Here is a 72,089-nt window from a genome sequence, read left to right as displayed (position 1 = left end):
AAGTTAAATTGACTAATATGAAATAATTTTGTCTAGCTTTTTTAGAAAAGGGAGTGCTTGATACGTTATTACTTTGTTATTGTTGATTTATACTGAATTGTGTGTGTTTGCCAGCTAAACGATAACGTGACTACTGCTCCATCTCGTCTTGTACTCTCTGATATTCGTCTGTGATAATATTCATCATCACTGTTATATATGAAGTGTTAGATTAATAACAATAGACTTAGCGATGCGGGCGATACCATTGTTATTGTGTAAATCGGTTATTCATGTAAGTTCGTACCCACCCAAGCTGATTCAACAAACAATAATACAACTCGCTCGTTATTAAAACGTGTGCCAGTGCACTAGTCAGAACGTATCTGAGGTAAAAAATGAAAATCTATCCAAATAATCTATCATGTATTTTTATTAGAATTTACTCGACAATGACAAAAGCGTACATTTTATTTCGAATCCAATTGTGTATGCTACCAAATGTGTACTAAAACAACCAACCCGGACATTTTAAATTGTTTACGTATCGTCATGAAAAATTACATTTTCATCATGAAAATTGTTATTATATATATATATATATATATATATATATATATATTTTATGTGATGTACCTTATACTAAAATCACATAAAATATGGTCTGCAAAGACCTTTAACGTCATGGGGGGGGGGGGGGGAGACATTCAGATATTTTACTCAAAAACTACCTGCCTACCTGTAGACTTGAGAACGGCTATCACTATATGTACACTATTCTGCTATCGTAACTGACATTTTGAATTTTTAAAAATATTTTCACTAAATTCAAAATGTCAATTTATGATATCGGAATAGTGTAGCGATAGCCGTTCTCAAGTCTACAGGTAGGCTGCCACCAAAACACCTTTTTGATACAAATTTGAAAATTGTCTGTACAGTGTACAGTTGTACAGTTTGTCAATCTTATTGAATGTAATAACAATGTTATGTGAACTCAGACCATTGTTACCCAAATTACTGCAAAATGTAAATATTGAGTTTTTTGTTGACTTTCACAACAATGGTTTGCTACTCACACATACCCTGTACATATGTTTGTAGGACACTACATATATACTATAACATGACACCGCTATACAGTCGATAGCAGTTGTTTATTTACAACTGCCGACATCAGACCATGGATGAATGGAACCTGTCACAAACAGGAAAGTAAACGAATAAATTGGATTAATAACACTTGACACAGCATGTTAGAAGTACAGAGACTTGTAATACATTCCATTATTTGATCAGAACAGTTATATGGCCACTTTTACATAGTAGTTGACATTCACAAACAAATTTTCCAGTTCGCCTGGCATTTCATGTACACATAAAAAGGCCATAAAGCTGTTCTTATCAAACCATGGTGTGTAAATGTTATACAAGTCTCTGTAATTCCAACATGCTGTGCCAATTGTTATAAATCCAATTCATTTTGTTTACTTTCCCTGTTTGTAAAAGGTTCAGTTCATCCTGTTGTGATGTCAGCATAATTGTGCATGATTGCCTACTGAAGATGCACATATTGATAGATAGTAACAGAACACAGACAAGAACAAAGAACTCACATTCATTTGTATTGTATCACTTCCAATAAAAAATCGAACAGGTTGACCCATGACATTAATTTAGATACTTTCCAAAGTGATGATCTCTTTGACGAAGAAGGCAATGAACTTGGAGAAGTTACATCCACAGATGATGATGATATAGGTTTCAATAATGACCACTTTAAGATGACACGTAAGTTGAATATATGATTTTAGAACTGTATAAATTATTAAACCTGCACTAGGTGTCACAATGGTATTATCAGTGTTTTTGGCTAAGGATTGGGAATCAATAAAAACAGAAAGAAAGGGGTAAAATTGGCAGTGTTCCCCCATAGAGTCTATGGTAATTTTGTTTGGAAACTCAGGCAAAATGACGTACCCCAGTACATTTTACCTACTTACCGCCCTTAGCAAAACACTGATTGTGTTTTCAGACAGACAACAAACAATACATTCATTGGAAATTGTAAAATTGTTAAAAATACCAATAATTAAACATTGTTCGTAGCAATTATAGAGGCTTATTTTATCATTTTATCTACAAGTAGTATAGTATTGTGATAGTACAATATGTCTACAACTGCCGACATCAGACCATGGACAAATGTAACCTGTTACAAACAAGGAAAGTAAACAAATGAATTTGATTAATAACACTTGGCACAGCATGTTGGAAGACTTGTGTTACATGCCATCATTTGATAAGAACAGTTTTATGGTCACTTTACATAATAGTTCATATTCACACAAAAAATTTACTTTTGCTGTTTGTAACAGGTTCCGTTCGTCCATGTCCTTGTGTCTCAGTGTGCTTAAGATCATGATTCACTGGGGTGTTTATTATTGGGGTGTGGACCCAATTTGACTGGATATATTGCACCATACGATGTGTACTGCTACACACGTACATATGTACATATGTTTACCCATAGGTGAATCAATAGTGACTGTGTATGATATCAGGATTATGTCATTACAATAACAAACCAATTTCAAAAAACATTCCAGTAGCTTTAATGCCCATGTTTCCATTCTCCATTTGAGATTTACAAACAGAGATGTTTACAACACAAGTATTGACACAACAATTACAAGCAATGTAATATTAATAGAACATGTATGTACATTCTCCTCAAAACAAGGAAATGGGGGATTCAAAGTCCCATTGAGTGACACCTGATTGCCCTCACAATGAAAGATATAGGCCATTGTGGACTCTCCCCTAATTCCCAGCATGTGTTACAAGCTATTAAAGGCGTGGTGACAGTGATGATTCTAGTCTAGAATGTCCTCTATATAAAGTAAAAATTGCATTTTAAACCACTTCTGATCACAGTGCAAACAGTGATGAAGTTGTTACTGATCAAGATGTTATTGATTTTGACATACTTTCTATTGTACATGAATTGTTTGACTCTGTGAGTATAGTAATACTTCATGATCAACATTTATTTTTGTTTGTACATGTAAATGTCTCTAAGTTTTATTTTTGTCAGTTTTTCATTTTGGGAATTTTGTCTTCGCTACAAATCTTGGCTTGAGTTACCAGCAGTCCCACAACCCAGCTTTTCAACATCGTGGTTATCCCTTCCTAATCTTCAGTCTCAACTGCTGACTCGGAGGACACTTCTTGTCAGTCCTTGTACAGATTTTGAAAGAAAAAATCAGACTCAGATTCATATTCATATTCAGATTCAGAATCAGATATTTTATTGCCATATGTATAGAAACATTGGAATATAACTATTCATGAGCACTCCTAAAAACAGGGTAAAAAAAAAAGAAAGAGGATAAAAGAACGGATAAAAAAAACAAGATAAAATTGAAAATCAAGACTCATTTAAAAATAGAATTGCAGAAGGGTAAATGCTTTTCCTAAAATATTCAGAGGATGTCTTTATACTAAGATATGCTGACCAGAGCATAAAAGATTGTCAGAAAAATAATTTTCCTTTTGTATTTTTTTCCTCAGCTGAACATAAAAGGTGTAAACCTAAACAGCCATCAGATTCTACACATTTACATGCAGAAATGATTAAACTAGATATTATGGATAGTGAAAGTGAACCAAGTGACAGAGGTCCTAAACAGATGTTGAATATTTTTAAAGAGGAATCGGAAGTAACAGGAGAAACTGTAAGTACAATAACTCCTATGCCACACAGAACCTCGGGCCTGGAAATTTGTTACTTATGAGCAGCGAAATTCTGATTTTCATTCACCACTTTCTTTCTTTCTTTTTTTCTTTCTTTTTTTCTTTTTTTTTCTTGATCTCTGCATGACCCATGATGTTTGCATAGCCTGTGAATATCTTTGTATCATTGCTTGGACAGTCTCTCGAGACAGTCTCTTTGTAAAAAAAAAGCATAAGGTGGGGAAGGGATGGGGGAATAGTGTGTGAGAAGGGGATGGTGTGGGGATATAGTGTATGGGGAGGGGAACGGGTGTGGGAATAGCAGTGTGTGAGTTACATGATTTTCGTGTGATACAGGAGGTTAAATTACATCCGAGTACTTCTGGAGGTTCGCACAAAAACATCTTCATTTGGATTGAGTATCTTCAGTATCTTAGCTCACCTCACCTTGATATTATGGCAATTAAGAACAATATGGATGGCACAATATCTTTAAATATTTGTATCTGCAATGTCATAAAAAACCACTATCATGTCATGTGCAAGCGTATAATTGTTAGGTTAATATGTATTGTACATATGGGTGTATACATATATTCATACACAAATTGCTGGCAGACACACACATAGACATATGCACACACACACACAACACACACACACACTGCTGGCATCTTGAAAATAGTGTGTTAGTCACAATTCACTCACAATGAAACATTACTGAAAACATTTCTCTTGGGATTGAAAGTAAGGAACGTTTTGAACCCATTCAACAAATCAATAGTATTTGTCTGTCTGTCTGTCTGTCTGTCTGTATCTGTCTGTCTGTCTGTCTGTCTGTCTGTGTCTGTCTGTCTGTCCGTGTGTCTGTCTATCTCTATCTATCTATCTATCTATCTATCTATCTATCTATCTATCTATCTATCTATCTATCTATCTATCCATCCATCCATCCATCCATCAATATAGATAGATTGGTATTTGAAATTCTGGTCATTGATATTTTTATGAGGGGTGGGGGCAGGGGGTTGATATTACACTTGAGGCTAAGTAGTAATATATTAAATCATTGGGAGAAATCAATGATACCAAAAATCTTGTCTTATGAAGATAGTAACAAAGGTTATAATTACCCTAGTACTTAACATATCAGTAGGTAGAAGGAGGAAGTTAATCTAAAATGGCATCAATTACAGGTCAATTATTATTATTATTTTTTCTCCCAAATTATGACTTTTTATTTTTTGCTGAAATTGATCTTACAGAAATTTTTCATAGAAGGTACTGATGACACAGAAGTAGTGACAACAACACCCAGACAGAAGAAAAGGAATGGAAGACAATTACCTAAAATCCCTGTACCAGCCACTACAGGTACACAATATTTACTATAATATCAATTTTATGGAGTTTGTCGTCTTTTTTATGCATTTGGTGTATTATTTACATATAAGATAGATCATAATGTTTATGATTGATTATATACAATCACATATTGCAGGGTTATTTTTGTATAGTTGTAAAAAAAAATCATGAAATTCTGCTGGTATGCTTATAATATGAATATTAATGGCAGACTAACGTTCCTGACAGTTTAGACAGAACCTTACTTCTAGGAGATTGAAATTAATATGTCTTATATATTGTTTTCATAAAAAATCATCTTGAAATTTGTAGTTTTATCACAATCATTTCATTTTTACATTTTTTTCTTATTTTGTGAATCAGATAGCTTACAGGCTGAGATTGAACAAGCAGAAAAGAAGGAAGCAGAAGTAGAAACAGATAAACAAGCAGAATATGGTCATTCTCCAATTCCACCTGAAGTTACTGTCATACCAACAGACAGTCCAGGCTTTCAATTTGATTCTACAAGTCGAGAAAACAAACCCATGTTGTCAGCAGGAAATTTACTGTTATTAGAAGACTCAAGTCCTACTGTCAAAAATCCAAGTAAATCCAAACTGAGCAATCTTTTTAACAAAAATGAAGGCCAAGTTGATGGTAATTTATTTGATTTGCTTGACATAGCATAGAACAACCACGGTGGTAGTGGTGGTGGTGGTGGTGGTGGTGGTGGTGGTGGTGGTGGTGGTGGTAGTGGGGGTGGTGGTGGTGATGGTGGTGGTAGCATTATGATTATAGTCAATGCTAAAATAAAACACTTCATTTCAGAAAAAATTAAAATCTTGATATTAAAACTTTAAAATACAATTCACTATTAGGTTGTTTTACTCTTAGAATACCACTGTCATTAGCTGAGAATTTTTTTGCTATTTTTTGTTGACTTTGCCAGCAGAAAAACACACCTGCATCGTTTAACAGAAATGGTTCAATTAATCCCTCAGGCTAAATTACTTGTCTAGTAGTATTAGTCATTGATGGTACTGTGTACATGAGTTGACATCCTTGTGTACATGTACTGCTAATAGACTAAGTATGAGAAAGCAGTGCAGTCTATTCACCAAATTTGTGAAGTTGTGGATTGCTGATAAGGTTTGATTATTAGTCAATGCTGCAGCAAGTATATAACATTCAATAGATAATGAGAACAATAACTATGACAAAATTGTTACAGTATTCCTGTAACATGTTGTGTTTAAGTTTAAGTTTAATGAAGATGGCATATATTTATTAATTGATCTTAAAGTGGCACAAGCAGAATTTATACATATTTAGACATAGATTTTACATATTTAAAGCTAGGGTACTTGCATTATTGTACTGACTAGAGTATACCACTTGCAATTGACTGAACTCAACCCTGGTATTACGATATGACCTATAAACGATCCATTGACGTAAGTTATCATAGGTATAAACAAATGTTCAGGAATCCCTACTATATAATCAACTGTTCTAACAATGCCATAGCAATTATAATGTGATAGAAGGCATGCATTGACATTAGCATTATACTGAAATGGGGTTTTATTTTAAGTATTTTAACTTGAGTAAAAAGCTTAAGTGCCACTTTAACTATCCCAAGAGGTTATCCAAAACCAAGACAGTGTCATGATTCAGGAAATAGTAAGACCATGAAAGCCAATCTGAACAAATACTATAGCGGCCCATTCTTGATCTATATACATACATTGTACATGCTACGTCATACTCTATCACAAATTTATAAATTTTCCTCTTGGTTTTCAATTCTTGGATAACAGGTTCTCCGAGCAAAAAGAAAAGTGGCTTTACTCCAGCAACTCTTTGTATCAACGGAGTAATCAGACAACAGACACATTTAACCATGTTTCGATTTCTGACAAGACATGATGATGAAATAGAACTGGATATAGGGGATCCTGTATATGTGGAAGCAATGTGTGCAGATTTATGGTATGAAGGTGTCAATTTACGCAGTGGTGCTGAGGGCTGTTTTCCAAGTGTCTATGTGAGGGAAGTGTCAGAAGAGACAGAAACAGAACCAGGTGTGATATTTCAGTACAGATATGATTAATGGAGTAATTTGCTACATGTAACAGTAAAATCACCCCATCTTGAATACGCAAGGCATTATGACTACAATATCCATCTCGATCACTGTCAAAAGCCTTGAAGGAAAGTCATTGAAACTCATATAAGTTAGATCGCCCTCAACCGGATACAGCCTGTCATTAGCCAGCAGCAAGTTCACCAATCACAGATATCCTAATATACTATCGATGATGACTCTTTTTCCAACATGGCTGCCTCCGTCTCAGACACTGCACAAAATTGTGGTGTTTCCAGTTCCAAATACATGACGGTCACACTAGGTATTGTAGCAAATCCGGAATTGCAATTCCGCTGTGTGACCGTCATGTACACGGAACCAGAAACGCCACCCTTTCATGAAGTGAGAATTTAACTTCAAAGTTATTGAAAAGTGCTTTGACATAAAGGGTGTACATTTTCATCACCAAAGCATTCAATGGAAAAAATGTGTGTGTGATCCAAGCCCTACAGATACAGTGGAAAGTCAGTTTGCTACCTCTCTACAGTCAAGGCACCCATTGGGCTTTGAATTTGTGTCAATGGCAGCCAGTCAGAATAATTGTTTGAGACATTGATAATTCAAGATGTATTCACCCAATGCACATCATATCTCACATGATATATCATTTACCAGGGCATTTTGAGGGCATGTTGCAAGTAGATCACATTGCTGCACTTACTAATGATCGTTGTACTTGGAGACAACTTGTCATCACCTAGTGCTCCACAGCCAAAGAATAATAATGATGAAATTTCACCCTTAGATATTCATCTTGTGTACTTTTATAACCCCTTAGTTTCAATGAATTTTCCTTCATTTCCAAGTGCTTTAGAGAAATAAAGTAAAATTTAAAGTGAATAAGATATTTCCACACAACATTGTCATTGATATCAAACATAAAGTATACAAATATCAAACATAAAGTATACAATCTCTGTTGTCATAGTACTGACAAGGAAATTTAGTATTTCAACATTCACGCTGAATGTCATTCTTGCAAATCATTAACTTCTTATAATTTCAAATTCAAATTATCTTTTATCATTTCAGGATTGAATGGTAGGCCACGACACCTTGATAAGTTTCTCCTCAAGTTTCTTGGTTCTTCAGAAGTAATTGCTCATAAAGGCAATGATGTATTGTGCAAAGCTATGCAAAAGGTAACTTTAGATCGATGGTGATGAAACCATTTTTACTCTAATCTGCATATTATTAATTTGGTTGATTAATATTCTATTTAATTTTATTGAATGATGTTGCTAAAGTTTCCCTCATGATAATACTGTTTTCCTATAATAGTCTTGTAATGTGAGTGTGCACAACTTGTCACTGACGGTATCATGTTGTGGTGTACTTGCCATATATTTGTGATTATGCACTGACCCTATAAGGGCAAGTATTCAGTGTGTCACAGTGATAAATAACCCATCTCAGCCATAAATACATCAAGAATTCCCTTTCATTGACAAGGCATGAAGTCTGTAGGCGATATGCTTTACAAATACTTCTGGAAAATGAGAATTGTTTTCATTCTGTGAAACTTAGTGAAAACACTTTGACACACAATGAAATTTAAATTAACGTGAAATGCATTTAAATCCGATATAAATTGTTTCATAATTTTTTTATATCACTATGTTCAAGAAAACTCTAACCTATTCTCAGTTAACTCAAAAAAAAAATCCAGGTCACTGTATGAATTTTCTCCAGGGTCACTGTACAACTTTTCAAAGTATGGTTAAATTGTCAATATTAATCTATTTTAGAATTCAATATGGCTGCCGGATGTTGTTACGTATGGGAAAATAAAATGTGGCCAATGATTGTAAACAAAACAGTGGACCCCAAATGTCTTTATTTTTTAAAAGGGAGCAGAAGCAAACTTTGTGGCAAAGTTTGGAGAGGTTTTAAGGACTATGATTTTCAGTGAAGTTTGTCCCTGAGACACATATTTAAGTGTCTGAATCATGGTGTATACTATAAGTCCGAGTGTGTTGTGCTCTTATTCAACAACCTGGTTACATGTCATATAAGTTACAATACTATATTAATTTTGTAATCTTGGTTTACAGATTGTTACAGCTAGGAGGATGACCATAACAAGCAGCCCACCCACATTGTGTTTACTTGAAATCAGTGTGAGGGGTATTAGGATGACAGATCAGTCTAAACCAAAACTATCACAGGTGATTATAACATGAAACACAGAATTCATAGAGAAAAAACCCGAGGAGACTGACATTGTGGATGAGGATGTAGAGGATGTTGTAGCTACTTTAAAAAATGGAATATACAGTATTTTAATCAATTACCTGCTGGTGCACCTTGTATATCAACAGTTTGAAATACATGAATTTTGATATTGGTGAATTTACTCCAGGAAGGTGTCCCTTTAGAGCACTACATAATGTACCTTCTTGCATGCATTGTAAAGATGAATATCCAAGCATGTACCTATCCCAACTCTCTGCTTTACATCTCTGTTCTTCTTTCTGTCTATAATCTTTTAATTGCCAGTCTGATGGTGGAGAGGAGGAGGGGTCTGGTTCTGACACTGAAGTAAGTCTTTCTCTGCGTAACATTAACATTGTGTATTAAAATCAAACTTGGAATGTTAAATTACCCCTCAGTGTTAAGATTGTTTTACCCTTCCTGTAGTGATTGTCTTGCTACATAAAGGGGAGTATCACTTCAGGAAATACAGACACTGATATATACTTTTATTCTGGCATTTCATGATCATATATACTTATTGGTGTGAAAAATCTTGAAACTTGTTCCTCATTGTTCAGTGGAAAGTCCTTGTGAAGGATACATCATAGTCATGGGAGTCGGCAGACATGCATATGTAATAACTGAATAAAAATATTCACGACTCCAGAAACCTCCAAATAAAACAGTCATGAAAATTAATGTTCTAGTCTTGCATATGCATCTCTAGTGACTCACATTAGACAATGCTTATCCATGACATGTGTGATGTGAAATCATGCAATAACTCCAGAATCTAGACTGTAAGATACATTGTGACGTTCCGCCCTCACTGGTCTCCTCTTACAGAAGTGGTTGGCCAATGTGTGAGGGTGCCCCATAACGGCATACCTACAGACTATCCAGAATCCAAAGTTTATCAATATACCTTTATTTCCTTGAGTGGTGTTCCCCTTTAACATAACACCTCATAGTAGATAGACTATAATGACATCATCAGTCTGGACTTATCAGCCAGTCTGGGGAAAGGGAGATTAGACCGTGCCCACAATGGTTGATCTGTCAGTCTACATACTGTACATGTAGTACCGTATTCTAAACAACTATGTTTAATTTGACATTTCAAATTTGTTTAAAGACTATATTTCTGCAAAACAAGTTGCATTGTGTTGCCAGTGAATTCACAAACTTTTTTCCAATTATTATTTTTCTTGTAGAAAAAGGAGAGTGTCAGGAAGAAGATGGGAAAAATCCTAGGTAACAAAGGGGACAGAAAATCAACACACAATCATTTCTTTACTTTAAAGAATGTTTCATTCTGTGGATATCATCCTAAAAATGACAGGTTGGTCTCAATTCTATTGTCATTTATGATAATACTTTGTAGTGGTGGGGGGGGGGGATAGGATTCTGCTAACGTTGTATTGTATTGTATTGTATTGTATTGTATTGTATTGTATTGTATTGTATTGTAAAAATTCAAAGATCCAGAAATCATTTGAAAAATTTAGAGACCAGATATGTTCTAAATTCAAACATTTTCAGAGGTCAAGAAATGTTGAAGCCAGAGCAAGAGAGAGACAGTGTTTAAGTTGAGCTTTAGATATTTTCAAATCTCATGTTTTTGGTTTAAAACCTTTACAAGTTTACACGATCTCTATTTTTCATCTTATGGAAAATTTACTAATTACGGACCCACAAGGGCACCCTCTCCGATCGTTGTTTCTTTTGCCACATGACTACTTAGTTAGCTGTTAGTTGGCACCTTTTTGTACTGTTTGTTTTGTGCCTGTTGTGTTACCCTTTTTTCACAACATAATGACAAACCAAAGAGTAACGGTCAATTCAACTTTTTATGCTTTTCCTGGAACTTGAAAAATGGATGCCCTTGTGATGACTCCAAGAATAACAAGTGATGTAACAAGCTACATGCATGTTTTCACTGTATGACTAAAAGCCAACAGGCAACCCATCCACTCAATGTAAACACCGTCACTCTCTTGCTCTGGCTTCAACATTTCTTGACCTCTGAAAATATGTGAATTTGGAACATTTTGAATCATAACTAAGTTCTAGAATTCCTCTTCCAGATATTTTGGTTTCATCACAAAACATCCTTCAGAAAGAAGATTTGCTTGCCATGTGTTCATAGCTGACGAAGGACAATCATCCAAACCAGTTGCTGAAGCCTTTGGGTAAGAATGATTTGAAATGCTTGAAACTGATAGATCTTGAGAGAGTTTGAGTTATATATGAAGTGACTATGGTGGTATAACAAAGGCTCAGATTGGTTCACTTATTAATACTTTTATTTACATTTTATATTTCAGGAGAGCTTTTCGATCTTTTTATGATGAATTCCTGGAATACACACATCCCACTGAAGACATTTACATGGAGTAGGAAGTACTATTATAGTATTTGCAATGAGGGGAAAAGTGCAATATCCTACAACCTTCCACTGCTATTTATTATAAAATAGAAGTTTCCATTTATTTTTCAATATATGGAGTAACTAGTGTGCAATACAAATACATGGACAGTCGGCTTTTACAGTGAAATTCAAAATACTATACAGCTTCTCTGTTTGAGATACAACCATACAGAAGATAATAGGAAACTATACATGCTACAGCAAGATTGAAACATTTTGTGTAAATGAAATGAGCTGATGTGCCACCATGCAGACATCAAATGCAGATGTCAAAACATTGGCACCCGTGTGTTTGTGTGTTGTTGCAGTACATTCATTTAAATGGTTAACATGTGTTGCATTTAGATGTAGCTGTAAATTGACATCTTGCAACTGTATTAATGTGTAGCATGTCCAGTTTCTTATTAAGATCTGGGTGATTGTTTTCAAAACAGAGAAGCTGAACATTATTTTGAAATCCACTGTAAACGGAGAAGTCGGGGTATAGTCTCAAATTTCCTTTTTGATGGTAGAGCATTACTCATCGGATATTCCTTGCAAATCATGGCTAAACTTATTTTATCTCACCATGATGCTTGCATTCATTCGTGAAAAAAATATGAGAGTGTAACTTATTTATATAATGTCTTGTATTGTTAGTATATGCTGCTTATTTTATCATAATGTTGAAAGCAACAAAGTCTATTTATAACACTGCCATTTTAGGATATTTCTTTCAAACCAGTATAAGGAATTGATATATAACATACAGTTTAAACCATTCTAATCTTGTTCAGTAAAATACCACTGCCTTCAGGGGACAATGTAACTGTCATGTAAGTTGAAAAGAAAAGAAAAGAAAATATTGAAAGGCTGCCCCCCCCCCCCCCCCCCCAAAAAAATATATTTATCTAATTTTGGTTCAGTTCAGTTCAATATATAAACCACAGATGCAAACAAAAAAATGCAGTTGATTTTGTTTTAATTTGATACAGTATAAGCTATTAGAAACATATAATAATTAACTTTTTAATTTTATTGTAATTTAGTCCAAACCACTTAAAGAAGTTTATAAGTGTATATTAATTTTTCCAAGGAATGCTCAGCCTTTACACCTACAATGACAAATATTAAACTTTTGTTTTTGTAAAATTTCATGTAACTGTTGCAAAGAATACTGTGGCTCTTTGGAGGCGAGATAATCAACAATGAAGCAATGGTGTTTTTTGGTAAAGTTTAAAATTATACTAGTAACAGGAAATAATGGGAAAATTTAGTGTCTTTTTCTGATTCAATCACAACGTTTGGGGACTTGGTAATTCAAGGGGGGGGGGGGGGTCTGATGGAATTTGATTACATACCACCTTTACAAACTTGTGCAATATAGAGCTTCATACAAACAGCAAAATCATAATCATATATATATACATTGGGGTAATATATTCCTTAGAATGTGTGTTTAGCGTCAAGTAGCATCAGTCATATGTGTTTATATGACAGTAAGGTTTGTCATGACAGGGCGCCCTCACACATGTTCATTGCATAAGTGCTCATTGCTTCAAATATTTAGAATGTTCCGCTCACTCTAATATATTACAACAGTGTTTTGGGAAACCTGATTGAGAGGGGCGGGATGGGAGGGGGTATTCTAATTAACTTAATTCAATGCCTCAGTGGGGGGAATGGCAGTAAAATACTAGGGACCTATACTTCATCTATACTTATCTCCCTTTGATTGATAGAGGGGTGCATGAATATTTTGGATTTACAACCCATTAAAAACACTAGTGCATATGCTTTATATTGAGACAAGGAAAGATTTCACACAAAAGACAAAATAAGGTAAAAACAACAATCTGATACAAAAACAAGAATGGGTGCCTCTAATGTAAGTTTACATGGTGCTTTTATCAGTTTGTTTATATCTTTGGAAGTTATAATGTAAACAGTAATAGTCATACTTGATCATTATAATGTGTAGCATTCTAACAGTAAACAGAGTTTTGGGATCCTAGCTCCTGTGGTGTTTATACTTTGATAAGTTAGCGACACATTGTACAATGTACATGTCTTTGCATGAACCTTGCCTCATTCCTGCTTACCACAAAACAAGCTAACAAACCAGTGTGTTTCACAGGTTGTATAACTCATTCCTATTGTAACATAGCAGGTTTGCAGTGCTGTTCTATTTGTATTGAGTATTCTCTTTGCATGCCATTTTTGTCTAGCCTGTCTGTGTTTAATACAGATCTGTAACTTCACTTCACTCTCCAGTCTCCACTATAAGCTTGTCCTAGTATCAGTGTCAATTCATTCTTGCACTTTACAATTATGCACTCAAACTGAAGCTGATTAGTCACAAAAGGGAGTGATAACGCTATATCAGATAGTCTAGTCCTTATATGGTATTGTTACGATTTACACCTCCACTCACAGCATAGTCAAATTCATTACTCTAGAAGTCCAGAGATGCTTGAGATGCAATTTAAAATTCATCCACAGCCACCCACACAGTCATTAACATCATGTCTTTGTTAATCAATCACAAAATTCTAACCAATAACACAGTCTCTCATAAAGTTAGTGTTTCTTGGGAAGTTATGTAATGTCCAAATATGGTATATTAGTCAGCTCAGGATGCTACTTACACGCTGTTTACTTCACTATAATAGTTGGGGTTCACTGATTGGACAAACAACTTTGTGTGCTGATTGATGACTTAGACCAGACAACTTTTGGTTCATGATTTCTCGTTGAGCTAGACAGGGTGAAGCGATGATTCGATATCACACACACAGCTTTGAACTAGGATGTGGCAAAATGAACAAATTAGTACTAACTTTGGGCAACTTCAACCGACAATTAAATAATGTAGTGCAAAGTGGAGTCACATCCAGATCCACAATGAGAACATGACATAGTTACCCATTTCCAGATTTATGTGAGTTAGCAGTTGATCATATCAGGCAAAGTCTGGATCACATAATTATTTGCATAACCTTGATATCATTTTAGTTATTTATGAATTATTAATTTGTATATTTCAGTCTTGAATTTGTTGGAGCTACAATAAGATGACATTTCACAATATTCCAACAAATCATACATGTACTATTTTGACACTCAAGGTCTCAGTTTACTAAAGTAGACACAAACTAAAGCTATTGTTGTTGTTCTATGTGGTAGATTACATAAGTGGGTGATAGCAGTTCCTCTGTTGTGTGAATATAATCACCCTGTGGTCAAGATAGTGTAAACATGGAAGTCCTCAAAATATACACTGCAAGATAGATCACAGAAGTCATCAGAAATGCCACCCTACTGTGAGTGTTAATAAACCCAACATCCATTCAATTGCTGATCATCATGTTACAACAATAGTTTGTGTCTATCTTAGTAAACCGAAACATTGATTTCCAAAGTACATGTACTTGGTTAAAGATACTGGGTTTTGAGTTTTCTGCGAGGTGCTGCTTTTAAGAACCTATTTACTGAGATATTTAATATATTATTCATTTTTTACACCAGTAAATATAAAGTTATGTACTTAAAAGTATAATTTCCATTTTTTTTACAATTTATAAAGTTTTTAATTTATTATTGTCAATACATTGCTATTCATCATTTTCCACCATTTTCACAGAATTTTGTTTCCAGTTTATTACAGATTTTGAATCATGCTTTACACTCATACCTTTAGTTACTGTAAAAGAAGACATTTATCTATGTAATTTTACTTAAAGGCTGAGCTAAATCAAATATTTATTCCATACAATGGACTGTTGACGTATATTTATGGGTGCGGATCACCTTTTGTGGTTATTTTTTCATGATATGATGTAATAACATTTCCTGTTTGTTGTGCATATCATGTCTCACACAAATATGGAGTCAGTCAGATTGGTGCAAATCTGATCGTCATAGTAACCTTGATTTCTTTCTCTCACTTGCTACTTTAAGCTTTTTAAATCCATGGTGATTGTATTACATGCAAGTGTTCTGAGCTATACCAGATACACCTCTAGCCTGTTTATGGCACCGTAGAGATACAGCGTAAGCCCTTGTAATCTCTGCTTGCTGTGACGTTTTCAAACAGTTAATGCAACACCCCCAAAAGCCGATATCAAGAACTGATGTTAAATTTACATAATCATATGCAAAGAACATGTAAATTATCACATGTCCACTACATGTGCATGGTGTTGCTTTTCCTACACTTAGCAATGCATGTACATTTGCATAATTTACTCATGATTAATAATGGTTTGATGAGTTGTCATGGTTGAAGGGACTACCCAGTGTCATCAACCAGGCTATGGGGTGAAAAATGTTCAAATCATTATCAGTTTTGACAATGTAATCAAGACAAGCTGAGAAGACGAGGGCTAGGAGGTACAACAACTAGCTAATGATGTATCTTGACAGCACTGTACACAGGCCAATACAACTCTTATCACTCAGTAAAACATTTGCATGATTTGTCACAATTGTTCATGTCATTCATACCAAGTGTTTAACATGTTAAAGTATAATGTTTTCATTGAATATAAAACGCAATTTGATGGGAAAAATGACTGAACCTTATGTAGTCATGTGCACGGCATTCTAGGGGGTTCAATCTGTAATCTGCGTCAGGGTAGGTGATTGAGACAGAGTAGGGTGAAGTGACATGACTTGCCAAGCCAAAAACACTTAACCTTGTTATTATTAGTTATTGCTATGGTAAGCAGCACTCCTTGCTGTCATTTCACTCAGTAAATCAACTTTTATGGATGAACAGCATTCATTACAATTTTACAGCAAAAGGCTAACAATGGGACAATTATGTGCAATGTTTTTTGTATTTTATGACACTTTCTTCCAGTGTTTCTTTACATATATAGTTTTTAATATATATCACATTTTATTTATATGGTGCTCATGGTTATGTGGCTTCCTGTGAAATTAAAGTAAATTTTATGTTGAAACCTCACTTGCGTGATTGAAGTTAAGTCTTTTGTGTTTTCTTCATGTGTACAGCTCAGATCTACTAAGTATTTTCTACTTCAACTTCTGTACTATGTAAATATCCAGCTAGGATTATCAACACATGTGTAACGTTGGTTGCGTCCTTTAGATCTTGCTGGTATTCAGGTGAGCAAGATATATGAGATAGTTGCTGCTAAGGTGGCATTCATAATACTTTACCAGGTGAAAGTTCTGTGATATTGGAATTCCTTATACATGTTTCATTTTGCCCATATAAAGATTCAACTCTTACTGGAAACCACCAGGAATGTCAATTGCCACACTGTTGGAATGTCTAGTTCCAATGTTCCACTTCCGGAATACAACATAGTTAACCATCACCAGTAATTTCAAATTTGTCCCATGTTTTTGTTGATGGGGGTAATCACTAGATTGAAAGATTGGTTGTTACAGCCTAATATTCGTAACATTGACTTGGATCAACCCTACCCAAACTACTTCTAATGTTCCATCTTTTGAATTGGTCTCATTTCAAAAGGTTGACTGTTACAAGAAATTTAGGAAATTATTTTCAATATTAACACTAAATAAATGTGGCACAGTTGAATTTATCAAACAAAACTAGTACAATTTTAATGTAGATACATATCTTTTATGAGATTCAAAGTTATCTTCTGGCATTAGCACACTTGGCATTAGACTGTAAAATATGTGTGTAAGGGGGAGGGAGGCATCCGTATCATTGCTGGAAAAATATGAGAAGTGCAACCCCTGATGCCTGATCCTGTACATTATCAACCTGTCAGACCACATACAATACTAAGTCTATTTAATCATTAAACCTCATATTTGGCCTGAGTACCACTTTTGAGTTCAACCAACTGTTAATTATAGTCAAGTAGGCTTTAAGAATACTAACCATCCAGTGTTTGTGTCCATTTCACGTTCAGCTATGGATAATAACGGATTCCCATTGACATCTTACAAAGTCATTCATCTGATGAAAGGGGTACAATTCCCTTAACAAGTTTGGTAATACCACACATAAAATTCCAAATACTGTTTCAATGGCCAACAAATATTTCATTTCAGATGAATGATTTTGGATGTCAATAAAATTCCATTCTTGTCCATGCAGAAACTTTAAAAACTTCTTTTGTGTTGTGTTTGTGTAGACTGTAAAATGCATTATTGGGAGTGTCCTCTCCATCTATCCCCTTTGTGGAAAAGGATGAGAAGGGCCCTCACAACGGCTGATTTTTAGTCTATTATGTATAGTGTAGTCACAAAATACATACGAACTGCAGTTATTTGGGTGTAACAGATAGAATTTATTACATTTGAATACGGACGACCTTCAGATGACCATCAAAATACAAATATTTCCCAATGTCTCTTCTGTTCCTTCAATTACTGTAGAGAAATGACAAGAAAATACAAACAGGTTAGGTTGATTTCGGCATAGATGTTGACGTTGTTGATAGCACAATTATTTTATGCATTATGATATATCCATGAATTACCTTTATGTGTGTGTCAATGCAAGACAAGTCATAATAGCCTAGCTACAATGTACACCTTCATACTGGTGGATTTTGACCAAGTTCTCTTCACAAACTCTAAAAACTTTTGCTATTAAAACCTAAAGTTAGATCATGATTTCACATGGCAATGGCTCAATCCCTTTTAGATAGATGCATCTAAATCCATCATGAAAACTATCCATTTGTGATTGGTTTATAATACCTTATGGGTTTGACAACAAATTGAAGTAACAATTCATTCACATTCAAAATACTAATAAATAAATAATATACGTTTAGGTCAGTCGCTGACCAAATTCTTTATAGTATTAGACATGTACAAAATTCAACATACCTTCTTGCCATGGCCAACCTTTGCCTTTTTAGTACCACGGACTTTCTTCTGTCTGTTTTTCCTCTCTTTTCTTTGTTTTCTAGTTACCTTCTTCTTTTCATAGAGTCCATGCTGTACAAAAGATAGAATTTAAAAATTGCTCCTAGGTCTTTCATAGCAAGTAATGTAGATTTATTACACATTAAAGAGTCACTGCTTTCACCCTTATATGATGGAATTGTGTACAAGAGTAAAGCAAATGGCATGAATTAGTTTTGAAACTTTCTACACAGTAACAATTCTCAGTTCATGTGTCAGAGTAAATGAATACATATAGTGAATTAATGTCTAAACTTTCGACATCGCTTACCCTTTTCAGTCAATTATTTGCACATTTGAAGATATACACTAGTAACAGATATAACTGAATTGGTAGCCAAAATTTCAACATATCTAACCTTTCCAAGTTGATTATTTGCTAAGATGAAGGTATAGTGTATGAGAGCAAGTGACTAAATGTAGTGAATTTGTGTCTATACTTTAACACAGCTTACCCTTCCAAGTCGATGCTTGGGTTCATATTTCTTTGCAAAGTCTAAGGTATCGTATATAAGGGCAAATCCGGTAGTTTTACCGCCACCAAACTGAGTCTTGAATCCAAAACAGAAGATGACATCGGGGGTGGTTTTGTACACTTTAGCTAACTTTTCTCTAAGTTCTGTCTTTGGTACAGTAGCACGTCCTGGATGTAACACATCTACAACCTGTGAATGAAAACATGAATAAAATGTCAAACATGGAATATTTGTCATCAAATGTGCTTTTGCCAATTATCCGTACATTTCCTTTGGCTGCATTTAAAGTTTTCCACCAGATATAAGTTAGAGTGTAAGATACAACATTCGTGCCACAACATCAGCTTTTACTCGTGTCATTTAGTAGCCTGATAGGGCTCAACAACATGATGATCTTGCAGTTTAACACAAAACAACAGTCTGCCATTTTTTTGATATTGCTGCATAACTTATATAAGAACTTACTATTGAAGTCATCATCAAAATGCGAGAATTCCCTTTCCCTTCATTGAAAATGCATGTCGTTCAGGCAGCTTTCAAAACCTCTGCATTTTACTTATTCAGAGAGGAAAGGTAATATGTCTTTGACAATGAGAGTAATGTAAAATGTAAACTTACCATTTGCTTGCGGCACAGCAAGCGGTTTGTTAGAAATTTGCGAGTTCTCAGCGTACACGTTGAGTCACCCTGAACAGAGAAAAGAAGTAAATACATGATTACTATTCATGGCATGATTTCAATTTTGACATGTTGGCTGCGTAACAGCAATACAAGAGCTTGTTCATGTTTTAATATTTGGCAGCAATACTTGCTTTATAACGTCAAAACAGTCTTGAATTTACTACTAAAATAATATAACTGGTCAAATACACTGAACCATGATACTTGGTCACATTGATAATACTGGTTGCATGTCTGTCACTAATTTGACATTGTCAGCTGACATAATTATTGGATCAACATCAGTGCAGATCAGTGATAGACGGTGAGTGAAGCCTTGTTTCTTTACACACAGCATAACCACTAGAAACTTGTATCGCAGCTACATGCATTGCTGCCAAAAAAAGGCAAGCCGGGTGTGTTTTGAGTACACAAGTGCCAAAAATCAACCTTTTTTTCATTGTTGCGTTGAAACTCTGGCATTCATTCGAAAAATGTGTGGTACAGTACATACATTCTTATTATCGGTGGAACGAAATTATGTTTTAAACACATAGAATACGACTATTTCGGCAATGCCATGTCAAAAATGGTTATCGCATGGAGGCGGCCATTATTTTGATATGACCATTTGCTGAGCGCACCCCCTACTTCCTTCAACGTTTAAGATGTATAAATGTGAATATTTTCATTAAATAACATGTTTTTGATATCCTACACATATTTCTATTATTTAATATGAGAGAAGATTGTGGATTAATCGGACGATTCATTAGATTTTCGCAGATGAAATGTTGTCATCCACTCACCATATTTGTATGGTTTTGAACCCAGCAAAAAGAAAGGTCGAAGACGAGGCAATAACGTTAAATCTCGCCAGTGCTGCCACTTCACGCGAGATTCATCATGGCGACTCCCAGTCATCTGAGGTTAAGAAATGCTTTCGTCAGTGTGTTTTGTCCAAGTAGCATACAGTAAAAGTATAGTTTTCTCCAAATGCTGTGCAGTAAATAGCATTTGATTTTGATTCATTTTCGTGAGCTGGAAAAGAGCGCTACAAGGACTGAAAAGCTCTGTGTAGCAGACGATACGGGGAACGCTCTGCTTGTACAACGGGTTTTGACTTTTGTTTACATCGCATTCCTAACTCTAAGCTGTCGGATGACATTGCAAACAGTTTCGCAATATCGTAAAGAATGAGCAACAAAAGTAGTGAGCCTGGGCGAGGTAAACGATTGAGACAAAGAACGCTTATTGAAAGTTTCACAAAACATAAACCAATTGAGTCGTCTGGTGCAGAAAAGAGCAAACGAAAACGAGGAGACCAGGCTAGTAAAAACGTAACTAGTACAACTACAGGTATCAAATTCCAGTTTGTTTCCGTTTACCTCTTGACTACACGTACACTCAAATGAACCACAATTATTTACACGAGTACTGCAGTTGTGGGCAATCTGTTGGTAATTATTCTATCATGACACCAAACCCACTGTTAAAATAGTAAACAGACTACAATAAATGTAGCAGACGAAATCCCATACAATTACAACCAATTAAACATACCTTCAATTACGGGGTAAGGGAGGGGTCGGGGCATGGTTCAAATTATTAAAATGAATGCACCCTGTTATGTGCAAATTTGGTATCTTTTTCAAGGGGAATATATAATATTGATCAAAAGACTGAAAGTTGAACTTTGAAAAATTTGGTGCAAATTAATCGTTCTGACCTTGGAGTAGTTAGTATAATTACTCCCAAGCCTTGAAGGTCTGACAAATGTTTGATATATATTCATGGATGTATTGTGTATTAGTGAAAGTAATACATCCATTATGTTACTCTTCTGGGTACATTAAGATAATCATAATCAGTTTATTTACCCCAAATAAATATAACAGTTGGTAAATGGGGAGTCAGGAAATAGCTGACAGCTACATTTAGTCTGGGCCTATCCCCTCACATATTTATATACAAAAATTCACAGCAAGGTACTCAATATGACTCAAAATATATAAGGTATTATGTACACATGATTACAATTACAAATATAAAGTTGATCAGTTATGCAGTGCCAGTAGATGTTGCTTTAGATCAATACTTCTAACTCTCAGTGTGCTAATTGTAATTTTTTTTTTATCATTGTACATGTATGTAAGATACAAATAGTAAAAAGGCAATGGCATGCAATACTGCAGGGCTTGAAATTAACTTTTTTTTTGGTAGTCCTAGTGGGCTACCAATTTCAGAAAGTGGTAGCCCTTAGACAATAGTTCTATATTTCTGAACAACTTCCTCTATTAGAAATATGTGTGTTATTGAAACACTCATGTCTGTAAATCTCCCATCCTTTAAATCATTGCATAATCAGTGGTACATTGTAGCCTAAGTGGGCTACAGCTACAAATTATGGTAGCCCCATGACAAGGATTGGTAGTCTGTGGACACAGGACTACTGTTAATTTCGAGCCCTGTACTGCCATTGCCAATCATCTATGCTCAAACTTTATTGATGCTATAATTTTCCTTGTATTTTTATTATTAAATCTTTATTTTGGACTCTGAGGCCAGAGAATTAAAAAAACAACAACAACAGCACAAAACCATGATGTTCATAGACTCTGGGTTCATAATTACTAATTAGAATTTCTACCCACAGAGTCAAAATATTTCTTGGAAGCTAATCCCAAATTTTCACCAACATTTCAACAGCATCATTAGAGGTGTACTATAACTGATATACAAGTGTATGTACAACACTACTTATTTGTAACTTACTGTCAGGTAATTAATACAATTGTCAAGACATGCATTTGTTCATCGTTTCCATTCATTACTTTTAGTAAAATGATGTATATGTGTATTACTGCACACAGACTGTGAGACTCCTGTAGTAGAAAAGACCACAGACGCTGTCAAAAAGAGAAGAACTGAAGAAAGTGAAGATACAGCCATGAGTTCTTCTCATGATGGAAGCAGTAATGATGACTCTGTGAAGCAGAGAAGGGAAATACTTGCCCAAGCAGCTGAACAGAGAAGGTGATAATGATAATTACAACATATCATTTCCATAAAGTCTTCAATTATTGGTTTAGACTAGTGACCCATAGTGACCTAAATTTGCATTGAGAGGGCTATCTAAGGTGGCAATTAAATGAATATATTTATTATTTAATTTGTAGGTCAACCACACCACCAAGTTCAACTCCTACTAGAGACAGTAAACAGCAAACACCCAGTAAATCCACTCCACATAAAACAGACAACTCTCCTCAGAGGCAATCAACAGATCACCAGGTTACGACATCACCATACTTCCAGAGTTCACCAAGTGCAGTGGCATCTACATCCAAAGCTGGATCTGCATCAAACTCACCAGTAGTCAAGAGAATTACAAGTGATGAGTCATCAGCTATCCATTCTGATGTCAGTGAAACTATGGAGTATGATGGATCAATGTCATTGTTCTCAGAGTATGTAGTTTTTCTGTATTAAACATCAAACATAAAATGTAGTTTACATTACTCACATGCAGATTTGACATTGACAAAGCAATTGGCATATGACAGTCATGCCTGGTATGTGTGATAAACACATGACTGGTATGTGGAAAACCCATGACTGTCACTGGTATGTGATAAACTCATGACTGGTATGTGACAAACTCATGACTGGTATGTGACAAACTCATGACTGGTATGTGACAAACTCATGACTGGTGTGTGTGACAAACCCATGACTGGTATGTGACAAACTCATGACTGGTATGTGACAAACTCATGACTGGTATGTGACAAACTCATGACTTTCATTGATCTGTGTCCGGGGTAATAATTGTAAAGCACTTTGAGCACAGTGTGGGAAAGCGTTATATAAAAAAATAACATTATTATTACTATTATGTGGCAACTCTTGACTTTCATGTGGCAAACTCATGACTTCCATGTGGCAAACTTTAGATTTTCATGTGAATACAAATAGACTACACTGTATTTACGTGAGTCAAATTAACATGAGTTCTCTATTGTCATTAGACCTATGTGTCATATGCCAGTAATGGGTTTCTCTCCTCATTATGTTTGGCATGAGTTTATCATGTCAGATATGACTTTGTCACAGTCTAGTCATGAGTTTATCACATGCCGGACATGAGTTTATCACATGTTTGGCATGAGTTTATCACATATTGGGCATGAGTTTATCATGTCAGACATGACTTGTCACATGTTAGACATGAGTTTATCACGTGCTAATTACTCCCCCAAGTATAAAATTGATTTGTTTTCAGGCACATCAATCATAGCCATCTTTTCATTCAGCAAGAATTTACAATAACATCACATTAATTTTTTTTATCATTAACAGCTCAGATCAGACTGATATTGAATCTCAAGAAGTACTAGCACTTACATCCAATCCAGGAACCGTACGTCATGTCAATAAAGGAGCAGATTTGACCAAAATTAACAGAACACCAGACTGTGCTGCAAAACTTCCAACTCTTAAACCAGACAAACAACATGTAGTGATGATCAGGGTAAGTGAAGCTACAAATTACAAGGTCAAATATAAGGTTCTGTTGTTGTTGTTTTTTCATTTTTAGTAAATTCTGCATCAAGGGTAAAAGTAACAACTACTACAGGTAACAGGTCACTTGGACCCCCTGTCTTTTTGACCCCTGTCATCTCATCCCCACCTTTTGAACCGACCCAAGTCATCTCATCCCCCCTCTTGAACCATTGTAAATATTGTAAATTTCCCTTACTCGACATTGTGTTAGAAGAGCCTTTGGCTCAACAATTTATCGAGTTTAAATAAAGTCAAACAAACCAACCCCTGTCATCTCAGCCCCCCCCCCCCCCCCCCCCCCCCCCCCCCCCCGCCGCCTTTGAACTACAAATTCAAGTGAGTGTTTAGTTTTCTAAAACTCTCTGACTATAGCTTCTCCCTGTTCACATATAACCTCTAGCTCTCCGTGTTCACAGAGGAGTAAAATATCATGCAACCATATGTACTAAATAATTTTAAATACATGTTTGATTATAGCCTCACATCCGTAGTGGTGATCCACCTAGACCATGGCCTGATACTTACAAAGACTACTGGAATGCGGACTATGTCAAGATGCCATGTTCAAAAGAAAATCTCTACCCTGTAGATGATGTGAGTATGTCATAACTTAGGACTGGTGTGACAACTATCAGCCAAGTTCTTTGAATGTGTGAGTGTGGAGGTGGGATGGGTAATTTTGCTGCATATTTAAAGTGGCCATATGAATGAGGATTAGGTATTTATTTTGGATTTTTAATTTACAAAATAACTTTATCACGGCTTCCTACTCAATAAACTGCAAAAGATTAGTAAATGTGTAACATGTTTGTTATGTACAATAACAAACTTTTATACACATCTTTTAGCTTTTCACATTGTAATGAGTTACAAACACAGACTTTGTCAATGTTGTTTCACATTGATTTTTCAATTAGGAAGCCATGATAAAGTTATTTTGTAAATTAAAAATCCAAAATAAATACCCAATCCTCATCCATATGTCCATTTTAAACTGTGCTAGTAGATGTTATATTTTACTTACTGAAGCATACTTAAAGGGGAAGGAGACTTTGTGAGTTCATGGTCTTTGATAAAAATTTGTCAAACGAGTTAAAGTGTGTTGGTTTCATCCGCTTTCACTGATCAGTATGAAGTAATTAACATTGAGTCAAACTTAGGTGGAAGTAACATATGAGAATGACATATGAGAGAGAGGCAACTGGGGCATCTGTCATCAAATATTTTACAATAAAAAAAACAATAAGCAGTTGATACTATAATACAGTTAACAGAAATTGCCTTACAACTCTCCTATGAAACTTCTGCCTGAGTTTGAATCACTACTGACTCCATTCTGATAAGGAAAAGTGAATAAAACCAATGTATGTTACCTCATTTAATATACAAGTTTTTATTAAAACAAAGTGAATTCACAAGGTAAATCTTCTTAATGATCACTTGTTATTGGTAAAACTCATACCTGGTACTCAGACATAGAAATGATTTGATGATATAATTGAAAATTATTCAATACACATGTACAAAAAGTCAAGGAAACACCTATTATGCCATTAACATAACGATGATCTTTTTTTTGCTGTATATATAATCATAAGATGAGAAATTGTAGGATGTAATTATATCATGATGTGATCTTTTTGTAGGGTGGACAAAAGAAACTTCTAGCAAGATGGGAGCTTATACAAGAAACATTACTTGGTGACATAAAGAGTACACTGGATCTTGAGGTACATTTTGTAACTACCACAGTCTGAAATATGGAAATTTTCAATATGATTTTGAGCCATGGAATTAGAAAAGGACCTTATTGGCATTTTGAGACAAAACTCATTTCTCATTCGATGACTTATTTATAGCTAGCCTACCTGTAGAAGTGTAGGGCTAACGCTACAACACTATTTCCGCTATCCTAACTGACATTTTGATTTTTTGAATTTTCATCCGTCCAACAAGTGTACTCTGACTTTTCACTCACACTGGTCTCAATTGGCATTCCACCGTACACCGTGATTGGTTGAATGCCTAATTAGAAATATTAAAAACCTGCAATCAGGTCACTAATGAATCCATAATTAGGTGTTTTCATTGAGATTACATGGCAAACAGATTCTATTCTGTTCTAATTTATACTTAATTTTTTTTAATGTTACGTGTGGCAAGGCGACAGCCTAATACCAGCATGAGTAGACTAGTTGGACGGACAGAGAGAAAATTCAAAAAATCAAAATGTCCGTTATGATGGCGGAAAAACTGTAATAGTGTTAGTCCTTTTAGTTTATGTCTACAGGGAAGCTAATTTATAGCTTGAATGAGTGACTGAAAATACGTAATCTTACTGTGAAACAGTACATCAGCATGTCAGTATTGGGTATGAATACTAGTCTGTAAGATACACCATGTCGGTGGTTCCATCATCTGATTAGATTTACCCACATAAAGAGAAGGCTGGTGAGATGAGAGTGGAACAACTGTTCTATGGTTCATGAACTATTTTGGTTTTTCTTGTAGGAGGCTATATTGAAGTACAACATTCGGTATAGTAATAAATGGGATTTTAGAGGACTACACTGCTTCTTCACTGAAATTCTAGATGCTAGAGAAACTATGCATTTCTTCAAAACTACTTTGCCAGCAATGATCAGACTGGCCTTACAGTTGCCAAATATATGTACCAAGGTAAGTAGAAATCAAAAATACATGTAGCAGAACTTAAGTTATATGTAAACCATTGTTAAAGAAAGCATTCAGTCAGAGATATTTCTGCCTTTAGTACATGTACACCCATTGATTACATCCGTCAAATTACTGCTACAGTGTAAAAAAGTCTTACTGTCATTTTGGATTTTTTCTACAAGGGTTAATAGGAAAACCATTGGTAGTTACGTCACATTAACTTTGTATGTACCCAGGTGCTATGTATTTTACTAAATCATTATATGCAAGTTGATAACAGTAAGTAGTAAGTATACAAAAGGCAGAAGTAAGACTGACTGGACTTTTCCTTTTATGAAGTCATTTACTTAATTTAACTACAATGCTTATGAGTGTATCAGAAGGTATGCCATGACAGGGTGCCCTAACACATCAGTCACGCCATGACAGGGTGCCCTAACACATCAGTCAACCACTCTCACTAAGGTACACTGTGACAGGGTGCCCTAACACATCAGTCAACCACTCTCACTAAGGTACACTGTGACAGGGTGCCCTAACACATCAGTCAACCACTCTCACTAAGGTACACTGTGACAGGGTGCCCTAACACATCAGTCAACCACTCTCACTAAGGTATGCTATGACTGGGTGCCCTAACTCATCAGTCAACCCCTCTCACTAAGGTACCTTGTGACAGGGTGCCCAAACATATCAGTCAACCGCTCTCACTAAGGTACGCCATGACAGGGTGCCCTCACACATCAGTCAACCCGTCTCATGTAGATACACTGTGACAGGGTGCCCAAACGCATCAGTCAACCCCTCTCACTAATGCACACTGTGACAGGGTGCCTAACACATCAGTCAACCACTCTCACTAAGGTACACCGTGACAGGGTGCCCAAACATATCAGTCAACCCCTCTCACATCGGGAGAGTAGAAGGCCAGTGAGGGTGGAGCGACGCAATGTATCTTACATAGTCTAGTTACAATAATACATTGTTTTTTTTTACCCTATTTTAGGCACCACCATTACTAAAGAAACAGCAGACTATGAGTATAACATTATCTCAACAACAAATAGCGTGTCTTCTTGCCAATGCATTCTTTTGTACCTTCCCAAGGAGAAACGCTAAGCAAAAACAATCAGGATATTCCAGCTACCCAGATATCAATTTTGTACAGTAAGTATTTTCTCCTGTTTCATTTTCTACTAAGACTTACATCAGTTAAAGGATAACACCACTCCAGAGACATTTTCATTAACTATGGGTTCTGGAGAGTCATTTCATGATTTTACATCACTTACAATTACTTGCGATTGCTGAGAAACATCAAGTTGATCTTGTGCCCTTATAGGGTATCTATACTGTGAGCCATTGCATGATGGGATTCAGCAGAAATTATATATTCATGGTTGCACAATGAATATTCATGAGAGATGTTTTACAAAAGGGAATAAGCACTCAGGAGTCATGTGATGTAAAATCATGAAATAACTCTTCAGAACCCATAGTTTATGAAAATGCCTTGCTGGAGTGGTGTTCCCCTTAACAATCAGTATTACACTTCAACGTTCTTACACAAGTTGTCATTGGTCAGAATTGAATCACATGACCTTCTTTAAATAGACTATTGCCTGCAAGGTGATATTGCCTGCACATGCAGAGACTATACAATTGCTGACATCAGACCATGGATGAACTGAACCTTCTACAAATAGGGGAAGTAAATAAATAAATTGGATTAATAACACTCGGCTCAGCATGTTGGAACAGCAGAGACTTTTATTACACACCATGGTTTGATTAGAACAGATTTATGGCCTCTTTATGTGTATATGAAATGCCAGGGGAACTGGAAAATTTGTTTGTGACTGTCAACTATTGTGTAAAGTGGCCATAGAACTATTCTTATCAAATGATGGAATGTACTACAAGTCTTTGCTGTTCCAACATGCTATGCCAAGTGTTATTAATCCAATTCAGTTATTTACTTTCCTGTTTGTAGCAGGTTCCATTCGTCTATGGTCTGATGTCAGCAGTTGTAATTGACCTGGACAATTGCTCACTGGAGTCATTCAGCAGCTAACTCTTTGTTAATTTCTATCTTTATGATAGTTTGTTTTACAAAACTCTTTGTTTGCTTGCAACCATAAACATTATTTTCATGTACTTGTTTGATTTTATGATTTGAAGGGGGCAAGAAACATAATTTTTAAATGCTATTGCAGGTTATTCAAAGGTGCTAAAGATGGTATTGAACCAAGAAAAGCAGAGAAGCTTAAATGTATCCTGAATTATTTCAAAAGAGTTACCACGACAGGTAAGCTGTGCACCAACAATCTTAATTTTATCAAACTGATGATAAAAGATATACCAGTACTGGTATTTTTAAAATGCTAACATGCATGTCAACAAAACAATATGCCAAATTCTGATTACCCATTTTGGAGCTTTTATGAAAGAAGCATCACATATAACATTCCAGATTAAAAAGTTTGTTATTGTATGTTCAATAACAAACATGTTACACAATGCACATATATTAATCTTTTGCAGTTTATTGAGTTACAAACATAGACTTAGTATATGTTGTTTCACATTGATTTTCCAAGTAGAAAGCCATGATAAAATTGTTTTATAAATTAAAAATCTAAAATAAATATTGAATCCTCATCCATATGGCCACTTTAATAATAAACCTTGAATAAAACTTGTCCACCACAAAGGCATTCAGGGTTGTTTCATCATCACCAAATATCAACAAGCGAAAATATGTCTTGGAATTTAATGTGTCTTAAGAGTTACTGCTCACATCCTTATATCTGATTCTTGAACTTTGACGAACTTGAAAATTGTTGACACTTTGGCTCATGAAATTTTGTGAGAGATTGAAAGTCTTTCATTGCACCAGATAACTGATGATATTGTTTGATGTGTTCCAGTTCCAACAGGTACTGTGACATACACAAGACGTGTTCTACGTAATCTTCCGAGGTGGGATAGACTGTCAGATGAATTTAGAGACATTCATGTCACATCTAAAGGATCAATAGAAGACGATGGCCAAGGAATGTTACAGGTAAGCCAACAAGATAAGGTCAAATAAAAAAAGTTGTTTGATTCCGGTTACCTGAAACCCATCTAGTTTTTCATGCCGACCCTAAACTTTTTTTTACATATTCAAGAAAAATAATAATAAAATCATTAAAATTTTGAAATTTCGCAAGGAATAGTGGGTGCAGAAACTGACATCAACTTAAAAAGACAATATAAAACTATTCTTCCAATCTGTAATGGCTGTACATCTGATAGGAAGAAATAAACAACACAGAGACCATTTAGAAAACCTGAACTAGACACTCACACATAAAAAAAATCTACCTACCCCACATATTTTAAAATTTTAATGGGTTTGGTCAGGTCTCCTGCTATGTGTGTTGTGGCTATGTTATTGTTAGTCTACATGTAGAGTTGAAATGTGTCTATCTTTGTGTCAAAAAAAACCCAGTGTCCATGAGTGAAAAACTAAGGCAACACCATTTTTACTGTATGAATAAAAAATTATTTCAATTGAGACATGATTTCTAATGTAAGTTATCCGTAATGAAATAAAGCTAACTTTACATTGACCAGCTAGTACAAAGGTTTTAAAATATATTTATTCATTTCAGTAAAAGTCCCTTGCATAATTAACTCTAATGTGTGTATTGTTATAGGTTGACTTTGCCAACAAGTATTTGGGAGGAGGTGTTCTTGGCTGGGGTTGTGTACAGGAGGAGATTAGGTTCCTTATTTGTCCAGAAATGATCATATCTAGGTTATTTACAGAAGCCCTTGATAACAATGAATGCCTTGTTATGACAGGTGAGTGTACAATGAATGCCCTGTAATCACAGCTGAGTGAATGAATGAATGAATGAATGAATGAATGAATGAAATTTAATTTTTACTAGATAACAAAAATAAGCTACACTTTCAAAGAAATATATGATACAAATATACAAAATGAATAGAAAAGAAATAGACAATTGTTATCTGATGTGGACCATGGAAATAGTTCAGTGGACTAGTGTACAATGAATGCCTTGTGACAACAGGTGTACAGTGCATGCTTTGTTATGGGAAATGGGTGAGCTACGAATGTCATGTAATGTTAGATGATGGAATAAATGCCTTGTCATAGAAAGTAAGTGAATGATGAATGCCTCATCCTGACAAATTAATGAACAAATGACTGCCCTGTTATGATAGATAAGTAAACAATGAAGAAGAATGAATTTACTATCTCCCAGAATGCATCTATCATTTGAGATTAATTTCCCTTCAAATGTCTCAAATTTCAAAACTAGGATTCAGAGAAAGCATCAGGTTATCATAAATTTTCTATAATTTTCTTGTAGGATGTGAAAGGTTCAGTGACTACACTGGATATGCCAACTCATTCCAATGGGCTGGAGATCACAAAGACAAAACACAAAGGTACTTTAATAGTGAAAAGAGTAGTTTATTATACTTAGTGGGGAATAGATACAAGAGGGAACTTGCAATCCAGACTGAGCATGCTCAGATGCAAAGGACTGTGGAGTTATCTGTAGTTATTGTAATACCTAATCTGGAGCTAGCAATAGAATAAACTCCCTGCAGTGGTCAGGTTAACCATGACTAGATTATTTGTGGGTATAAACAATGTAACAAGATTGTTTACAATACTGATCAATTCATATTTATCATCACATTTCCCATGATGCAACATTCAGGATATCCAAGATGGCGGGTTTGCAAGTTCCCTATTACTATTTAAACCAGAAGTATTCAGTAGAATGCATACCTACATGTAAGTTAACACGGCAGAGTAGTTCTTCTGATAAGTCCGTTACAGATTCGTGCAAAACAAAAAGTTAAATATGACTTTCATATGATAGTGCACATCTGCCCGAAGACCAAGATATGCAAAAAGAAAAGTTTAAAAAAAAACGAAATAAAGGTAGCTGGTTCAGCAAGTAGAGCAGGAAGGATAAGTCATAGCAAAAGAAAAAGCTTGAAGATGATAATAAGGAATCAGTTAATTTATACATAAATGTAAATACATTGGTATTTTACAGGGATTCCTGGGGAAGACTGTACACAGAAGTGATTGCTATTGATGCAATACATTTTAGGAATTCAGCTGATCAGTACAAACCTGGTATGGTCAAGCGAGAAACAGATAAGGTTTGTTGTACTAATGTTGTTATGTCAATAAAAAGAGAGTGAGTCAAGAAAATATGATTAGACACTGTCATGAACTATTTATGATAAAACAAGTCAGTGTGAAGCTGAAAAAGTATATTCAAATGATTTTGGTAGGCAGCCATCTTAAAAACTGGTGGCCATATTGGATTTTTGAATGGCTAGCATTATTTTCTGATTCACTTACATGTAGATTTAGCCTGCACCAAATATTATACTTGTATCATAAAAGTGAACGATACTGACCAAAAAACACCCACTTTTATCTACTCCACTATTAAAAGTACCTCAGTCTCTGGTTCATGATCATTTGACATTAAATAAAGTCATGATTATTGATTATTATGTCAATCAGACTATCTACTCCCCCCACCCCCACCCCCACCCTCATATCTAGTATTATCCTCTTGTTTATTTAGTTCAAGTTCTGAAATAATCTTGGTAAAACACCAATGTTTTGGTTATATTTTGAAACCTAGGTAACAGAGGCAGAAATCTAGCAAGTGATGTAAAAGTTTCAGGTGATAGAATCACTATGTCTAGTAATCTAATTTACAATTGCACATTTGTCAGTAATTTATTCAGCTACACACTGAAAATAGTGAAAATTGTTGTTGAATTTTATTAAATATGTGTATGTGTATGCGTTGTTTAAAACGGCTGTTAAATTTTTCTTTTTCTAGGCCTACTGTGGTTTCTATGGTGATGGGTTATCTGCTGAGAATCTATCTGCAGTGGCAACAGGGAATTGGGGTTGTGGTGCATTTGGAGGAGACCCTAGATTGAAAGGTATTTATATTTGTATTTTAGCTATTAAAATGACACAAGCTGAGTTTATAAACTTTTTACTTGAGTGAAAATACTTCCATAAAACCTTGATTAAACTATTCTAGTATAATGTTAAAATGTCCATGCATGTCTTCTATGGCATTACAATCCAATTGCCTTCTGATTTTGTTAGAAAAGCTGATTGCCTATATATTTATTGTATGGATTCCAAGACACTTTTGATATGTATCATAAATTATGCCATTGGTTTGTATATGGGTTATATTTTAATAACAAGTTTGAGTTCAGTCAATTGCAAGTGATAGTTTGAGTATATTTCAGTAAGAAGAATACTATGAGTAACTTTTAATTATGCAGCATAAATCTCACCTGAAATTTATAAACACAGCTTGTGCCCCTTTAATTTCTATTGGTACAGTCGCTTTATAGCCCAACTGAACTGAGGTTCAGTAGTGCTATAGGGATTGCCCGGCGTCTGTCTGTCTGTCTGTGTGTGTGTGTGTGTGTGTGTGTGTGTGTGTGTGTGTGTGTGTGTGTGTGTGTGTGTGTGTGTGTGTGTGTGTGTGTGTGTGTGTGTGTAAACAACTTAAAGTCAAAAACTGCTGAACCGATTGCCATGATATTTGGTGGGTGAAGCATGTTGAGGTATTTTAGTGAGAATTATAAGTATTGTGAAATGTCAAGTACAAGGTTAAATACAATGGAATGATGAAAAAAAATTGGCCGAGTCTGCTGACAGGCGCCGGTCACAAGACACTCCGTAAATTTAAATATTAGACGATGTTATGTCTACTACAAGTTGAATGGTGTTGACAATTAAGCTTATGGACAGTGTTTTTGGTAATTTGTTAGAAAATTCAAATTCAAATTCTCAAAATTATTTTAGATCCCTAGTTTATTTCATTCATTATTAAAATTTTCCAGGGTTAAAGCTGTAAGACGCTGGAATTATTTATAGCCAACCTCAAAAATCCTCTGTGTGTGTGTGTGTGTGTGTGTGTGTGTGTGTGTGTGTGTGTGTGTGTGTGTACGCACACATGTGTGTGTGCGCGCATTTCCCAGTCATTATTTTTCTGAGATTTTGTGTAATTTTCATAACAGTAAATCTTTTTATAAAATGGTGACTATGGTATAAAAGTGCAATATTTTACCAACTTTCTGTGTAAAATGTGTTTTATAGTGAGACATCATATGAAACCACTAACCACTTTATTACATCGCTACCAAAATAAAAACTGAAAAGAACAGCGGAGCTATTCTGACCTATAGGTCGCTTGTTAACAGTAATCAGTATATTTTTATGTCTTACCTTTCTTTAGCTTTGTAACCTTTCATTAGGAATCATTCTTAAACATTTTAGCCTTGCTATCTGTACTCTTTTATTCAGTGTTTTCTTGTGTATTTGCGATTTTAAATTGTATGATTTCAACCATCTCTTTGTATTTGGTTGCAAAATAAAGATAATAATAATAGATAAACATTCAAAAAATGTATGCAAATGTGCCTAGCAACAAGACCATGCCCATAGCAACATCCCAAATAATCACATATATTGTGAAGATAACAACAGGGATTAATAGACAATTGAATAAAACATTCAAAAATGTATGTAAATATGCCTAGCAACAAGACCAAGACCATAGCAACAGGCAAATGGTCACATATATTGGGAAGATAATATCAGGAATTCATACTCAAGTGAACAAAAACATACAAAAATGTATACAAATATATCTAACAACATGACCACACCCATAGCAACAGCCAAATGATAGCATATATCATAAAGATAGCAACATGGTTGGATAGGCAACTGGATAGTCATTCAGCAAATGAACACCTATTGTTTGCATGGACTAGCATATGGATAAACATTTTTAATAACTGTACAGTTGTGCTATAACGCCATTGGTGGTATTTTTAGTTGAAACATCATTTAGCATTTTATATGTTTTCTGTCGCTATTTTCTTAGTAATCAGTGGCTACGTCGCGTTGCGTCGGTGGAGAAACTTCAGTCCCTGAACTCCAGTAAAATTGATCATGCAACCCAGATAACATCGTCATTTACTGGCCTTAAAAACACCATATAACAAATTGATAACAGTACTCTTTTGTAAAAGGCTTCCAAAACTTATTCTGTTGTCGATAGTCCTGCTTGCATACGGCATAAGTCGTCCCTTCAAAGCGTGCACCGCAGGACTAGAGCTTCCGACACATGTATTCGTTCCCAATGGATACCCCAGACATTATACATCCCTGTATCAGTATAGTAATGTCCTGCCAATGAATTTTTACCTCCCGTAAGGGTATGGGAGTTATTAAAAGGGGAAGGTGTGTCTGTCTGTCTGTCTGACATACATTTGTCCTATAGAATTCCTTGATGTATCTTACAGCGTTAATGAATAATTTGCATAATTAATTATTTTTGGTAATTAGGCTATATCTTAAGAATACATACTTCAAATTCAACATAATTTAGTACATACTTTAACCATAAGAAAACACATATGTCTATCAGGTTTGTTGATGCAACGTACAGTGTTAATGAATAATTTGCATAATTAATGATTTTCGGTAATTAGGCTATATCTTAAGAATACATACTTCAATTCCAATATAATTCAGTACACACGTTAACCATAACAATCACATATGTCCTGTAAAGCTTGATGGTGTACCTTTCAGTGTTAATGAATAATTTGCATAATTAATGATTCTTTGTAATTAGGCTATATCTTACGACTGCATACTTCAATTTCAATACAATTCAGTACATACATTGACCATAACAAATTGTGTACGTCCTATAAAGTTAGTTGATGTACCTTACAGTGTTAATGAATAATTTGAATAATTAATGATTTTCGGTAATTAGGCTATATTTTAAGACTGCATACTTCAATTTCAATTTTAATAGTACATACGTTAACCATAACAAAGCGGATATGTCCTATAAAATCTTTTATATAGCTTAGTTTTAATGAAAAATTTGCATAATTAATGATTTTAGGTAACTAGGTTGTATCTTAAAAAAGCAAGCTTCAAATTTCATATAATATGATACGTACATCAACCATAATAATACGCACCTGTCCTATGAAGTTTGTTGCTACAACTTTTTCCTTTATGAGTATTTTGAATAATGAACGATATTCAGTAATTAAGCAGTATCATACACTCTTACATACATTAACCTAAGAAAGCACACTTGTCCAAAAAACAAAGCCTGTTACCACAGTTTTTTTAGTTTAATGAGTTATTTGCATAATTAGTGATTCCCTTGGTAATGAATATAGTCTGTTTTTCAGTAGATGTATTCAACCAAAAATAGATTTATTTTTCATCTGTCTCGCCAACTATTCTGGTACTATAGTCACACTGACTCAGTGAGTCCAGTGTTTATAGTAAAGCATATGGTTCAAATTGCAATACATTATACAAGTTGTATAAAAACTATTTACATTGTCTCCCCACAAAAGAAGTATCCATGGTAACTTTACCAGTACTTTAAAGGTTTCAATGAGGGGTTCTACATGTATTTTTGTACAATAAATACATCTAGTAGCATACATTGTAGCTTTTGGTTCCCCACAGTGCAGTGCCACATATGCAGAGCAAGAGGTGCATATACTGAATGCCGAGTTCAGTGGATCAACAGCTAATGATAGTATCATTTATAGTTCAATTTGATGATTTATTTCCTATTTTTCATAGTGACCACACTCCGCAATAAACACTCACAATTTCCTTACATGAAATCAACATTTGACTGTTTCAACAATGGAGATATAAGGTGCGAGATCAATATATATTTCAATGTAGGATGAAAATCTAAATTCTTTTACTTTTGGGGGTTTTTTTTAGCTGTCTAGCTCTCATCCTACAGAAACGATTTTACTTTTAATAGGTCTGTTTGTATGCAATTATTTAATTTTTTTTAAAATTTCCCCATATTGAGAAATGGAAGAATTTTCACTATAGCACAGCACTAAAAAGTGTCAACAAAAGAACTGTTTTTCCTAACTACATACTGGCTTTGTATTCATAGCATTACTGCATACTGATTTGAAATTGGATAGACATTTTCAATTTTAGCCAATTAAGTTAGAGGGGGTAGATTCACTAAAAAAAGTTTAGCTATTTATCCTACATTGAACTATTGACCTAGCCCCTAATGTGTTGATTTATCATACATTACTAGTATTATGTACTGACAACCATCCCTTGGTGCCTATGTGTCCCAATACTATGCATTTTAATGTGAATTTTGTCCAAAAATGTTGAAATTTGGATGGGTTGGGGGTGGGGGTGGGGGGGTCATAATTTTGAATGTTATGACCACTCTGGCTTTTGGAGAAATAAATAAACTCTGCACATGCATAGTTTAGTTGATTTATCATACATATGTACTGATAGAAATATACCTTGGTGCCTGTGTGTTACAATATTGTATAATTTCATGTGATTTTTGTCCAAAATGTTGAAATTTTGATGGGGTGGGGGTCACAATTGTGAATATTATGAGCACTTTGACATTTAGAAAAAGAAATAAACTCCATATATGATTAGTTCAGTTGATTTAGCATACATATGAACTGATAGATATATCCCTTGGTACCTGTGTGTTCCAATATTGTACAATTTCATGTGATTTTTGTTCCAAAATGGTGAAATTTTGATAGGGTTGGGGTCACATTTTTTACTGGCATTATCCTGAAAACAAAGGTGGTGACATAGTATTTTCTCTGCATTTTTTACATATTCAGATATCAATGTTTAAGTATGCAAAGTATAAGAAAAATCTATCGACTTTTTTGACACCTCCCCCTTAATGAAATATCACATGCAATAGTGACTTAACTTAAACCTGGTAGTAAAATTTATAACATAAAAAATTCAATTACATAATTTATTTTAAAGGGCCACAAGCTGAGTTTATATGTTTTTGCAACACACTTAAAGTGGTCGTATGGATGTGGATTGGGTATATATTTTGGATTTTTTAATTTTTTAATTTATAAAACAATTTTATCATAGCTTCCTACTTGAAATATCAATGTGAAACAACATATGCCAAATTAACAAATGTGTAAAATGTTTATTGTATGTAAAATAACAAACTTTTTACACATTTTTTTTAGCTTTATGCAAGGTATTGAGTTAGAAACACAAACTTTGTCTATGGTATTTACATTTATTTCCCCAGTAGAAAGCCATAATAAGATTGTTTTATATATTAAAAATCTGAAATTAAGTAGCAAGTCGTCATCCATATAGCCAGTCTAATTAATTTCTGTTTTAAACCCTTATTTTCAGCCTTAATACAGATGATGGCTGCCTCTGTTGCCAAGAGAGATTTAGTTTATTTTACCTTTGATGATCCAAAGTTGGCTGATGATATCCACAATATTCACACATTCATCAAATCTGAAGGTTTATTAGTTGGTGAGTACAGTATACTTACTAAGGGGTGAGATCAATAGTTCTAGACCCCCCCCCCCTCCCACATACATTAATTGGCACACATCCATACACATATACATGAACAAACACATAACACACAGACTTCCACAGAGGACTACCATAGTACTACACAGTGTTAACCTACCTTTAGTGTTAATGATTCCAACAATATCTGCACTCTTTGTATAAAGAAAAAGTATAGTCCAGTCAAAATAAGGTTTAACCTTGAATTAATTGCAACAGAAATCTGTTTCAGTGCATCTTGTTCAGTATTTTATACTGAACAACACATCAATTTCTCTTGATATGAAATTTTCACTAATTATGTTAATTATTTTTAGCCCTGTTCCACCACTTAGAATTTCATTAGAATTTTGATGTGTCCACCATAAAATTCTGAACAAGGTGCACTAAGATTATTTATATTGCAAGTAGTTCCTCCAAGGTTGAACCCTAGTTTGACTGGACTATATGTTATTCATGTTAATGACACTCATTAGTATACTTATTAAAATATTCACGGCAGGTTTTATGATCACAAGATGGTATTAGAGTAATTACTCATCCTTAGAGCTATCCATAGACATGTTACTTACATTGATTTTTACACACTGTATTTCATGAATATGCTAATTAGCCAATTATTCAAAACTCATTTTTAGCCCCGTTCCACCACTTAGATTTTCCGAGACTTTTGCTATGTTGTTAAGCGTAAGATTCTAAACAAGATGCTTGCAGTAAGAAATGTATGTCGCAATTAGATCAAGGTTGGGCCACTTTTTTTGCTAGATTGACTGAACTAATATTGTTTTACACCTATTTATAGCTGAAGTATGGTCCTTAATCAAACGATACCAACAAGATGTGGTTTCTAAAAAGAAGACTTCAACATTGTTTGAATTCATGTACCAACTCTACCATGATTATGACAGCTCAACAGACAATGAAGACAAAAAAGAAGCAAGCAACAAGTCCCCAACAGAAGGCAGGACGTCAGATTTACAAGGAGATGAAAGTCCTGATTATGGAAAATACACCCCTTAAGTGTGCAATAAATAGTCTTATTTATAGCAAACTAAAAGAACGAAATATGAAATATTTCAACTTTTATCACTGAGTATTCTATATTGGGACGTGTACACACTCTCAATGATAATTTAGAATCCTAGATTCACTATAACTCATTTGTGTATTAGATTGATTTGACCAACATGTTAACAACTGCAGGAATAAAGACAATTAGACCTTATTTCACAATAATAATTTTCTTCGTTCAGCTAAGTAAAATATTAGTGCACTAAGGGGCCTTGTCACAACATATCAAAAGACAAGCAGTGACAAAACCCTTATGTAACTAGTATTTTCTGGCTGAATGAAAACATTCTTGGAAGTTAATTAAATATATAATTATGACTCTGCAAACATAATTTATGAAAAATTGAAGAAAATAATTGTGGTTTTGGATGTTTTGATTCAGATTTTTAGCACCACAGGACCAATGATGTAGACCTGCTTTGTGACATAGAACAACCAGGGTATAAATTCAATATTTTTTGTTTGAATGCTTTCAACTTGTCTTGTACTGTGGGATATTAATCTTCTCTTGTCGGGATTATTTAAATCATGACTCTTACTTTGCAAAGTTGATTTTAGTTCTGTGGACCTGAGTTTGCTAAAGTATGCATCTTTAGGTTAAATCATCTTTGCCTCGACTAGATTTCATTCACAGTATCTCCTCATTAAGCTAGGATTCATATTTGGTACAAATTTGATTGAAAATCAAAGTTTGTACAATCTCTCCAAACTTTGCCATGTGGAAGCTTGCTCCTTGTCCTTTTGAAATAATAAAAAAAAAATTGCGTTCACTGTCTTGTTGCCAAGGAAATCAAAGCAATCATAAAATTGCCATTTCATAAAAGCTACAAATAAAGTACTTGTGTGTAATATACTGCATTGTTGTCTGTTCCTAGTTGTACTAGACTGTGTTGCCAGTAGTATGAAGTTTTGATGTCCTAGACAATGTTTTAACTGATAGCAATGAATGTATGAAAAAACACACCATACCAAAATTGTCTGAACAGCACGAACACAATGTGAATACACAAAGTTTACCTATTCTGGAGAAACCTTTAGGGTTCTCCCTATTTCGAAATGAGTGCTGTCTGTACATGAATATTCATGAGCATTAATATTCATCGTGGAAAACGATATTACAGAATAATAATTACTATGACCAACAAGCGCACAATTAATACAATAAATTTGGTCTTAGATTTCTAAAATGACATTTTCTGAGAATTTTAGATACCTGCAATTCTCCCACCTAGGCTTGTCATAAAAATAACGGACTGTCAGATTTCTTGGCCAACACCGTAACTTCCACTCCACGTGCTGCACATGCATTACTATAGGCATACAAGAATAAGTCAACCTTCTTGTTCTATTTTGACCCTCTAGCATGAGGTAAAATGCTATTGTAGGTATAGTCTATCTGCTAGACCTCGGATGTTCTTCCGATAGAATATGACACACGACCGAACATCGCTATCGAGGATGGAACATCCAAGGTCTAGCAAATGTCATCAGGATATAAATAACTGCCAATCAGAGAACCATATTAGCGACAAGCACAAACAGAGGACAATAGCTAATTTTTCATACATATTCATCTTAAGGAGGGGCTTGTAAAAATAACCACAAATGTGTGAATGACAACGTCTACACACTCATCAAACACAATTACCATAAACCGATAAGACATAGTAATGACATGTGTTTGTCAACACCTGCATGCAGAGATTGAATATATAAAAGTATATATATGCATACATGGCCCAACCCACCACTCAATGTAATCTCAATGGAATGTCCAGTCTGAAAATGACATTTGCTAGACTGTTCAGGCAAGCCCTCACTGCGAACTTTGTTTGCTTATAGTATCGAAAGAAAGCCCGAATGTCTAGCAGCAAGACTATTGTAGGTACTGAGAATAAGTCAACCTTCTTGTTCTATTTTGACCCTTTAGCATGAGGTCAAATGCTATTACAAGTACCGAGAACATGATGGTTCCGACCCTTGCCAACCAAGACAGGGAGAACCCTTAACACATGATGTGTTATTTTCTTTTATACTAAGCAGCATTTTAGTGTACAGAACTTTTTGAGTGTTTAAAATATCTAGCCATGTCTGATTCTGGTTTGGAAAAATGTCATTAGATGAAATAATGTTAGTTCTGTAAATGTGAGTCTAAGATTTATTAAAAATAATGGGATTGTCATAAAATGTACTGTATAAAGATGAATTTTATGAAACCTAAAAAAATTATTGTAAACTACTACCAAACCAGAGTGACTATAGAGTTTCAGTTAGACCGTAAGATGTTTTTTATGTCTGACATGTTTTTTGTCACAAATTACATTTAAAAAAAAAAATACAAACACAGTTAGCGTGCAAACAGATAAAATGATAGTTCATCTGTGAATACAAATCAACATCACTGTCGGATGAAACAAAGAAGATTCAAACACAAAACTGTTTATTTGCGAGTTCATTGTGAGATAAAATGTAACATTTCATGTGAGTATGCACTATCAGTGATTGTATTTCATTTGTGTAATTCGTACCAAAAGACGTGATGAAATGAAAACTATGTAGTCTTTCTGGTTTAACAGTAAGTTAAAGAAAATAAATGTATTAGAAATCATTTGTATTGATTTTACAACAACAACAAAAATTCAATCAGTATGAAAACGAGATTACCATGAAAATTGCTACTTACAAGAAAGTGAATTATATAGAATTGATATTTCAATTAATTACTGTTGTAAACAAAGATGTATCAGTCTTATGGAGTGACCAATTTTACATCTTGGACCATGTAGTTTAGATGGAAAAACAATCCAGAACATTACATCTTTCAGTCTTAGTAGCAGTGTGTTCAATAGACTGAAAGCTTCATCATTTTCTGTGTCCTGGCCCTCACAATTGTTGACAAACAAAATGATGGTCTGACCTGATTTCCATCAGCTAGTACACACACACACACACACACACACACACACACTCTCTCTCTCTCTCTCTCTCCCTCCCTCCCTCCCTCCCTCCCCCCCTCTCTCTCTCTCTCTCTCTCTCTCTCTCTCTCTCTCTCTCTCTCTCTCTCTCTCTCTCTCTCTCTCTCTCTCTCTCTCTCTCTCTCTCTCTCTCTCTCTCATGCTTGAGAATATAGTAAGTTGCATTAACTAGTTTTTTTTAAAAAACATAAAAACGTAAACATAACCAAAATCATGAAATTACATACTTTGCCATTCTATGTAGATGTTTAATGTACAGCTGGATATCCTTAATTATTAACAATGTCGTTTGTGTTTCAAATCAATACGAGTGTCTCGGATATCATAAATATATAAATATACCTGTTTTCACAAGTGATACTAATTTCATGTAAATCAGCATGATTCGAGCTACAATGCAAATAAATGTTAATACATTCATATTGTCAACTGGTTTTATGAGCCGTCTTAATTTTTGAAATTAAAAAGTGTACTTTGTGAATAAGTATGGTGTGTTCTTTCATTAGAAATATTTGCTGTATCGACCTTTGACCCAGAGCCTTCCACGATGACCAAAGCCTCGATTACCAGAGTTGCACTTACCATGTAGTTTCGAAATGTTTTTGACCAAAATTTAGATTTTTAGACCTAATTTGCATATCACTGATGGGATCATCATGCCATGAACAATTCTTAATCTACACCTCCCTAAAAACATTCCCACCAAATTTCAGACTAATTTGCCCAGTAGTTTTTGAGACCAAAAGTGGTGGTTTTTTTTACCCAAATCACATACCTGTGATGTGAGCATTTTGCCTTTAAACAATTTCCCCATGAAATTCCAAGGCAATCAGTTTGGTAGTAACACACACACACATACACATACGCACACACCCAGTGCATTTACTATTGGGCTCAACATCTTGGCGAACAACACTGTCAAGCCAATTCTCTGGCATGGTTATATTACCTACGACAGTAACTTTTGAATGTATTGAAACTATACATTACATGTACTTTACATTACATTAATATGATTAGACTAGAATAGTCGTCATGGTCATTTATTAAAGTAGGTCAAACCATGGAGGTATAAAGGGCCCTTATACCGCCACGGTCAAACTTTATTATGGCAAAGTGGAATTCTTTACAGAAGTCTATTGTGACTTAGTGTTGACACTTGTTTTAGTATCTACTTCATTTCTACTTCTACTTCTACAGTGAGTAAACACCCAAAAAAGGATTATCACCACACAATGCTGGTGCATGTCTTTTACCTGTGTTCAGGTGAGCACGATCTCATAGACTGGTGATACTGTCTGTTGGCTTTGATTGTTGAATGGAATGTGGTAAGAGATTCCATTCTGGAATTGTCGGAGGAATAAGTGAATATTTATAACAGTTTTTGTTGGCAATGATCATATGAGCAAAGAACCAAGCACACTTCCCCTAGTAGAACCTAGATTATTTGCGGCTTTGAACTGAGGAAAGTTATTCTGCTGACTGTCCTCATATTTTCCAAGTCACTTGATTACTAGATTACTAATAGAATACAGTCACCAAATAAAACTAGTAAACTGGTCTTACAAGAGTTGACCTCGAGGCATATATCCGATGGCATTACATTGTAAATATCACGTACTGGCCGGCGTAGCTCTGGGTGTATATGCTACGAGGTTCGATACGTCTTCCCTTTCCGACATATCGAACCTTGTAGCATATGCATCCAGAGCTATTAGTGGCGTTGTTTGCAAAGTTGATGACCGTGGGTTCCTCTGCCTGTCTACGGCGATGGGTTTGTACGCTTTTTCACTGTTACTATGACAACCCAGGAATCACACTGGACAAATGTCAATTGTGAAATAATGACAGCGGTCCAGGACAATTTAGTATTTGCATAATGTCATTTAATGAAGTCTGTCATCATTACAGACACTTATGTCCCGTGATATGTTTCAGGATATAATAATTTCAATAACATTGACATATTTGGCCGATAATATGTGAAAGAGGTCGGTTTATAGGATCACATAAGTCCTCACACCTCGAAATGATGTAGCTAGCTAGATACCTCCTAGCCCTCGTATCCTCAATGATGTAACATCACAGTGGGTCTAATAACACAAAGTTGACATTTTTCAAGTCGATCACAGAATTCACCTTGTTGTAATGTAATACTCGCATGTATTCTCCACATACTCCTGCATTCTGTATTCTTTTTACCAGCTCGAATGTCATTTTACTACGCCATTGGTTTACAACAGCCGAAGAATTTCTCTCTGTACTGTACACACCCCATCTGTTCTTACTATTTACATTCGTCTCAATCCATTGCTCAACATTTTCATGTAATTTTAATTCCGCAAAATCATACATTACCTGGGCATATTTGGTAGTATTTAAAGCAATGTCCTCAAAACGTAAGACGAGGTAGCTGTCTGTCCAATCATAGGTACGATAACTAGTACTAGCTTTGAAAAGTAGGTAGTTTCTTAAACCTAAGTCACAGTATTGTTTTAATCTGTCAAGTAACGGTTCATTTAAATCTGCAAGTCTCTGTATTCTCTGAGTCTTGGCTACTGGATTCCAGCTTGCTTGACTTATTGCCATAAGGGAAACCATCATGGATCGAGGATCTCGGGCAATGTATATAAGTTTCAGTCGAACTTCTTTGTCTGAAATTAGAGGAATAAAATCTCTCACGTCCAACAAACGGATGATTTTAGTAGCAATAATTGTACGGTTGTGGCAACACTGTTCAGCCCTTTTTATACCCGATGTTTGACACGATCGCGAGTGAGTCTGGTTCCTCGGCAGGTCACTTTCCCGATAAAGACCTTTGAAGTATTCGTCCATGTATCGCGTCTTTTCAAATTTACATCCATAGATCTGCGACAGTATGTTTACACCGTGTAGCGATATTGCTGGTTTAAGTGCAAACTCACTGAGCTTCTGAAGTGGTTCGAAGAGGTAAAATATTTCAGGGTTGGAGTTGAACAATTCTCCTACAAACGAAGAGCCAGTGCGTGCACCAGCGACAATAAGTATGTTTGTTCTTGCGGCAAGCGTCGGCTTATACGCTTCAAGGCCAAGGTCAGTTGAGTACAGTTTTGAGTTCACAATTCCAACAGGAATCTGTTTCTTCTCCTGTAGTATCACCGTGTGTCCATTCCCGTTAAATTCAAAGTACAGAACTATATAGACAACAATGGCTGCCAAATGTGCACAGACCAATGCCATTCGTAGACAGGAATATGACTTCATTGCCTTTTCCAGAAATACCACTCGGGCGGGCCGGGATTACAGTCTGGATAATCGATCTCATTTGCAAACGATCAGAGTTGAGTCACGTCAAATGGGGCGCTATTTCATGTGTTCCTACGAGATGCTATGTACATAACATTAACATATTTGCAGTATTATTTTTAGAATGCTATCTACAATCTACAAGTTACCTACTCGCATGTTTTGTACTTTCAAAAAACATAGTTTTAGTGAGATTTTTCATAATACGGTTTTGTTTGGTCGATGTTCGTTTTCAGATTTCCCAGTTTCACATCCGTGAAGAAAACATACCCGTCGTAAAACGGCCTGGGCTAAGAGAAAGACGCACGGGCTAAGCATGTCACATACATCATTCGATTTGTTATTAAATTCTACACAGATGAAGCCCTGCCAACGTAAAATCTGTCCATGCAATGATATTCAACTATGTCTCTGAACATGTAACCTTGTTTGTTTTTAGAAATTTAGTGCAACGTACTCTCGACTACTGTAGGTTTTAATCACAGGCATTTGTTTCCCGAGTTATGGCTCAGAATATTTCTATCAGAATACAATAAAATGACGATAATATCGTTAATATTGACGTATTAAACCAACACTATATGAAAGGGGTAAAATTACACTTGTTTCTGTGATCGCGCAGTTTCACTCAATGCGAAGGAAGACGTCTTCCTGTTTAGAGTCAAGTCAGTAATATAGATAGACTCGTGTACCGTCATGTAAGCAGGACTACAAAGTCAGTATATAGACTCGTTCACCGTCATGTAAGCAGTCAGTCCAGGCTCGGTGGGCGCACGAAGGGAAACGGACTTGGGCTGAGAGTATAAGACATTTATACCAAAATTCTCCCCTTACAACTGAGTTGCCACGACGCGACCATTCTCGCAAAACCAGAGCTGTTAGTGGTTTGCGACGCGACATACTAATTCTAATACTAAACTATAATGCCATTTGTTTTTCTAATCAAGGTCTCAATTTATCTCGTAGCAAATCTCACGTGAACCTGCACGAGCCACCGTTCCAACCGCTCCCACTGATAAACAAACATTCCAGAAAGTCCATTCTTTTTGTAACACCTATTCTTGTTGATGAGTAACTTTGAAATACTCATCATAAATCCCTCAGTGATATGTGCCGATCTAATCTTAAAATCCGATGAGATGTTATTTTGCCTGAATTTAACCTTCGTGGAAGATGTTTACGTTTTTATCCTGATCGCCTCCTCTACGTAGAGGAGGTGATAAGCTTAAGGATATATTGAAGAATAGCAACTTTTGAGTAAAAATACAAAAACAAAGCCAAAGGAAAATAAGGATAGACACGCCAATTTCTATACGGCCTACTAAAAAAGGAGAAATTTCACAGTCGATTGAGAAGGCGCTGTTCAACGTGCGTGCGTGCGTGTGTTAATTTACGCGTGTAGTCGTCTATAGACTCTCTCACAGTCCTCGGAGCTTCGCTTTACTAAAATGGACGCTAAATGAATTATTTTGTATGTACCGATACCATCTACATAACGTACTCTATGATCGTACTGAACAACCTTGTAATATGCGCCCTCATCGACCACCTAGAGATATCTGTTCGTCAACGAATGGTTATCTCTATCATGGTCGATGAGGGCGCACAGTACAAGGACATTCGAGTACGATTAATTAGCTGGCATCGGTACATACAAAATAATTCGTTTAGCTTTAATTTTAGTAAAGCGAAGCTCCGAGGGCTGTAAGAGAGTCTAAGGCGTCTGCAGACTGGGTCGTCTAGCTCTCAGGAATGATCTTACATAGCATTAAACCGTTCAAATTGCAAAATATCACCGTATATAAACAACGTATTTATCCTCAAGCGAGGTCGCCACGCATGAGCAAAGAGGCTTGGTGCGCACATGACATGTATCCAACAGACGATCTCATGATCTCAGCGAAGTAGCAGTCAGCTGTGTCCACGTTGTACAATTTGCATACTTAAAATTATCTAATCGAGAAGTGATCTAGCTGCAACGGTAACCATGTCTGGAGACGGATACTATGAAGATGATGGCACTTTCCTTTTCACATCGGAGTCAGTGAAAGAAGGACATCCAGGTAAGTGTTTGAATTCGTAAATCGAACTCCCCGTTTGCCATGCATCCAAACCACGTGTATTCCACAGCGGGGCCCCGGTGCATGGTGCAAAGCTAGCTGTGATGCAGTCAGGAAATTCAGACGCACTGATCACTGTTTACAGTAATCTATTGATCCTCAGTATTCACGTCTAGTATTTCCTATAGTGTATGTCATTTGCATTTGATACGTTGACCCATTGTTCATTTTATCCACTGCTCACCATATTATTAAAACCTTACACAATGGGGTTGTCGAGCGAAGACCCGTACCCACACATTCAGTTCACATCTTTCGATCTCTCAATTGAGTAGACGTCAGATCGATTCATTTAGTGTACTTCTCCGTACTATCTGTTACAAATAAATCATCACAATGTGACACAATGGAAAGAAAATTTATGTAAAATAATTCCAGGATAGCTTTACAGACGACCCTAATAATACTAGTAACACCTCCATAGTGTGATGTAATAAGGGAAACCTTGGTTGTAGTCACGTCATCACAGTCACTTGTGAGCTAATATCCTATTCCAGAATGGTAATATTCTAGGATTGATGATAATACAAAATAATGACGTTATTTGGCAATATTCAAGAAATACCGTTGTCGATGATTGCTCCGGAAAATATTATGATCATCATAGACTAGAAAATTACCATCCTAGAATAGAATATTAGCTCACAAGTGACTGTGGTTGTAGTAGATATAGATAGACTCAGGCAGATGGCTGTTCTTAGTTTTGTCCTAGTGCATGTGAAACATTATGTAACACCGTTATATTTAACTTACTTAGTCTCCCAACTGCGCCTCACACCCACAGGGGCGTGTAATATTTCATACATTGTTGTTTTCTTATTGCTTAGAATGCCGTTTTCTTAGGAAAATATCGTACGAATCTTGCTGCTACAAATGTATCAATCTCTATACTACTAAGAAATATTCCCTTTACATGTAGGAATATATATTAATCAAAAGGTTGTTATATTCAGTCTGTAGACCTGGAAAACAACAATCTATGAAATATTACACGCCCCTGTGCTCACACTCCTCCCTGTCAAATTACTATTTTATTGATGATAATCAACAACATACGATGACCATATACAGTACAGTGGCCATTGCATGATGCAATTCAAAGTAATGTCTGTGTTTTATTTTGAATTAGAAAAATAGTCACATTCAGCATTTTTTGTACCACTATTTTCACGTTAATCATGTCTTGAATTCCATTGGGTCAGCTTTTCAAGTGAAAAAGGAAAATGAAATTGGTGGGTGACTCTAGTTTGAAACATTAGTTTGTCATTTACACACTCAGACATACACATTTGAAGACAGTTATATGCATGTCAGGCTTGTACAAAATAAATATTTAATAAGAATCAAGATATACAATGTGATGTACAAAGATTAGAGATAATATCACCTCACCTCAGTCCTAAAAAATAGAACGTGATGTTGAGAATACATATATACTAAATAGGAGTAGGAATTCTAGGACATCCTTCAAACACAGAGGAAAAAAATTAAAGAAATCCTGGCCTGGACAAATGACGTATTGCTGATACAATATATTGGGAATATAAAAAAAGTGATTTTGTTGCAGTTTGTGATGCTGTATTTGGATTTTTTTGGTTCAGAATTACTGAACTTAGTTTTCTTCAGCAGAATTCTTCCTTTGAATAACTGAAGCTGTTGAAATGGCATTTCTGACATGTTGTCTGTCACCTTGACGTTGATTTATATGGCTAACATGTGGAATTTGAATTTCAGTATAGTCAGACAGGCAAATGACTAGGACTTTCATCAGAATGAAAGACACGACCTTTGAACTTTACTCTTTGACACTAAATGTGCAAGCTTTTCAAGTATTAAGAAGTGTTTATCAAAATATTTTGTAACATTATGTTAATATGACATTCAAATAAAGGGTAAAAAGTCTATTTATATACAATGTAGGAATGTATTAGACCCAAATGTACATGTACAATATTCTCAATTTATCATTCACTGTGTCTTGCTGAATTTGTGTCTCCCATTTTTCTGGCTGAGGAATAACAAGGTAGAATTACAAACAATATAAAAAATATTCTGAGTTTTCTTTATAGGACTGTGGATTGGTTGTGGTATACACTTCCCATAGATATTGAAATGCATTGATTTAGACTCTTAGTGTATACAAGGATCTTTGTCATATCTAATCTCATTGAAAGATATAGAATTGGCAAAGCAGATTAAAATGGTGTCAGATTTTAACTGTATCTTCCACAGCTGACCTTAATTGATGTAATCTTGTCAGTTGAAGTGTCCTTGCCAGACTTGCTTCTTTTGTTGGTTCAACCAAGAGACTTGTCCCAATCGTGTAATTAATGTGAAACAAAAGCAAGACTGACTTTATCTGCACTGCATTTTTTATGCTCAGGAATGATTGCATAATGTCGCACAAACCCTTCCCTCCTCATAACCAGGACTACAGAAGTAAATTTTAGCAAAAACACTGGACTTACAAGTCACTTGAATTGGTTGGTTGGTTGTCCATGCTGTGTATTTAATCTTCATTCCCCCAACTAGTAATTACTTGTGTACAAACAATAACCCCTTGAGAGAAAGAGGATTAAATAACTGGATTATCCAAGGTGATTTGAATAACTGGATAACTGGATTATCCAAGGTGATGGAAGAATAGCCAAGTTTAAATCTATACCTAATCCATTTTTCATAATTCTGAAGAAAAAAAACTTGATTACTGATATTTTGAAAGGTTTGATAATTGTGTTATTTCTAATCATGTTTTTACAGATAAAATGTGTGATCAGGTCAGTGACGCTGTACTTGATGCTTTTTTGAAATTGGACCCTGATGCCAAGGTTGCCTGTGGTAAGTATTGAAACCTTGTAATTTAGTAAAATACGTGTTTTTACTATTTATTTGTTAATGAAAACTCTATATCAAAGTTCAAATCTTTGTCAGTAGTTGGATTATCCAATCATATGCTAGTAATCACACTAAGTCCATTACATATTTGACCCATTGGTAACCCTGTGTGTGAGGTCACAGTCCATGTATTTGTATTTGTGCAGGTAGCAACATGAATTTTAATATGTTTATCTGTGCACCCCCTCAGTAAATCTGACCCACCACAAGTGTGCCATCTAATGATAGCCAAATTTGTTGTTGTGGGTCAAAATGATAAAAACTGACATTTCTTGTGAGTCACCACATAGTAAGAGATAGAAATTGTGTGTTTCAGTGGTGTGTCAAGTTGGCTTAGATGACGCACTCACCACTGACATAGTAAGAGATAGGGGAACACCAAATTTTGGTGCATCACTAGAAATTGTGTGTGGACATAAGTGGTGTGTCAAATTGACTTAGAGGGCACACTGCCTGACACTAATGCACAACAATTCTTGTGACTTGTCAAATTTGGTGTCCCCATCCCTTCCTGTGTGGTGACTCACTAGAACATCATCCTTACAGTAGTTCTGGACAACTGTACACCCATAACACCAAAGTAAAACATTGTCTGTATGTACCACAATCATTTATAGCATCCATATCAAGTACAACCCATAACACCAAAGTAAAACATTGTATGTACCACAATCATTTATAGCATCCATATCAAGTATAACCCATAACACCAAAGTAAAACATTGTATGTACCACAATCATTTATAGCATCCATATCAAGTATAACCCATAACACCAAAGTAAAACATTGTCTGTATGTACCACAATCATTTATAGCATCCATATCAAGTACAACCCATAACACCAAAGTAAAACATTGTCTGTATGTACTACCACAGTCATTTATAGCATCCATATCAAGTACAACCCATAACACCAAAGTAAAACATTGTCTGTATGTACCACAATCATTAATAGCATCCATATCAAGTACAACCCATAACACCAAAGTAAAACATTGTCTGTATGTACTACCACAGTCATTTATAGCATCCATATCAAGTACAACCCATAACACCAAAGTAAAACATTGTCTGTATGTACTACCACAGTCATTTATAGCATCCATATCAAGTACAACCCATAACACCAAAGTAAAACATTGTCTGTATGTACCACAATCATTTATAGCATCCATATCAAGTATAACCCATAACACCAAAGTAAAACATTGTCTGTATGTACCACGATCATTTATAGCATCCATATCAAGTACAACCCATAACACCAAAGTAAAACATTGTATGTACCACAATCATTTATAGCATCCATATCAAGTACAACCCATAACACCAAAGTAAAACATTGTATGTACCACAATCATTTATAGCATCCATATCAAGTACAACCCATAACACCAAAGTAAAACATTGTATGTACCACAATCATTTATAGCATCCATATCAAGTACAACCCATAACACCAAAGTAAAACATTGTCTGTATGTACCACAATCATTTATAGCATCCATATCAAGTACAACCCATAACACCAAAGTAAAACATTGTCTGTATGTACCACAATCATTTATAGCATCCATATCAAGTACAACCAATAACACCAAAGTAAAACATTGTCTGTATGTACCACGATCATTTATAGCATCCATATCAAGTACAACCCATAACACCAAAGTAAAACATTTTTTGTATGTACCACAATCATTTATAGCATCCATATCAAGTTTAGAAGTATAGTGATTTGCCAATTGACCAGATTAGAAAGGTCACATGCTAGGCTTGTAAATAAACCAATTGAAACAGTATACTTTAACACTTGATATGAATGCTATAAACGAGTGTAGCACATAGACAAAGTCCTTTACTTGTAATATGAATGCTATACACGAGTGTAGGACATAGGGAAAGTGCTTTACTTCAGTTTTACTCATTGTACCTTCTGCTACCATTTCTAGAATAAACTGACATTGTGTAACTTTGATTTCAGAGTGTTTTGCCAGCAATGGTTTGATACTGGTTGGTGGAGAAATCTCATCCAAGGCAAATGTTGACATAGGGAAGATTGTAAGAGATACAATCAAAGAAATAGGATACGATCACAGCTCTAAAGGTATATTAGCTCCTACTCTATTTTGCACATAATTGATAATAGATATAAAATTATTTCACCAAACAGAAGAAATATATGATACTATGAATGCTTTTGTGTTCCATTACGATACTGAGAATAATTATAATTAAGATACCTTTTGGAACAAAAACATTGCCGTACATGTGAAAGGTGTATCGCAGTTTCAGCCATATCTCATGGCTGTGATTCACCACCAGGGTGCGCCCTCTGTAGTTGAAAATTGAAAGAAATATAGATTCTTGAGAAACATGGAAACATAGAAATAACTACAACTGTCCTTAGATATGTATTGCATACTTAGGAACAGTGACTAGTGCCAAAAGCTGCTTCAGAAGAGCACTCCTAGTGGCCAAACTGTACAATCTTTTGTCTTTCTGATATACCTAGAATATGATGTAATGGCTATAGAAGCAAGGGTTGATAAGCAATATTAAGGATGTACATGTGTGGGGATATGAAGCGAAGTTGACTGCTTTATATCATAACAACATGGAGAAATTTAATTTCAATACCGACTTAGTGTCATAAATCTAATATATGTAGTATCTTTTGTCGAAAGCCTTCTAACTTTATAGTGCCGCTATACTCTTATGTTGTACAAGAAAGTGATGCGCTTTCATTAATTGTCACTGATTGATTGACAAAAAAGTTGCAGTTTTAATTCAAACATTTTCATTTTCAAGTGCAACACAGAAGGATTCCCTCTGTCTGACAATGCCACCATCGAATGGAATTGACTTTATACTGTTACGATGTAACCCAAATGACTGTCTATAAACACATTTTAAATGAAGTATAAACACAAGCTAAACAGAAACATAATAACAAATTTATAAGAGACATTTTTATAAACTATGGGTTTTGGAGAGTCATTTCAAATCATGATTTTACATCACCTGTAATTATTTGTGATTTCAGAGAAACATCAATTTGATCTTGTGCATTTATAAGCAGCTGAAGTGCCTAGCATTTTGTACTCATGAATATTCAGTGTTCAACCATTGAATAATGCATTTCGGTTACCTCCCATGATGCAATAGCCCATAGCAAAGATACCATATAAATTGTTTAATTGTAGGTGATGTAAAAATCATGAAGTGACGCCAGAACCCAGAGTTTATGAATATGTCTCTATTTCCTGGAGTGGTGTTCCCTTTTAATCAATCAATCAATCAATCAATCAATCAATCAATCAATCAATCAATCAATCAATCAATCAATCAATCAATCAATCAATCAATCAATCAGGTTCTTAGCAAAGTAAGACCAAAAGAGGTGTTGCCCTATATAAGATATAATATGTAAATATGTAGATATGTAAAATCTTTCCTGAATTTATTAGATTCATTTGGCCGACTATTTCTTTTTTATTTGTTCACCATCTTTATTCTGCATCGATATCTCCCAGGATTCGATTACAAGACCTGTAATGTGATGTTAACCATACAACAACAGGCTGCTGAGATATCTCAGGCCGTTCATGAAAACCGTGTCCTTGAAGAGTTTGGTGCAGGAGACCAAGGTTTTATGTTTGGCTATGCAACAGATGAAACTGAAGAATGTATGCCTTTAACTGTGGTATTGGCACATGCACTGAATAGAAAGTTAGCTGATAGTGCTGCTGATGGGACCATGCCATATCTTCGCCCAGATGGTAAATGTCAGGTGAGCAAAATAGTTTTTTGCTTTAAAAAAAAGGTCTGCTTGCCAATATGGAAAGGGATGCAAGGTGGGTTTTTAATCATTTGGGAGGTAACTGCAGAATATGAATATATGCTTATAATATTCTACTCATTGAAGTATACATAACCATCACTTGCCGCCCTATTGGAAGAACTCAAACTTGTTATAATGCAGTGTTTTTGTTAAGGGCGGTAAGTAGGTAAAATTTACTGTGGTTCCCATGTCAGTTTACCTGGGTTTCCAAACAAAATTACCAGACTCTCCTTTCTGTTATTAGGGTTCCACAACCTTAGCAAAGACACTGATAATGTACACAATTTGATAACATAAATTGAACATTGTTTGAGACAGCACAATCAATTTCAAATCAGTATGTAGTTGTATGTAGTGCTATGAATGCAGCGCCAGTATGTAGTAGTATGTAGTGCTGTGGTTGCAAAGCCAGTATGTAGTAGTATCATGTAGTGCTGAGCCTGTGAATGCAAATCCAGTATGTAGTAGTATGTAGTGCTGTGAATACAAAGTCAGTATGTAGTAGTATGTAGTGCTGTGAATACAAAATCAGTATGTAGTAGTATGTAGTGCTGTGGATGCAGCGCCAGAATGCAGTGAGTGAAAAATAGTTCTTTTGTTGACACTTTACTTTTATATTAGTACCATGTATTTACTATAGCAGGCACTCTCCCATTTCTCAATTAGACATTTTTTCAAAGAAATTTTTGTATTTAGGGTACAAAATATCTATTAAAAGTAAAATAGATTTCATAGGATGAAAACTAAAATTGCTCAAACCCCACACCCCTATACCCTCAAAGTAAAAGAATTTATTGTTTTTATCCTACATTGAACTATTGATATCACCCCTTGCAAGATGTAAGACATGTGTACTAATTGTTTGTATCTCTTTTCTTTCACTAATAGGTAACAATTGAGTACAAAACAGACAAAGGAGCCTGTGTACCAATACGTGTACATACCGTACTGCTATCAACCCAACATGATGAAGACGTGGCCTTAGAGAAATTGAGGCACGATCTCGTAGAGAAGATAATTAAAGAAGTCATACCTGCTAAATATTTAGATGACCAGACAATTTATCATTTGAATCCATCCAGTGCTTTCACATTTGGTGGTCCAGGAGTAAGTGAATATTATACATTGGAATGCAGTTACATACAGTTTCACAGGAAATTTATGTAAATTTGCTCTTTTTACCAAACAGTTTTTCCATTGAAATTAATTCCAGCATTTTACAGGCTGTCAACAATACATTAATATTAATGACGTAGATGTGTTTTTTTTGCTAATAATGGTAAGTAGGTACAAACTATCAGGGTTGCCATGTCAGTTTACCAAGGTTCCCAAACAAAATTACGACAGATGCTATGGGAAACTATACCACTTGTAACCATTTGCCCTTTTCTGTTACTCGGGTTCCCCAACCTTAACAAAAACACTGGCATTGCTGTATTCCCCTGCTAGCTCTATGGTATGCCAGCTGGATATTCAAAGTGTGCATTACCGCATTTGACTTTATATTTCACGGCTATATTTTTTTTTTCAAAAGGGGAAAATTAAAAATTATAATACCTGTTAAGAGTCACCAGGCTTGTCCTCCTCCTGTAGGATTAATTACCAGATAATTAATTTCATGTGCAAGTGGAGAAATTTTCATAAAAAGTTCAGTTTGGATAAAGATTAACATTTAAGAGTGAAACACAATTGTCTAGCAGAGCTATAGCAAAAGGTGGTCCTGAACAAATGAATAATTGTATATGATCCTTATTGATGTTCTTCATTGTTCTGATAGCATGGAGACTCATTTGCATAATTTATTTGTGTGATTTGCATAACAACGATTAGTTGTGTCAGGAAAGCTAAAATTATTTCAAGTGATATCAAACAATAACAATTGGTTTTCTCAGGAAAGCTAAAATTATTTCAAAGTATTTCACGACACATGAAGTACATGAAGTATACTTTTGTAATATACTCCTTGTACCATGACTAAGGGCTACCGTAAAGCCAACAAACAGACAGTTTGATGAAGCCTGTCAACCTGAACTGGCAAAATGTTACTCATAAGAAATTAGAAACTTTGGTTTTGATGCAAAAACTGATTATTACTGAGTATGAATATGATTTGAAAAAACATGTATGGTAAGTAAACTTAAATTGATATATGTTTTCCTACAGTGTGATGCTGGTCTGACAGGACGTAAGATTATCGTAGACACGTATGGTGGCTGGGGAGCTCACGGAGGAGGTGCATTTTCTGGGAAAGATTGTAGTAAAGTGGACCGTTCAGCAGCATATGCAGCACGCTGGGTTGCCAAGTCACTAGTTAAAGCAGGACTTTGTCGTCGATGTCTTGTTCAGGTACAAATGTTTTGAAATATCACAAAGATTGACGATGGTGTCAGTGTAAGGGCAGTAACTGATAAGTTGAGTAATTAGGCTCATGTTAGGATACATTCATAAACAAATGACATCCTTTGAAAAATTTTATATTCAGTCGGTAATTTTTTTTAAAATCAGACTTCTCAGTGTTTTGAATTTGCAAACAAAAAAAGGTACATACAAAACAGGAGTATACATGCCCTATGCTTCAGAATGATAGAAGTCTCAGACACAGCTTTGACCATTGAGGGCACTGCCCATTGCTACAGTACTTCTTCCTATAATGCTTAGTGCACATACTAATACAAAGGCATTACTTACCTTGATCGTTGAGGGCACTTTCAACACGATGTTTTACCTGTTGCAAAATTTACACACTGTACAGACATTCCATGTAATGTTTGTAGCTACATAACATGTCAATTTTGTATCCTCTCTGTGCATTTCCGAATTTATTTAAAGTTTAATAAAGTTTATTATTATGCCTTTCGGGAAGTTTCCCATATGGCCTTACATCATTTAAATACCCATGAATTACATCAAGTTCTCATTCACTCTCTAATTTTCTTTCAAATATGAAAATATATTTCTCAAAATTTCAATTTCACCAAATGAGATTTTTTTCAGGTTGTAATTTTCATGTGATGGAGATTCACAGTTTACTTATTGAGCAATTTTGTCAAAATAATTCACATTCACATAAAGTATGTTAAAGCAGACATTGTCAATGTTTTATACGTACTGCGAGAATGAATGTTCATGGGCTCTGGGTTCATGAAATGTATTTCTTGGAAGCAAATCCCAAATTGCCACTAATTTCATCAGCATCATCAGGGGTGTACTACTCAGTCTACGTGTTTGTTGATTTTTGATAAAAAGTTTACATATTAAACATGTATATAGTCAATTCTTAATTGACTGATAATTGCTTTTTAACTTTTAATTAGGTTGCCTATGGCATTGGTTTAGTGGAGCCCCTGTCTGTTACTGTTTTCCATTTTGGAACCACAAGTCGGTCTCAAGCAGAGCTGTTGAAAATTGTCAAGGAGAACTTTGACCTTCGACCTGGTGCCATCATAAGGTATTTGTTACTCATTATTTTTATTAATTAACATTTTAAGTGACATACTTGAATCCTCAGACATCAATTCAATTTTTTTTTTGGGGGGGGGGGGGGGGGGGGGTGCGAGTCAATTCAAGAGTAAGTCGTTTTTACCTTCCATAAGGAAGGTTATATATTAGGGATGAAAAGACTTCGAACATTTTTTTTTATTATGGTCCTTTAAAGCACCTAACAATTCATCTTTTGGTAAAATTTGTAAATTTTCCGGTCTCTAGTAAGGAAACTATGAGGGGAAAAACTGGGCCGAAATTTCCAGGGATCAAGTATGCTTCTTCAAATTGCCATAAAATCAGTATTTCTACAAACAATTAATAAATTGATTTTACTGGCATGAAAGATGAGATGTCAGTTGAGGTTTTTACAGTATCTAAAATGGTGAAATCCAGTGAAAGTGCAGAAACAGATATGTACAGTGTGTCCACCGGAGTTTTGGCACTTTGATTTATTTATTGATATAAAAACTAATGGATATACAATATCATGTCTAGTAGCGCAGAATTTTTCTTTTCAACAAGCCATGAAGGAACAACAATGTAAAGGTTTGCCCTTACGGAAGGCATTCAGTTTACATCTGGTCTAACATTGAATGTACAATAGCAGGAAAACTAAGCACAGGCCGTGGCTGTGCTCTGGGATATTATTCTGACCTTGATTTCAATTTATGCTGCCAAATTTCCAGTCTTTAATTTAACTACGTCACAAAATTTAAATATTTTCCTCCGCTTTTATTTAATTTTGTGAACATAAAGGCCGACATTCTGGCATTTATAACCCAAATTGATCATGGTGTTTAATCCATTTATTGAGTTAAGTGAAGTCACAATTAACTGTTGACAGAATGATCACTCATGTATACAAAGTTGAAATTGCCCTTACCTAATCCAGTGTCGATCACATTCTCATCTTTAAGTGATCACTCACTATTGAGCTCTGTTAGGTAATTGTTTTTAAAATGAAGCTATTTCCAGCTAAGCGCTCCATGTTGAATGGAATGTTGTCCTAGCAATGGCTTCAAGTGCTTTGCATCTTACATCAGAAGTAAATCAGATCTGATGTGTAGGGACATGACACTAAATCAAATCAAATCCATTGCTCAGTTTTCTTGTGGGGACAGAGACCATTTTTGATTCGATTGAACAGTTCAAATTGATTTGGAATCAATTCATGTGAGGACAAGTTAATTTCATACGCTTGATTTGTAAAGTTGTCAAAGCAGATCTTTTACCACTTTGTTCAAATTTCGTAAATTGTCCTTTTCTTAAAGTGGCCTTATGGATGAGGATTGGATATTTATTTTGGATTTTTAATTTATAAAACAATTTTATGATGACTTCCTACTTGAAAAATCAATGCGAAACAATATAGACTAAGATATGCATGTTTATTAGATGAACAATGAATATTCATGACTGCTAAGTGTTTATTACCTTTTATAGATACATAGTGCTGAATATTTATTGCTCATCTAATACATGTACACACATCAAGTCACAGAAGTGGAGGTGTAAAAAGAGTTTCAATTTGTGTTTCTTGGCAGTTCGACAAAATTTATGTGTTGAGAAATCATGATATGATTCACCAGAACCCAAACAAAAATTATGAAAATACCATTTCCTGGAGTGACTTTCCCCTTTAAATCAGAAACATTTCATTTCTCTCATGACGGGTATCACCAATATCATGTTTTGATATGGAATCTTCTGTGTCAGATATTATTCACAGGACACTCCTTTAAATGGACATAGTTTGTTAGTAAACAATTCCATGTATTTCTTGTGTGTGTACGAACACATCCTAATGCCAATGACTAAAACATGTTAAATCTAGCCATTCTTACAAGTATTCAAATATGATATAATGATTTATTTTTAGTTATTCGTCACACACAAAGGTATATACTTACATCACTATAAAAGAAAGAATTTCATACATCACAAAAAAAAAAATAGAAAATGGAAGAAAAGACACAAGTTAAGTTTTGAAATCTGTGTCACTGGGGAGTGGCAAATAGCAAAAAACAGAGCTAATCAGTGGCCTGTCCCCATTTAAAGAGGTTACATGTTAAATTAGTTAAATGGAAATCATATTGACTTGTGGTGATGATGTTGAATGAGATTAATCACTGACTGTCTATGATGTGATATTGTAGATGACTACCACTGTCAGTGTGCCCTCTTAGGTCAAATAAAAAAAATTGTGTTGTTCCGGTTACGCTCAATTTTAGAATAGGTGGGGTAGATTTTTTTTTTTCTGCGCGAGTGTGTACTTCAGGTCTTCCATTGTTTTCCAAATGGTCTCTGTGTTATTTATTTCTTCCTATCAGATGTACAGCCATTACAGATTGGAAGAATAGTTTTATATTGTCTTTTTAAGTTGATGGCAATTTCCACATCCACTATTTCTCGTGAGACTTCACAATTTTTTTTTTTTTTTTCTCGAATACGTAAAAAAAAGTTTAGGATCGGCAGTGAAAAGCTAGGTGGGGTCGGGTAAATGGAAACACATTTTTTTAGACCTTATGAAAATACATTTTTAACCCTCAATGAGCACTGTTGATTCAATACGGTTCACTATATTATGAATAAATTATTATATCTAAAAAAAAATCAAAAAAAAATCAAAGAAATATTCAAGTTACAGCTAGTGTAACTTTAAACTATATATTTGCCTTTTATAGACACTTGTGGTGTCACCATCTGTGATCTTTAGTTATGGTTTTTCTGATCATGATTTTTTAATTATTTGGTTGATTGAAAGAAATGTATGGTAGGTCAGATCACGAGACACATACAAGTTAGTACAAATGTTGCCCTAGCCAGAATATGACATTGCAGTTTATACTTGTCCATAAATCAACTACTGAAGGCCGTGGACATGAATGAAGATTTGAAATGAAATTCTGTAATTGTATACTTATTCTTTGATATCAAAAAAATTATTGAATACATTTCCAACACCCTAAAGGAAGTTAATATTGTATACAAAAATGTCTTCTTAATAGTGTATGCGAGAGTGATCCCTTTTCACTATAGTTATCAATATTCAAAGCTTATTTAGTTGTTTGAAAAAGTGAAATGGGTTACACCTACTGGCCAAGGTCAAAGTCATGAAAGTACAAATACATTATATCTAGTGAGGATTACAAAGCTGTAGGATTATAGTGATATGTTATTTTGTATATAAAATCTCTGAGATGGCAATGACTATTCAGCTAGAAATTGAAGGAAGGATGCTTAAGAAGTGTAGGTGTTTACCAAGGTTTACTATAATTCAATGGCCTAAAGGTGTAACATTGATTCGTAGCTAGAAGACAGGAGTAACAGAAATAATGAACACCGTATCCAAGTCACGAACATGGCTTTGGTACGAAATCGATGTGAATGTATCATCTTAGTTGTTAATAATAGCAGAGTTGATGGTACAAAGTCACACTGGGTACAAAGTCGCTCTGTGTCATTGTAAGTTGTTAATATCTGCAGTGTTGATGGTACATTTAAGTCACACTGGGTACAAAGTCACACTGGGTACAAAGTCACACTGGGTATGAAGTCGCACAGGAAATGTCATTGTAGATTGTTAATAACAGTAGAGTTGATAGTACAAAGTCACACTGGGTACAAAGTCACACTGGGTATGAAGTCACACTGGGTATGAAGTCACACTGGGTACAAAGTCACACTGGGTACAAAGTCACACTGGGTATGAAGTCACACTGGGTACAAAGTCACACTGGGTACAAAGTCACACTGGGTATGAAGTCACACTGGGTATGAAGTCACACTGGGTATGAAGTCACACTGGGTACAAAGTCACACTGGGTACAAAGTCACACTGGGTATGAAGTCACACTGGGTATGAAGTCACACTGGGTACAAAGTCACACTGGGTACAAAGTCACACTGGGTATGAAGTCACACTGGGTACAAAGTCACACTGGGTATGAAGTCACACTGGGTACAGTCACACTGGGTACAAAGTCACACTGGGTATGAAGTCACACTGGGTACAAAGTCACACTGGGTATGAAGTCACACTGGGTATGAAGTCACACTGGGTACAAAGTCACACTGGGTACAAAGTCACACTGGGTATGAAGTCACACAGGAAATGTCATTGTAGATTGTTAATAACAGCAGAGTTGATAGTACAAAGTCACACTGGGTACAAAGTCACACTGGGTATGATTGTACAAAGTCACACTGGGTATGAAATCACACTGGGTACAAAGTCACACTGGGTATGAAGTGCACAGGAAATGTTGTAGATTGTTAATAACAGTAGAGTTGATGGTAAAAAGTCACACTGGGTACAAAGTCACACTGGGTATGATGGTACAAAGTCACTGGGTACAAAGTCACACTGGGTATGAAGTCACACAGGAAATGTCATTGTAGATTGTTAATAACAGTAGAGTGGATGGTACAAAGTTACACTGGGTATGAAGTCATACTGGGTACAAAGTCACACTGGGTATGAAGTCACACTGGGTACAAAGTCACACTGGGTACAAAGTCACACTGGGTATGAAGTCACACAGGATATGTCATTGTAGATTGTTAATAAAAGTAGAGTTGATGGTACAAAGTTACACTGGGTATGAAGTCATACTGGGTACAAAGTCACACTGGGTATGAAGTCACACTGGGTATGAAGTCACACAGGAAATGTCATTGTAGATTGTTAATAACAGTAGAGTTGATAGTACAAAGTCACACTGGGTACAAAGTCACACTGGGTACAAAGTCACACTGGGTATGAAGTCACACTGGGTATGAAGTCACACTGGGTACAAAGTCACACTGGGTATGAAGTCACACTGGGTATGAAGTCACACTTGGTACAAAGTCACACTGGGTACAAAGTCACACTGGGTATGAAGTCGCACTGAAAATGTTGTCATAGATTGTTAATAACAGTAGAGTTGTTGATACAAAACCGCTCTGAAAGTGTCATGTAAGTTGTTAATAACATCAGAGCTGTGGAGAATAGAATTGTTTATTATTGACACGTGATATACCAAATACAATCACAAATAGGACAAATATAAAATGAATGCAGCACATCAAGCTCTGAAGTCACTATGAAATGAAATACTGTCAAACACTTTATTTTTGAGATTATCACATTTTCAATGTTCTAGAACTGGTTGGTGAGAATACGACATTCTACACTTCTGTATCGTTCTGTTCATTGCCATCTCCAGGGAAATATATCTGTTGCATGAAGGTTAATTACATACTAATTGAAAATGAGAATGTGACCTTCACTTGTTCATTGCCAGAAATTTGATTTCCCACTCGATTCAGTGAGTAATTAGGTGTGATAATCTTATATGAAATACAGACATTGTAAAGGTCAAAAGTCTGTATGCCCATATGTATGTATGTATGTATGTATGTATGTATGTATGTATGTATGTGTGTGTGTGTGTGTGTGTGTGTATGTATGTATGTATGTATGTATGTCTGTCTGTGTGTGTGTGTGTGTATGTATGTATGGATGGATGGATGGATGGATGGATGGGTGGGTGTGTGTGTGTGTGTGTATGTATGTATGTATGTACGTATGTACGTACGTACGTACGTACGTACGTACGTACGTACTTACATAGCGTAACTAAGATTCATAGCCTCTTGCTAAGCATTAATTTGGTATCCTAGAGACAGACAAAGCAAACAAGGGTTGTGTGATTATTTTATTTAAATCAAATTAGACTTGAACAGCCAGCATATCTTTGGTCCAATTTCCTTTCGAAAACAAGGCAGTTTTTCAATGCAGTCATGCAGAGTCAGTTATTTGATCCAAGGCAATGGAATGGAATATTTGTTCATTGCAAGTAATCCTCCTTTTTTTTTTGCAGGGACCTGGATCTGCAGAAACCAATTTTCAAGAGCACCAGTTGTTATGGGCACTTTGGAAGACCCGAATTTCCATGGGAAGTTCCTAAGCAATTGACTTACTAGTCAGCTGTATATTAAACAGGGATAGAGTTGAGTTTTATCATACAAGGTAGAAACATTCATATCTATTGTTACAGTTCATTATGAAGAGATTAGCTAATGGAAATATTAACATACTAGATGTTGACAAATTACTAGTTTCATATACCCTGATTACATACTGCTGTATTTCTATGAAGAAAGCTTGAGCTTTACCTGGGCAATAATTTGCATATTAAGGACTAGCACACTTTGTCAATATAAGGTCAGTCGCTGGAATTTTTTGACTACTTCCTTAACTGTTGTTATGTACATTGCCGTTTGTAAACAGATCACAAAATTCAAAACTTGTTAGTGTCCGGTTTGCCATCAAGGCAGAAGCTGACTATATTCAAAAGCGAGTCCTGGAAATAGGAAGTATTTTATTTGGCAGTCATGGTGAAGTTACATCACGTATTGGTAAGGAAGCTTGAAGGATTTGATCAATGATGCATGTACAGAGAGCGAAGCCAAATGCAGATGATTATCAAAGGCTATTATCAGGTTTCTAAGTTTGTCTCTGAGTTGACTTCACTTGTTGAAGTGTACAGGAAATTAGATGCAGGTTTTATAACATATCTCAATGGGACACTGATGAACTAACTATGATCATCCAAGCATTTGATAGTCTAGTTCCTGACAACCTTATTCCGATTTTGCCCTATGTTGTCGTCATTCATTAGGTCTAGTCAATCTTGTTACTCTAGGCATTAAATGTGGTTAAGCCCCATGCTGGGTGAAGCGTAATACATCACAAATTGGCAGGCTGTCGTCATAAAGCATTGTCAAGTAGGATAGTGGGAAATCAAAGGTCAAACATTGTTGACCTTTCTAGGACTGATATGATATGCAAATGTCCAACCGAACTCCATCTCCAGTCTTTAAACTAAAATCACGTGGGGATTCGACATCATAACGTTTATATGAATGCTATAGGGGGAGCACAGAATAACGAGATTGACTACACATAATGAATGAAGATGAACATAGTGTAAAATCGGAATATGGTCGTCAGGAACTAAACTATGCATTTGACTGAAAGAATAGATGAGTTTTTTGCCGTTCCTTGACTAGGTTGATATTCAGAAATACAATACATCTATTTTGTGTTTGAGCATGCCATTGTAAATACCTGCAAGTTAAAATGAATCTACCAGATTGCACACATGCAAATTTACTTGCTATTGTAGCAGCCATACCATTCAATATAGTTGTAACATTTGAGTATTTTTGTCAGACATGGCAGCTACTACATATGTCACCCTAGTGATTATTGCAGATAGTATTTTACTTCTAGTGTAACTTCAGCATGTCTGTCAGTGTTGAAGTAAACATGGAGAGACTTTGAAACAATACAATAGTAATGTATCAACATCTATGTAAACTTGTTGTGGGTTACAGCTGATTTGACAAAATAAACAACAAAAATGTTTACATAGATGTTGTTACATTACTAGAATTTCCAACTTTGTCTGTACATTTGCTACAACAGTGACAGATATAGTTGAAGTTACACTAAAACTTAGAGATAATATCAGCAGTAAACACCAGGGTGCACACACTTAGTAGTTACCTTGTCTGGAAATACTAGGCCAGTGTGTTTTTGAATGATATGGCTGCTTCCGGTGGCTGCTATGCTATGCTATGATAGTAAGTAATTCTACTTTGAGCTCATGCATTCTTTCATAGTTATAATTTGCAGGTATTTATATGGACTCATTCAAACACAAAATTAAAGAGCATTTATCTCTCTGAAAGAAGGCCAGATTTAGTCAAGGAAAACCAGAAAACTCCTACTATAAAGTTGTCTATTCATTCAGGCAAATGCATAGTCTACTTATCAGTATCCAGTATAAATCTTCAAGTAATTACTGTACACTTCCACAAGTGAAGTACACTTGGAGACTAACTTTGAAACAATACTAGTAATTTATCAACATCTATGTAAACATTTCATTCTTTAGTTTGTGAAATGAGCTGTAATCTCCTAGAAGAACTGCAAGTAGGGATAAAGATTTAAGTTTAAGTATACAAGGTAGAAACATATGTTATAATATAAGAAGCCTCTTTTACTTGTTGACCTGTGCCAATTGCTCTGCACAAGATATCTAAAATGGGTTTTCTGAGTTTTCTCTGTAAAATTGAAGGCCAGTACAGGTCACGCAATGCATTACCTGAACCATACTATTCTTTTGAAATGTTGTATTCATGAAAGTCCTTGAAAACAAATTGCGCTAGAACATATAACAGAAATGTATTTCCAATTTATCAACGTTGAAATTAGATATGACCATAGTAGTGTATATGTAAGTTACCTTTATTAGCAAGTAGTAGGTTGTTGATTACCTAAAGATCAAAGAGGAAAAACATCATTATTTTCATCAAATATTGCCATGACAATTCAAGCTAACCAGTATTACAAGTTTTTTGTTGGAAAGTAATTAGGAAAATTGTAGAAGATCCAAGTTGACATTTGATATGTTGGAGATCCATGTTAACATTTGATATGTTGACACTTGATATGGCTGTCTATGCAATGACTTAAAGTTAAATGTTGCTAGTTGTTCACTTTTTCCTGTTTGTAACAGATTCTGTTCGTCCATTGTCTGAAGTTGTATAAAGATTATGATTGATCACCCCAATCTCAACAGGAGCAGCATGGTTTTGTTTTCCGTTTCTATTTTTATGTCTATATCTTCTTAGGCATTATAATTTTTTTTTTTGGCACTATTTCAGCTTTGTCATATTGTATGTTTTCTACAGAAATTAAAATTCTCCTGATGACTCGGTGCTATTTCAATATTTTATTAAAAGTGACATGAGGTGTCTATCTTTCAATTCCTTTGTACACTTTCTTTTAACATCTCTTAGATATGTTGTATCCTATCTGTTGCACATGTATCTAAAATTGTATGTATTGGTTCACATACATAGGGTGAAGTTATCCAAGTTTGTGTCTGGCAGAATGCGCCTCAGATTGACTCCAAACTTTACCGTATGAAAGCTTGTTCCTGATTCTTAGAAATATAAAAGAAATGTTGGGGTTCATACCTTGTTTTCAGGAAAATCAACAACCATTTATCTTCCCACAGAGTTCAAAGGTCATATTGGATTCTAAAATGACTATCATTTTGACCTCTATTTAAAAAATTTGTTCAAATAGCCCAGATTCTTTTTAGTGACTCTAAACTGAGAATAGGGTGAAGTTTTCTTGAACAAGGTAGGGACAAAAGTTTATTTCTGAGACACATTATAATTCTACATTTAATGGTATTGGCAATTTCAATCAACGTTTGACAAGGTGTAATTGAATCTGTAATAAAAAACAGCATTCTGGTAATTCTTCATTCTGTTGTACAATTTCAATCAACGTTTGACAAGGTGTAATTGAATCTGTAATAAAAAACAGTATCCATGTATGTTGTCTTCATGGATATTGACTATGTTGTCTGGAATAATTAATGGACAGCTTAAAGGAAAACTCAAGTCAGGCATACTTCTACCTTTAGTACACTTAAAAGCTTAGTGATCACCGTTATGAACTAAAGTATGATTTTTAGCCCCCAATGGGCACCACCTGAAGGGGGCTTATACGTAGGGCTCTGTTCGTCCATCTGTCCATCTGTCATTCACCTGCATATCTGTGGCATGCACCAACCGATTTCAACCAAACCTGGCCCAAAGGTAACATGCTATGTGAGACATATGCACGTCATTTTCTTTTGTGACCAAATCAAATGTGGCCAAATGGCAGCCATATTTGTTAATTGTGTGTTTACCCTCATATCTCTGGCATGCACCAACCGATTTCAGCCAAACCTAGCACAAAGGTAACATACTATGTGAGACATATGCATGCCACTTTGTTTTGTGTCTGAAATTCTGATGAAGTATTTTCATGTTAAAATTGCAAAATGCTTATCATCTTGCACAATACAACACACAAGGTTTTTTTTGTTTTGTTTTGTTTTGTTTTGTTGTTGTTTTTTTGTTTTTTGTTGTTGTTTTTTGTTTGTTTTTTTTGGGGGGGGCTATGCTTTCAACTGAAGGTTTGTCGATGATAAAATAACACCATCATAACTTTGATTACTAATCTTTAAATCTTGTAAAGAAGCTTCACTGCATGTGATAGATTTCAGACATTTTCCTGCAAGGGTGTATGTGAGAGTCCCTGCTGATGACATCACAGCAACCCTAATCAGATGACTTTTGACACTCTTTGTATTACTAATGCGAGAACCTGAAATAGAAACCCTGCCCTGTAAGCCTACCGGTAATAGGGTTTTAAATGTGATATTCTAGCTAAACTCAAACTCAGATGTTATTGGGTCATGAATAGATTGGTTTACAGTTGCATGGAGACATTTCTAAATTTGCCAGGCACAGTCAGTTGATGTGATCAATGTTATGCAATTCAGGAATGAAAATGTGATTTTATTTTTTTGTCATAGCATAGGTTTTACTGTTGCTTCATAGTTCACTTGAATTTTGATAAATAACTCAGTTTGGTTACACTACGATTAGCACTATCTTTACAATACATCACTGCATGACCTCAAAGTACATACATGGGAAGTAATACTCTAGGGGATTTGTACTATCTATTAGTATTAGCCCATGGCTAGGTTGAGTCATGAGTGAATATAATTGGCACTTTTAGCCCAGTTATGCCCACACAACTGTCGTTTTGTAACATGTTACGTATTCAAACTACCACAACACTTTAGCGCACCTGTTTATTAGGAGGAGATTACGTACTTTAACTTGTTAAGGCAAAAAAAGTATGTTTCCGATAACTTGACCAACCCTAGTTTAAGCTGCCGACCGTAAACATTTTACATTGAAAAAGGTAAAGTTATGGCATTTACTTCTATTCCCTGTAGATTTTCTTGCCATAGTATCCTTGGTTACATATTTAAAACACAGAAGGCAGACAAATCAACAGTTGGGGATACCCCAGTCCAGTTAACTGTATTTCTTTTTAAGGTATCTTGTACAAATTCTCATGGACGCATTACACATCTGTGTAGATATTTTAATTGTTTCAGTGAAGGTACAGTAAGGTACTTTTCTCCTTTCTTGCAAAAAAAGCCATTAGCCTTCATTAGCAGACCAATTCTTAAGTACCATTGTAACTTGAGTGGGAAATCCATTTTACTAGTCGTGCGTGCAACTTTGTCATGAAAGATACTCTGCAAAATTGCTCTCTCCTTGTAAATCTGAATAATAGAATAATCTAAATACTTATATTCCCTACTACTTGTGTTTACATGTGTGTTTCTCCCTCAGAAGATTAAGGATCATATTTGGCAAATATGAAATGTAGTCGAATTAGGATTAAGGTTAAAATTTGGGTAAGAATTTTGTCCAGCAGAGTTTTAGAAAAACGTATATAAATAATAACATATCTAAAATAATTACTATATCTAATTCTTATGGCTCTGTTTATAAGAGAACACCAAAGTAGGAACTCGGGATTGAATAAGGGGCTTTTAAGGCTTAAAAAGAAACGTGTGCCAATACTACAGTTATTACTCTCTACCCTAGGCAGTAAATGGCGCCATCTTTAATTTTGATGCCCAGTAACAATGAAGTTGAATAGCAGAACTTTTTGTAGGCCACTCAACTTAATTAACTTTGGAAATGCTAAATACCTGAAAACACAAGATCTAACAAATACGCTTTTTAAGGACATGCTATCAATTAGCCGGCTTTTAAGGATAGAACACAGCTGCTATCTGTACATCACGCTGATGTACACGAGTTACTGCCAAGGGGAAAAGTAGTACAGAACAAGGTTTCATGTATTAACATTTTTTCCATCTTCTATACACAATGTCGAATTGAAATGATTTAAATTTGACTAAATGTAAGCGATAAAGTGGATGGGAAATAGCAATAATTGTTGGTTTTTTTAGTACAACTGAACTGACAAGGTTCAATAGTGCTATAGGCATGGCAAAGTGAGTGTGTGTCTGTCTGTCTGTCTGTCTGTCTGTCTGTGTGTATGGATGTGTGTGTGTGTGTGTGTGTGTGTGTGTGTGTAAACAACTTAAAGTCAAAAACTGCTGGACTGATTGTCATGATATTTGGTGGGTATACTATCTTTGGTGTCTAGTTGAGAAATTGTTCAAATCAAAATAATCTTACCACTGGTGTGTGATTTGGTTTAAAAAATTGATTTTTCATCAAAACACTTAAACTAAAATCCTACCGGATAGGTTGGTCTGAAATTTGGTGGGAACACTCTTCAAGGTGCTTTTATTAAGAAGTGTTCATGATATGATGATCTCATCAGTGATATTTAAATTAGTTCTAAAATGTGTCTTTTTGGTAAAAAAAATGAATAAATTATAATTCCAAAACTATTGAGCAGATTGGGCTGAACTTTGGTTGGAACATTCATATGGGTGTTTAGGTTAAGAATTGTTCATGACAGGATGATCCTATCATAGTGATATGCAAATCAAGGCTAAAATGTGTATTTTGGTCAAAATCTATATTCCAAAATTATTGAACAGATTTGGTTGAAATTTGATGGGAACTTTCTTAGTTGTAAGCAAGTTGACAAAGATTCCAAAAATGTATGCAAATATCCCTAGCACCAAACCTACACACTCAGCAACATCCAAATATAGTTGTGCTGTAACGCCATTGGCTCTATTTTTTTTTCTTGGGGGGGGGGGGGGGTTGTTGTTAGCTATTTAAATGATGTCATTGATATTTTTCTACTTGAAATACAATATGGATAGACGTACACCTAGCCCATGTCTATGATTCAATAAGGCACAAGTAAAAAAAAAATGTTTTGTTTCTGATACTGATACTGATTGTGAAACAGCCAAACACTTACATGGCATGTTCTGTAACTAGTGTGGTAGCTTATTTAATACATGTATTATATGTATAATTTTATGTATAGTTATGTTTGAACCCTTACATGAAGTAATATTTAAACCATTTATGAAAGAAACAGACAAGAACAAATATATATATATGTACCACAGGCTAACGAAACTGACTGGTCCCTGACATGTGTTTGAAACTGTTTGTCATGATTTGACAAGTGTCCTGGTTGGAGAGGTACGAGCAGGTTGAACAGTATACTCGAACCTATGCATCATTTCCCTGCCAAGACATTTTTTTTTATAGCAGCAGTGGTCCATCATTTTTCTTCCATTACCCACTCATATCTGGATTTTTTTTCAAGCAAATCCATTTGGCATCTTCTTTTTTTCCCGAAATCTTCCAAGGCCCCCCCCCCCCAGATGTCAAATGGTCCACCCCTTAGATATATTGATGGGTACCAACTAATGCATAAAGAGACTAGATCTACACAGGAAGTGGCGGGAGACAATTGATATCCGAAAGGAGAAACTTACAATGAACCGAGCTCGAGCGGGGCCCGGGGTTGCAGCTGTCACACGCGTGTATACGATCAGGACCTCACCTGGCGAAAACATTCAGTCTAATGAAGAAGTCAATCGAGTCTAGACGAAATATTTTGACAAGGTGACGTTTCCTGCTTTTGATAAAATAACCCTTTTTATATCATGAAACCACAGACAAGTAAGACTGTGATGAAACCAAGCTGATGAGTCTGTTATGATAACAAGGCAAGTCGCCAAGCTCTTGAGTCGTGTGAACGAGTTTTATCATTTCGATATCTATGAAAATATGAATAAAACAGTATAATGTACACGTCTATCGTGCCAGTGTCTGTCTTTAAATGTAACTTGAGAGCATAAATATTGAATATGTATACTATCCTATCTACTACTATAGTATACCGATAGTATATAGGAAGAGTGTGTAAG

The 72,089-nt window shown here is 35.2% G+C and overlaps 5 protein-coding genes across 5 annotated transcripts; 3 read left to right on the top strand and 2 right to left on the bottom strand.

Moving 5' to 3' along the window:
- The first annotated feature begins 1,763 nt into the window (after positions 1–1,763).
- On the top strand, positions 1,764–11,856 carry LOC144452500 (C-Jun-amino-terminal kinase-interacting protein 1-like). The gene is made up of 10 exons (XM_078143600.1): positions 1,764–1,770; positions 3,553–3,716; positions 4,980–5,088; positions 5,443–5,718; positions 6,882–7,145; positions 8,243–8,352; positions 9,265–9,378; positions 10,621–10,748; positions 11,494–11,598; positions 11,734–11,856. The coding sequence occupies exons 1-10, from the start codon at positions 1,764–1,766 to the stop codon at positions 11,804–11,806; spliced, it is 1,350 nt and encodes a 449-aa protein (XP_077999726.1). The 3' UTR covers positions 11,807–11,856.
- A 6,227-nt stretch (positions 11,857–18,083) lies between these two features.
- Positions 18,084–20,722, bottom strand: LOC144452252 (small ribosomal subunit protein eS24-like). The gene is made up of 5 exons (XM_078143306.1): positions 20,686–20,722; positions 19,835–19,903; positions 19,196–19,405; positions 18,663–18,773; positions 18,084–18,197 (listed from the first exon to the last, which is right to left on the bottom strand). The coding sequence occupies exons 1-5, from the start codon at positions 20,686–20,688 to the stop codon at positions 18,195–18,197; spliced, it is 396 nt and encodes a 131-aa protein (XP_077999432.1). The 5' UTR covers positions 20,689–20,722; the 3' UTR covers positions 18,084–18,194.
- A 350-nt stretch (positions 20,723–21,072) lies between these two features.
- LOC144452499 (poly(ADP-ribose) glycohydrolase-like) lies at positions 21,073–40,738 on the top strand. Its single transcript, XM_078143599.1, has 16 exons — positions 21,073–21,235; positions 22,750–22,912; positions 23,056–23,346; positions 24,239–24,410; positions 24,920–25,036; positions 26,089–26,172; positions 26,954–27,121; positions 28,125–28,285; positions 29,335–29,426; positions 30,049–30,185; positions 30,823–30,970; positions 31,507–31,585; positions 32,209–32,317; positions 33,019–33,124; positions 38,442–38,570; positions 39,415–40,738. Exons 1-16 carry the CDS (start codon positions 21,073–21,075, stop codon positions 39,630–39,632), a joined length of 2,337 nt encoding a protein of 778 aa, XP_077999725.1. The 3' UTR covers positions 39,633–40,738.
- A 4,002-nt stretch (positions 40,739–44,740) lies between these two features.
- LOC144452498 (carbohydrate sulfotransferase 3-like) lies at positions 44,741–45,877 on the bottom strand. Its single transcript, XM_078143597.1, has one exon. It carries the CDS (start codon positions 45,875–45,877, stop codon positions 44,741–44,743), a length of 1,137 nt encoding a protein of 378 aa, XP_077999723.1.
- A 1,941-nt stretch (positions 45,878–47,818) lies between these two features.
- Positions 47,819–67,056, top strand: LOC144451914 (S-adenosylmethionine synthase-like). Its single transcript, XM_078142820.1, has 8 exons — positions 47,819–48,006; positions 50,824–50,901; positions 52,945–53,067; positions 54,497–54,753; positions 55,693–55,911; positions 56,968–57,150; positions 58,119–58,252; positions 64,155–67,056. Exons 1-8 carry the CDS (start codon positions 47,931–47,933, stop codon positions 64,255–64,257), a joined length of 1,173 nt encoding a protein of 390 aa, XP_077998946.1. The 5' UTR covers positions 47,819–47,930; the 3' UTR covers positions 64,258–67,056.
- Positions 67,057–72,089: the final 5,033 nt, after the last annotated feature.

Source organism: Glandiceps talaboti, chromosome 22 (assembly GCF_964340395.1).
Source record: "Glandiceps talaboti chromosome 22, keGlaTala1.1, whole genome shotgun sequence".
Taxonomy (NCBI): Eukaryota; Metazoa; Hemichordata; class Enteropneusta; family Spengelidae; genus Glandiceps; species Glandiceps talaboti.
The sequence above is the reverse complement of the archived record's forward strand: the minus strand, read 5'-3'. Positions and strand labels throughout refer to the sequence as shown.

Coding starts and splice junctions, on each gene's coding strand:
- LOC144452498 (XM_078143597.1), bottom strand. CDS start 45,877: ATGGCATTGGTCTGTGCACATTTGGCAGCCATTGTTGTCTATATAGTT.
- LOC144451914 (XM_078142820.1), top strand. CDS start 47,931: ATGTCTGGAGACGGATACTATGAAGATGATGGCACTTTCCTTTTCACA. Junction 57,151..58,118: donor GTCGTCGATGTCTTGTTCAG/GTACAAATGTTT, acceptor ACTTTTAATTAG/GTTGCCTATGGCATTGGTTT. Junction 58,253..64,154: donor CGACCTGGTGCCATCATAAG/GTATTTGTTACT, acceptor TTTTTTTTGCAG/GGACCTGGATCTGCAGAAAC.
- LOC144452500 (XM_078143600.1), top strand. Junction 5,089..5,442: donor CCCTGTACCAGCCACTACAG/GTACACAATATT, acceptor TTTGTGAATCAG/ATAGCTTACAGGCTGAGATT. Junction 8,353..9,264: donor TGTGCAAAGCTATGCAAAAG/GTAACTTTAGAT, acceptor CTTGGTTTACAG/ATTGTTACAGCTAGGAGGAT.
- LOC144452252 (XM_078143306.1), bottom strand. Junction 19,406..19,834: donor TGCTGTGCCGCAAGCAAATG/GTAAGTTTACAT, acceptor TTTCATTCACAG/GTTGTAGATGTGTTACATCC. Junction 18,774..19,195: donor CCAAGCATCGACTTGGAAGG/GTAAGCTGTGTT, acceptor TCTTTTGTACAG/CATGGACTCTATGAAAAGAA.
- LOC144452499 (XM_078143599.1), top strand. CDS start 21,073: ATGAGCAACAAAAGTAGTGAGCCTGGGCGAGGTAAACGATTGAGACAA. Junction 23,347..24,238: donor TCAATGTCATTGTTCTCAGA/GTATGTAGTTTT, acceptor TATCATTAACAG/CTCAGATCAGACTGATATTG. Junction 27,122..28,124: donor TGCCAAATATATGTACCAAG/GTAAGTAGAAAT, acceptor ACCCTATTTTAG/GCACCACCATTACTAAAGAA.